Raw genomic sequence first — 60,948 nt, 5'->3', positions numbered from 1 at the left:
CGAATACGAGGCGGTGATAACCGAGTCGAGCTAGCTAGGGTCGCCGGAGCGAACACATCGTGTTGAAGACTGACTCGCTGTTGGTTACCAACCAAATCAGAGGGGAGTATGAGGCTCGGGACGACGGAATGGTAAGGTACCTGGAGAGGGTAAAAGCCGACGTAGCAAAATTGAAATCCTTCCAAATCCAGTGTGTTCCTAGATCCGAGAACAACCGGGCCGACGCTCTCTCTAAGCTGGCCAGCTCAACCATCAAGAATGTCAGCCGAACCGTGCTGGTAGATATCAGGAATGCGAAAAGCATCACTGAGACCGTCGGCATGGTGGGTAACATAGAGACCGAGACAACGTGGATGACTCCGATAATGAGATACAAGCTTACAGGTGAATTGCCGGAGGGCCGCAATCCCTCGGCCAAAATAAAAAGGATCGCCGCCAGGTACCTGGTATTCGAAGGGGAACTGTATAGGAGATCCGTAATAAGACCACTCTTGAAGTGTGTCGGTCCGGCCGACGCAGAACTAATACTTGTGAAAATTCACGAGGGCATCTCAGGACATCACATGGGGGCAAGAACACTAGCCCACAAAGCTCTCCGAGCTGGCTACTTCTGGCCCACCATGCTTCAAGATTCCAGAACGAAGACCAAGAAGTGCACGAACTGTCAGATGCACGCCCCGGTGATACACGCTCCCTCCAGAGACCTACAGCCGGTGCTTAGTCCCCTTCCCTTCGCGCAATGGGGGATGGACATGCTAGGGCCGTTCCCGACAGCCTCCGGAGGAAGGAAATTCTTAATAGTCGCCGTTGACTACTTCACCAAATGGGTTGAGGCCGTAGCAGTACCAGCAAAGACCACAGCAGCCGTCAGAAAGGTAATCTGGGAAAACGTTATAACCCGCTTCGGATTGCCCCAAGTTATGGTATTTGACCACGGTCGAGAATTTTGGAGCGACCTAATAATGAACTGGTTAGAGGAGCTGGGCATCAAGTTTGCGTACTCCTCCGTCTGCCATCCGCAGAGTAACGGCAAAGCGGAGGCGCCAACAAAACCATCCTCAACGGCTTAAAGAAGACAGTCGAAGACCTTAAGGGAAGGTGGGCCGACGAGCTACCCGGCGTCCTATGGTCCCTTCGAACCACGAGAGAAAGAAGCAACGGGATACACCCCTTCCACCTAGTCTACGGCTCCGAAGGCGATCCTGCCGATCGAAGCGACTTGTGCCGACATTCGAACGACCACCTTTGACCCAGTTGAAAACGAGGAGGGCCTAAGGGCTTCCCTGGATCTGGTCGAAGAGAGCCGAGACACGGCACGCCTGAACTTGGCCGTATATCAGAACCGGATGAAGAGAGCCTACAACCGAAGAGTCCACAAAAGGGACTTAAAAATAGGGGACCTAGTCCTAAGGAAGTCGCCGCCACCAACAAAGGAAATATTCATGGCAAACGACGGCCAATCGGGAAGGTCCCTCGAGTAGTTGAGGAGATGAGGCCGGGTACATACCGGCTGACAGACATGGGAGGTGTGCCCTTGATGAGCCATTGGAACACCGACAACTTGAGAAAATACTTTGTATAGCGGCGGAGGTATCCAAACCCATTGTGGACACCCCAGCGCACAATCATAACATATGAATGAAACGCCCAGGTTCCCCATCAAAGTATCTGTCCCCTCCGAAATTTGCCACCAAACGAGGAAAGAAACGCTTATCGAAGCCGCAACCCGATTACCTCGGTCAAAACCGAGAGCGACGGGGAACACGACGGCCGATACGCTAAAAGATAGACGTATACTCAGCGCACCGAGACGCCAATCTAGCGGTCAATATGCCTACACGATTCTTACGGACGCTATCGAAGCCGCAACCCCGATTACCTCGGTCAAAACCTAGAGCGACGGGGAACACGACGGCCGATACGCTAAAAGACAGACGTATACTCGCCGCAATTGAGACGCCAATCTAGCGGTCAATATGCCTACACGATTTAACGCTATCGAAGCCGCAACCCCGATTACCTCGGTCAAAACCGAGAGCGACGGGGAACACGACGGCCGATACGCTAAAAGATAGACGTATACTCGCCGCAATTGAGACGCCCATCTAGCGGTCAATATGCCTACATTCAGCGATTCACGGGCGCTATCGAAGCCGCAACCCCGATTACCTCGGTCAAAACCGAGAGCGACGGGGAACACGACGGCCGATACGCTAAAAGGGAGACGTATACTCGGCGCACCGAGACGCCAATCTAGCGGTCAATATGCCTACACGATTCTGAACGCTAAAGACGTTGAACACAGTTGAGACGTGCATTCGAACTACCTCGGTCATGCCGAGTGTGGAAACGAGCGCACTCAATCGCAGAACGTGAAAAGACAAACGAAGAACTATGATCGAAGCCCCGCCAAGCCAAAGGCCTAAAAGATAACTTTATTACAGGTAATTGCAAGGAGAGTACAAACGACGGCCGTCCCCATAAGGGTAGCCTAAACTCTACCTACCAAAGTTTTACAAAGAGCAAAAAAAAAAAAAGAGCAAAAGATTACGGACTTGGGATTTGAAGCGCCAAAAGGATGGCGGGAGAGAAGGCTCAATAGTTGGCCCCGAACACCGGCTATCCGAGACGCCGGGTGAGTCCGGTGACGACCGCCCGTCTCCCTATGCCTGCCGTTGCCCCCCATCGCAGCAACGGCATCTTCGGTGGCCGGCTTTGAGGAAGGCGACCATCTCCAAGTAACTCCTTGGCCTCGGTGTCCGAGCGCCTTCGCCGCTTCCGCCTTCTCGGCGGCCGCCGCTCCCGCAGACCTCGGCTATCTCATCCATGAACTGGTCATATTTATCCCACGGGAAGGAGCCGTCGGGGACAGACCTTCGATTGCCTCCTGGCCGCCTCCTCGGCCCGGTCCGAATCGGGCGCACATTCTAGGGAGGAGATCATCTTGGAGCATCGCAATATCCTTCTCTCTTTGAGCAAGGACAGCCTGCATGTCACTAAGCGCCTCCGCCTTTGCTTGTGGAATCGATCCTCCCACTCATCCCTCTTGGCAACCACGGCGTCGTAGGCGCCTTTATACCTATCCCGCTCCTCCATCATCTTGGCCGTGGCGCCATCAGCATTCTCAACTTTGGCTCTCTCGGCCCTCGGCGGCTTCTCGGCCTCCTCCGCACGCGTCGCAAAGCCCGATGAAGATCCGGCTTAGCCTTCCCGGCTTCCCCCTTCGCAGCGAAAGGTCAAGCTTGAGCCTTGCAATCGCCGCCCAGACCGGGCCGTGGCCTTTCTTGCTCCACGATGAGAGAGGCCGCCAGACGACTCCATCTCCCCAACCTCTTATATATTTTCTCGCCTTCCGCCACGAGCTCGGCGGAGTAACCTTCGGGGAGAGGAGTCCACGACGACGTTCTGACCGCCAGCCTTCTCAGTCGCCTTCACAGGCTGCTTCCCTACTTGCCGTTCAGTGAGAACGACAGTTGCCGGCGGTGGATCTACAAAAAGTTTACACAGAGCATCCATGTCACCTTGCGTTGACACGTCAGAAAGCCTGTCGTCAGGAATGTCCAACGAGCCGGCCAAATCCGAACCACAAGTTAAGTCCGTACCAGTTCGAACCCTCTTAGTCGGAGGGCTGGTGAGAGCAGGCTCCTCCGCGGCCACGGTAGAAGCAGACGGTGGGTCTTTCCTCTTCTTCGGAGAAGGGGCCTTAGCAACGGTCACCTCCCCCTCAGAAATGTTGATCACCTCCACATGAACCTTTTCGGCCACCGGGGTCGAAGAGGGAGTTGCCATTGATACAGCCTCCGACTTGGACGCTGCCTTCTTTGTTCTCTTCGGCACGCCGCCAAGAACCCGTGCCTGAGCCGTCTCCGGATCCAACGCCCTCGTCTGTTTGTCCATGAGTTCGTTAGGGGATAGTCGGCGATCCTTCGTTTCAGCCGTAGGGTGACGGATAAGAACCTTCCCGTCCTTATCAAGCCCCAGCCTCTTCAGGTCCTTCTCAGACAGATCCCGACCAAACCGATCTGCAAGAAACCGAACAAGAGTTAAATAAAAAAAGAGTAAGAACAAAGCTCAGAAAAAAGGAACATAACGAGCAAAGGTGGGCCTCACACCGACCCCACTCACCCCCAAACAGGGCCGGTATGAGGCCGACGCGGCATAGCAGCTCGTCTTGAAGAATAATCTGGGTCGGGGGCAGCCATCCCTCCTCAGCATCAAATAGCTGCATTGCCCGCTTCTCATCCGCAGTAAGAGGGACAAAAGAAGCGTCCATCTTAACCTTGCTGCCCCGGGTGACGTATTTGTCGTACTCGTCCCGGGTCTCACACCGTAAGTGAACGGGGCCCTGAAAAGACCGAGGCAACGGGTAATCCTCCGGCACTCGGACATACACCCATCGCTCTTGCCAGTCTTTGCAGGAAGTAAGCTTGTTTACGGAGACATATCCCGGCTCCATCTGCACGCTGTACCACCCCACCCTTCGGGCGAATGAGGGCCGAAGACTATGAAGTCGGCGGAATAAGTCGACCGTAGGGACCTCCCCTTTAAAGAGACAGAGCCACACAAAGCCAATTATCGTCCTCATGGCCAACGGATGCAGTTGGGCCACGGCAAGATTCATAGCTCTGATGATGGCCACGATGTGTTCGTTCAAAGGAAACCGGAGCCCGTACTCCAAATGCCTGATGTATACGCCGATGTGACCCGGGGGAGGACAGCAGACCGCCTGACCCTCCCGGGGGAGGACAATTTTATACCCCTCACCAAGGAAGAAGTGATCTCCGAAAAGAGTTTCTCCGGAGCTGCTTGCGAACTTATTTGTCCAGGTACGGTCAAGGCCGTCGTGCGAGCCTCACCATGGTCTGGAATAGGCCTCCTCCCACCACCGACGGGAGCCCCCTCACCACGATCCGGAGTAGTAATCCTCCCACCATCACCAGGAGCCTCCTCATCTTCATCCTCATCTTCCAACTCCTCCAGGAGGGGCATATCAGCTACGGGGGAAGGAGACCTAGGGCCCCCAAACCTTAGCGGGATGGCCTCCAAAGACCTCCTCCTCATCAAGACGCGACGGGGAACCCCCGCGAAGTACCAATCCCAAAGATCGAGAGGACATGGTTCACAACAAATTACTAACAAGAAAAAAAATAAAAGTTTGCTTGTTTACCTTAAAGAAAAATACTCGCCGGATCGAATACTCCGAAGATTAAGAAGAAGAAAACCCTTGAAAGTTTGGAAAGATGAAGATTTTGGAGAAAATTTTCGAAAATGAAATGGAGGCCAAAATCACGGAATAACTGCCCTATTTATAGGAAAAGCCCATGGAGAAGGACCAATCAGGGCACAGCCCATGAAGCGTCAACCAATCGTTGCAACAGTTGAATGTCAATCAATGCAACAGTGACCAAGCGTCTTCAACACGCCTATTCACATCTCTTCGACTGTTCATCTCCCTCAAACAAATTCCTAGGTATCTAGTCTCCGCCGGCTTCCGACAAACCAAGCCAGGAAGCACCGGCCGGGGGCAATCAAATTCAACCGGCACTCTCAGCCCTGGTCTCGGCCAGCGTCTTGTTCCTTTCCACATCGGTTACCCTTCACGCACCCATGTGGAGGGGGGATATGGTATATGGTACGGAATAACAACAGCCACGCCGATACACAAGAAGACGCCGATACAGAAAAATTTGCGAAATTTACTTAGTGCAGAATATATGCTCAGCATACATCGGAGCCCATACCACGGCATAGACTACGCTGGGGGCAAATTGATGGGGCATATTCTGCACCGCTGACCAAGTCAACACACTGAGCAAGGTCAAGGATATCCACAGCAAGTCAACGGCTTAGACTGCCTAGCCGATGCAGCCCATCGGCCTGATAGCCAGGGTCTCGGCCAGACAGCTCGCCAGCCGGGACACATGTCCGCGTACTCACATCCAAGACCCTCTGCCGGCCTGCCGTAGGTCCATCGGCCGAGGGTAGAACGGTCTTTCCACCTAATAAGCCACTTGGCCACTTGGCCACTACGCGACAAATGGTGAAAGCCTATAAATACTCCTCAACCTTCATTGAGGAAAGGATCCCACAACTTAACCTAAAATACACTATTCATCTGGTAATATCTCCCTTATCTCTCTACAATACATTCCTAGCCAATTAGTATACAACTTATACCTCTAAGTTCACTGACTTGGGCGTCGGAGTGGGTACGCTTGGCACAAAGCCAAGCCCTCAGTTCGTTCATTGTTGCAGGAAAGGCCGAGAGAGGCGATAGGAGCGAGAAGGGTTCAACCAAAGACATTATTCTACAAGCCACGGGTGGTAACGATACTTGCTCTGGAATTACACCCGGAACAGTCAGTTTTCCAGTTGCTACTTCGACCATTTATTTAGTGTTTTTTTTTTAATTTCAGCCATCAACGCTTGCGAGAGAATTCCAAAAATTACTTAGCGAGGTAGTTACATTTACCAGGCTGGTTTTGGTGAGTGTTTAAGTTATGTAGTCGAAACTTTTGGTTGTTTTACTTGCAGCTACTATTTGTTGATTAACGGAGTTTTCTTTAGCTTGTATTTCTGGCTTTTGCCTATTTGTGCGCCCATTATTTCTATATTTAAAGACGCATAGGTCTTATGCTTACCATACGAGGTTTTTTTTGTAAGCAGTTGGTAGGTGTCTGTTGTTTAATTGTGGTACATACTATCATGTGCTACTTTCTTTGTGTCATTAAGAAAAGCCATGTACTACTTTTTCTGTGTCATTAAGTAGCTCTGTCGTAGAGTGCTACTCTGCTGTGAGTCAATATGAAAAACTACATCCTCTAGACTAGCACATCTCGTAGATACCCCGTTTTTATTTAATCGAGTTTTTACCTCGCTGATGCCTATTATCGTGTGACAACCCGAACTTTAGTGATCCAGAGAAGGTTAAGGGGTTGATCGGGCTTTTATCCATTTAAGTTTCACAAAAACATACATGATATGGTCTCACAAGGATATATAAGACACTTTCATATAAGACTGACTACAATTGCCTATTAGTGGTTAAGGCTTATTACAATTCCAAACACTTATGTAAGGTGGACTTATTACTTTTGAACCAACCTATTAACGTTATAAATAGATAGAAAGGTAGCTGGTTTACGTAAGCTCACATATGAGACATTCTCCTACATGATTCACTAAGCAAGTATAGTACTGGCAACAAAACTTCTTCGCGTGATAATATCAACAATTGTACGTGGTGGCGAGGAGGTTGGGCAGAGAATTAGGGAACAAGTTTTTGGTTATTAGGTTTATAATTTGTGTCTTGCCTTTATGGTCTTGCTTTCCTTCTATCGTTTTTTATGGTTTAAGAGGTTCTGTGTGATAATTGATGTATTCGCAGAGAAATAATGATTGAAAGGATGCCTTCATGGAAGAATGGCATCAGAAACTGCATAATAAAACAAGTCCTAATGATGGTGTATTTGTCAGGTATTCATGAAGGACTTGATGAATTTGTATATTCCGTGTTTTTGTGGCTCAAGTTTGCTCATAGAATTTCCTTACATGTAGTAAAGGGATGGTGCTATATAATAAATACATTTAACTGGATTTTGGTGAAATAAAACTTTTGGGAAAGAGGTTTAACATAGGTCATTGTAGTTTTGTTGTCTACTCCATCACATTTTAACATTTAGAGTCGACAAAGTTAATGGATTTATTTTTTTTAAAAGCAAAATAATACCTTGGTTAACTTTAAAGACTAATTGTTCTCATCACTTCTACTCAAATATTTATATTTTCTGCTTTTCCGCTTTAGCTGCAGTGAAAGGAATTGAGTATCAGGTGTTTAGAGGAATGGCACAGCGGCGGTGGGGTTGAAACGAATTTTTGTTATCACAAGGTTACTATGATCCTTCATTTCCTCATTTTCACATTCAGTCTGGTCATTATAATTAATTAATTCACAAAGGGTAGTTAATACGAAATTAGGTAAAACTCTGAAAGTCAATAACAAACTTTAGATATAGTTTTTTTTTTTCCTGGAGAGTTGTTTAAATATGTTGTAGGATTGTTGCTAGGTTCTAATCTGGAAACTAGACCATGCAATGTCACAAATAGGATGTTCATTTGTAAGGACAAATTTGACTTTTTGGTGGATGTTCACTTTGAGGGTCTCCTGTGGATGCAAATAGAAGATTGTGAATGGTTTTAGATGGTTTAGTATACTTAGAAGATGGGCTCTTGGATTCGCTCGCCCTCACGAAATCTCAAATCATTTCGAGTGGATTATTTGATGCTTCCTTAGAAACTAGGAGTATAAAGTTTACACAAAATCTCATTTGTGATGGCACGTATCCGTCACTTTGGAGTGACGGATACCATTTTCTCTCACAAATGACCCAAAATAGAGGAGAGAGGGAAGCACATGGGGGTGCCCCCACCTTGTCCCCTATCCATTTTGTGAGTGACATTACCCGTCACTTGCTCCGACCCGTCTTCAGCAAGACTAACTGTAAAGTTTATCATACACCTTATTAAGAATATATTGCGTAAGGATGCTTTAAAGAGCTGAGAGTGCCTTTCTATTATAAGTTATTGTTAAATGGAATGTACTAAAATGTTGTTTTATGCCATTATCTTACCAATGATCCATTTGGAGTTGAAGTAAACACGGAGACTGTCTCTTAGAATACCGACTGTTATAATTATCTATTCCCTCAGTCAACGTATTTCATCCTCGACCATTCATTTCTCTTCCTTCCTTATGTGGTGAGTGCTTACTTTCTCTTACCTTGATTCCTTCCACTTCCTCCTTCCTCTCAATTTTTGACGGGTTATTCATCCTTTTTCTCCCCATTTTTGATGGGTTGTTCATATGTGAGGTGTCCTGCTAATTCTTATGTCGATGATGCTTTCTTCTCCATTTAATAAATTTTATTTGGTTGGTTGATAATGTTTTCTAGAAAAGATTTAGCTTTTGTTGGATCTGTACATGTGGTAGTGTTATGAATGAAGGAAAAACGACCTTGTAAACCCGACCACATTTATTGATGTGGCTTTTTTGAATTGTGATTTAGGTATTTGTAATTAGACCTTGTAAAACCCACCTCTAACCTACAGAATACATCTCAACCATAACCCGAAACCTGATATAAATCATTCCATCTGGAAAATGTCACGCCATTACATGCTCATATCTGGTGACGTTGGGTTTGGGTTGCGGATGGGGTTGGGGTTGGAGAATATGCCACACCACTACATACTGATATCTGATGATGTTGGGTTTGGGTTTGGGGTTGGGATTGGTTGATTATGTTGTCTGAAAAAAGATTTAGCTTTATGGATTTGTACATCTGGAATAAAGAAAAAACGACCTTGTAAACCCGACCGGTTGAGATGGGGGGAAGGAGAAGCAGATAGGGATAGGATGGGACGGTGGGAGAGATGAAGAGTTTTGAGATGGAATGGGGGAGGGATGGAGAGGAGGAAAGGAAAGAAAGTTTGTGCTTGATTTTGCTTGGCCTCGTAAGGAGGAGGGTTGCTCTAATTTATAGAATGAGCTGTTTGTTTTGTTCAAATTGAGAGTACAGGGGGAGGGGAATTTGGTTTTAGGGAGGGAGATTTATAGTGGCTGTAGAGCTTGGACAACGGGATAGGGTGGGACGGTGGGAGAGATGAAGAGTTTTGAGATGGAATGGGGGAGGGCTGGAAAGGAAAGAAAGTTTGTGCTTGATTTTGCTTGGACTGGGAAGGAGGAGGGTTGCTCTAATTGATAGAGTGAGGGTTAGAGAGGCTCTCTATTTGTTTTTGTTCAAATTGAGAGTACAGGGGAGGGGAATTTGGTTTTAGGGAGGGAGAGTTATGGTGGCTGTAGAGCTTTGACAGCTGTTTGACTTTTGAATATGCGACCTAGGTGGTTAAATGGTATATTAGAAACAACTAGAGTTAAGCGGCGAAAGAGAGCGTTGGTGTTAATTGTGTTTTCTCTTGTTCAAAACGTTTGTATGTGATTTATCTCATGTGATTCACCACCTTGTAAGACGGAGATGGAATAACTTTAAAAAGTGTTTCAAGCCTATTACTAAGATAAAAAAAACTTGGAAGATTACATATTTTAATCTATCATTTTGTGAGCAAAATGTTACCTTTTTCTGTTACTGTAATCTCATGAAACTCTTCTTAAAACTTTTCTGATTATTGTCGTGGTCTACTAAAATTTCATTAGGAAAGACCAAGATGTAACTAAACGTGGAGATGAGCTGGATGTCGCACTAAAGAAGATTTTTCAACTGCCGAACCAGGTAAGTTTGATGTATGATCGTTGATAGAGAGTTTCTAATCTTAGTGACAATATACACCTTTACATTAGGTTTTATAGAAAGACAAATATAGTCAAAAATTTGTGAACTTTCTACGAAACAAAGTCGAGAGCTCAGTAGTTCTTCCTCCTTTGCTAAGTTCAATCAAAACTACAAAGATAGATGCATTGAACTTTCTTATTAGTAGAGATTTATTCTCTTTGTTTTTGTGTTTAGCTTATATCATTGGCCGGGTTAGAGAGGAAACAGAATTAAAAATAGGGTTAATTGATGAGAATAATCCAAACTATTACCCATCTTCTCAAAATAACCTCAACTAAGATTTATCCTAGAATAAACTCATCTTTTGATACTATATTCTCAGAATAGTTCAGCTAACCGGCTACCTAAATAACAGGTAATTTCTTTTATACTCTGAAAATATAAGACCCAATAATTTAACTTTTTTACTCTGAAAATATAAGACCAATAATTTAACTCCTTATCCATAGATTATTCGCCATTTACCAACCCACACACTCCGCAACCACATCTCAACACCAAGCCCTCGCCACCGGCGCCACCAGTCCACCACCCCACTATTTCTCAACACCAAGCGCCAACCACTACTCCCTAACATTAACACTATCACTAAGCTCATCTTTCACTCACCAATTGAACCTATCATCACAACCGTCTCCGTATCGAAATTGAATTAACCACTGAGTCTGCAACCCCATCATTCACACTCATCTACAGCCGTCGAACTCCAACAATCGAGCACCACCCATTCACTAGCCTTCCCTCGCCCTCACTCGTCCACCATGGTTCAGGCCGCTGCTCCTCGCCAATCTTCCATCACCTACCTCAATTCGATCAAGCTGCGCCTTCCTTACAACACCACTGCTACTGGCCGCAACTGACATCGGTTTGAATCCATTTGGTTCGCACCATTCTAGCCCTCACTAGCCACTACGTCTATAGCCCGAATCGACCAAACCAGATGCAGCTCACAACTTGGGTTTAGCCTCTTCACAAATGGGTCCACAAATGGTTGCATTGAATAGGTGGTTTGGGCGCATGACAAAGTGGTGAATGGTGATGGGAAGGTTTGTTATTGATGGGGAATTGAAGATGTTATGGTAGGTCGTCGGCGGGAGGATGGTGGTGGCAGTAAAGGGGAATTAGAAGGTGGTGGCAGATATGGGTGGATGAGAGAGGATGAGTTTTGGAGGGTTTATAATTATATTAATAAGATGCAAACTTGCATACAAAAAAATGGGATCCAGGTGGTGGTGTACTGGTTTTTGGTAATGGGATTGTTAATGAAGAAGGAAGAAGATGGTTTTAAACAAAAATTAATAATATAAAAAAAAAAAAAAAAAAAAAGACTACCGGATAGTTTACCTGCTTCTACAGGCCAGAAATGTCTAAAGTGCAAAAGGAGTAAATGAGGACCATATCATGGATTATTTTCAGTTAAGTTGAAGTTTAGATTATTATAAGCAGATGGCTAATAGTTTGGATTATTCTTAACAAATATCCCTTAAAAATATTGTTCACTAGCAATTTTCTTCAAATATTGGTTTAATGTCATGCTACTTGTTTCTAGGAAGCTTCATTGATTGGAAGTTAATACGTCATAGGTTCTCAGTGTCCATGTGTCCCAGTAATCATTTGATTTAGGGGAAACCTTTACAGCTAAGAAATACGAAAAAATAGTTTGTAGATAGAGTTCTTGTCGCAAACTTGCAGGTTATGGAGTTCGATATTCAGCCACTTGACTATTTGATTTTAATCCACCATAAACCGCGAATATGCGCGCCGGATATTGATTGTTGCTATTTATTCATGTACGGATGGCAAATTGATGCAAGATATGGTGTTACTCAAACGATTGAATAATCACTCTCAATCTTATAGAGAATGCCGGTTGTGAGATTGTAGTTATTATTTTATTACAGTACATTTTTATTTTGGTTGGCTCTTTGTAGCTGCACAAGTTTACAACACTTCACTTTTTCGTGAATGTGTCAGTCGTCGGTAAAACTTTGTAGATTCTACGTTCTGTCCAGAGAAATTGAATTTTGTTAGGCATTTTGATGCTTTAGTACTCCGGATATTTAGTACTCCGTACTATTCTGTAAGGTATTCCAAATAAGTTTGTAAGGAGTCGGATTACGTAAACTATTCCAATCATATTACTCAGTGTGTTTAGGAAAGATAATTCTTTTCAAATACATCTCTACTGCTTCACAATACTATTTAGTCGGATTGGGGCTCCAGGCCTATCATGGAGCTTTTTTTAACCAACATCGCTAATTGTGTTGAACGTCTGTTATCCCGTTATTTATTTCAATTTGCATAAGGTCTTTTTTTTAAGCGAAATGTCTACCTTACTGGCACAGGTGTTTCGCTTTATTTTTTACCAAATGAAAGTGCATATGTATTTTGCATTACCGTTATTTATGGCAATTTCCCTATAAATTTCGCGTTCGTATTTTAGCTCTTTAGTGCTTTAGATTTAGCTATCACAAAGCATACTCCAAATTAAACAAAAAAAAACAAAAATTAATTTGGCAAGCATTCTTAACGATCATGCTTATAGGCAGATTGCACATCTTCCGGACACCTAGATCTTCGCTAATGCTAATTTAAGCTATATCCGTTTACGACGTTGCAATAACCGTCGCTAAGTTCCATACATAATTTCAGGTTAATGATGATGGTCTCAGAATGGATCATATCGTAATGTCGTCGTTATTACCAATGATTTAGACTACCCTGTGATTGTTGTGCCACCCACAAGAATTCAGGTTTAGAAATCGGCCCAGGTCGTGGCGGCCAGAATCCGATTAGTAGTCACCTCCTGACCTTGCCCTCCATTAGAAGTTCATTAACACAAAACTGCACGCCCAAGTAAGCAAGCGGAAAACGCACCATTGCACCGTATATTGTGATGCTTACGTATACGTTCATCCAAACGGTTTCCAAATTGGGGTCCCGCGCCCGATAGGAAAGGAAAAGCGAGCGAGGATAGCAGATGGGAAATAAACTACACATGACAATATTGGCTACTTTTCCCCTGATTTATCAAATATTTTTTAGGTTATCTGCTTCAAATTTTTAGCCTACTCTTCAATTCTAAGGTAACTTTTAAATCACAAATTCTCTCATTTAAGACTGATCGATCCGTCTTAAGTCTCTGACGAGTTAAATAAATGGGATAAGACAAAAGAAAATTTCAATATACTAGCAAAACATTTGTCTTACTTAGGCATGTGGTGTAATATTTGACCCGTTTTACTCTTAAGACAATTGATAAATCTCTAACTTTAGGTCTTTTTTAAATTGATTCAATTGTGAAATAGCACAACATGTGTATCTAGGGAATAGTCGCTTTAAGGTGAATTTTCCCTAGATACATCTATCTATTCAATTAAATTCTTTATTTCTTCTGTAAAATTTAATTTATTCTTATTTTTTTTTCATCTTTTATTTTTCGTTTTTATTAAATGTAAATCAATTCAAAAATGTTTTTCAAGAGTGTCCAATATTTTTTTTACGTCGACAGATATATCGTCTTAAGGAACCAATTGCTTTTAAAGTCATCTTACTTTATAACTAGCTTTACAATACATAACCTTTATATCCACTTTGACCTTTCCTTTTACTCTTATATATTGTTGTCTTAGTTACTATTCATTGATGAATGCATATAGGGGCGAATTCAGGATTTTAAGTTTGGGGTAGCAAAATTATTAAGAGTGTAATTATTCATAAAAACAGGAAGTCACGAAAAATATGTTGCATAACATATAAAAATTCAAAATACAAGCGCACAATCAACAACCAGTTAATGAACGCCCGACACTAACTTAAAATTCTCATTTTATAATTCACAACTTTATCTGTATTTTATTTTTCAACTACTCCCTCCAATTCACAATAAACCTCCCATTTCATTTTGACACAAAAATTAAGGAAACACATTACCCCACCATATAATTAAATTTGGACCACACAAATACACTACCCCACCATAGAATTAAATTTGGACCACACAAACACTTACCAAAAAAGGAAATAGAGAGGTTATTGTGAATAACCGAAAAAGGAAATAGGGAGGTTTATTGTGAATTGGAGGGAGTATAATTTTATCATATAACTTTGTAGTTTGTAACACAAAAAACGCTTAATCATTGCTACGTAATGGTTTGAATTGTTCACATTATTATTCGACAACTTATCTTAATTTTATTTTTCGATACAATTTTAGTATTCTACTATTTAGAAAAATTTAACCATTATAATGAACATAATGATTAAGTTGCTTAGAGGTATACTGATGCCAACCTATAATGAACATAATGATTAAGTTGCTTATAATGAACATAATGAAAATTTAGAAAAGCTTTTGGAAATGAAAGCCGCATCCTTACACTCTATGACTGAACAGGTATACTTTATACACAGTTTTGCAGAACACATAGAACTTCAGCATACCTATACACCTTTGGAAATAAAAAACCCTACCCCTGTGTATTCCCTACATATCAAAACAGTCACACAGCCCAAATATTCTGATTTAATTACCTAGAGCGTTCATGCAGTTCACATGCGGTAGGCGCTATCACTAAGGCCAGCCTAAGAAGGCATCCAAAAGGTAAAATCTAAATTTATCGCCGACTAACCACTCATACACATTCATTCAATGCAGGGTAAACAGGCCTACCTCAAAGACATTGAAAACAAATTTAAGACAATGAAGCTGTACGTTAGAGCCGTGCCTTCTAAGGCTCTCTCTAAAACTCAAGAGTTGAAGTGGGTACTCCAGAAAATCTCTCTAACCTAAACACCAAATATGCCGCGACTATTTTGACTCATTTTGAAGCAGGTCTGTTCCAAGACACACTTTCAAGTATAAGCAAGAAACATATCGGGTTAGTTACCCTTGAGACAGTTAGATCGGATTGTAGCGGAAGTTTAGTAACATATGATGACTAGACAACCTTACTTTTTTCGGTATAAGCATCTAGCATGTAAGATAGCTTATGTTGTACTTGATGGGGCATATTCTGCACCGCTGACCAAGTCAACACACTGAGCAAGGTCAAGGATATCCACAGCAAGTCAACGACTTAGACTGCCTAGCCGATGCAGCCCATCGGCCCGATAGCCAGGGTCTCGGCCAGACAGCTCGTCAGCCGGGACACATGTCCGCGTACTCACATCCAAGATCCTCTGCCGGCCTGCCGTAGGTTCATCGGCCGAGGGTAGAACGGTCTTTCCACCTAATAAGCCACTTGGCCACTTGGCCACTACGTGACAAAAGGTGAAAGCCTATAAATGCTCCTCAACCTTCATTGAGGAAAGGATCCCACAACTTAACCTAAAATACACTATTCATCTGGTAATATCTCCCTTATCTCTCTACAATACATTCCTAGCCAATTAATATACAACTTATACCTCTAAGTTCACTGACTTGGGCGTCGGAGTGGGTACGCTTGGCACAAAGCCAAGCCCTCAGTTCGCTCATTGTTGCAGGAAAGGCCGAGAGAGACGATAGGAGCGAGAAGGGTTCAACCAAAGACATTATTCTACAAGCCACGGGTGGTAAAGATACTTGCTCTGGAATTACACCCGGAACAATTGGCGCCGTCTGTGGGGAAAGACACTAGAAGCTAGTCACATTCATTCCCAAAACAAAAAAAAAAAACCCAACAAAAACCCACCCAAAAAGCTAAGAAAATGTCGAAACAACAAGACGCAGTCGTAACCGACGAGCCCCTCCACCCAGATGATACCTTCAACAATTCTGGAGTCATGCAGCCCTCCACCGGTGGTGTAATCCAACCGGAGTTCGGGATGCCATCAATACCCGACACGCCGCTGCCAGCCAACCAGGTCACCATCATGGGACGTGTGGTTGATGTAGCCAGGCTGAAAACGCTCCTAGACCTAATTAGTAACACACCTGCTCACACTGTCACGACGACAAGAGCAGCGGAAACTGTCCGGGAGACCAGGGCCCAAAACGTGACTCCGAGAAACTTGAACGGAGCACTAGGAGAAGCTGACCCAGCCAAGTCGCCGGGGGAGCCCAAAGTGGGCGCGGTAGACCTAAGTCCTTCCCGCACTCGTGGGAGGACAGCGTCCCCGCCACACGAACGAGGCTCACCCCGAAGGAGCCAGAGGAGTCCGACTCAGCAGAGTTGGAGAAGAAGTCCGAGCCGAAGAAGGAGCCCCTCCCGCTACGGGGGAGGAGCCAGTTAGGGACGCAAGGAGCCGGTCCGCGCGTGTCGTTCGGACGTGGTCGTGCGCCCCTTAACGCCTACGTCCTAGAAGTCCCGGTGCCAAATAAGCTCAAGCCGCCACCCCCGTCATACAAGGGGATGGTGATCCGCCGACCACGCAGAGGCCTTCGAGTCTTACATGTCGGTATGGGAGCAACCCGATGAGGTCTGTGCCGAATTTTCCCAACAACTTTGCATGGGATGGCTCGAGCCGGTACAAAGGGCTTCCCGATGGCTCGGTGTACTACTACGCCGACCGAAGGGCGCTTTCCTAGCCCAAGACTCTCTGCACAGGAGAAGGGCCGTAGAGACATCCGACCTCCCGACCATCGACAAGAGGGGGCGAGTCTCTCCGGAGCTACGTGAAGAGGTTCGATGGAAAGGTCCAGATTCGAGAAATTAATCCCGAGCTGGCGGCCTCGATCGATGAAGGGCCTCCCAAGGGGGCCTTAAAAACGAGCTCATCAAGAGCGGAGGCCTGGGCCTCGGACGCCGCCGAAAGTTGGCCGACCAAGCCATCAAGGTAGAAGACTACCACAAGACTGGGAAGATCCCCGCGAAGCCGAGCAATCAGAAAGAAGGGTCACAGCGGACGGTCGGACGAAGGACGCCGCGACAACTTAAGCTCGCGGTCCGACAACGAGACGCCGTGAGAATAACAGATCACGGTCGGACAGATCCGACCGGAAGCAAGACTCGGCAGCGCCGGGTGGAATTCGAACGTACCACCGGAGGCGGTATAGTGAAAAACCCCTCTCGTCGTATCGCCCGCCGAGTCTTCGCCCGAGCAAAACGAGGGCCGGGGGAAAGACCTCCCAAGCCAAAAAGTGACGGTGACACGAGCCAATACCGTGAGTACCACGCCACACCGCCATTTAACCAACGACGCCGCCATCCGAAGAATGCCATAGAGGAGCTGATCGTAAAGGGAAGCCTCGGCAAGTACGTTGCAAAAGGCCAAAAGACCGACGCCGGCAGCTTCAGACAGAAGTCCGTCTTGACGAATAGGCGTGATTCACGTTGTCATCGGGGGCAACGAAAACGGAGGGTCCGCTCATGGGCACAAGCGGCACCTAAACGAGCTATATCAGGCCATCAACTTTGTGCCCAACTCAAGGATCCCCTCTGCAAAGCATCCCGATATAACTATCGGAAGAAAGGACTACGAAGGGGTCATCGCCCCTCACAACGACCCGCTTGTAGTCAATTTGGACATATCCAACCACCTGGTCAAGAGGTGCCCGATTGACACAGTGCATACACGAACATCATGTTTAGGGAGTGCTTTCTCGGCCTCGGCCCGAGGATCAAGGACTTAAGCCCCCGCACCAACCCCCTATACAGCCTTCTTCCGGGGCCGGCCGGTGCCGCCGGGATCAATTAAACTCCCGGTGACGTTCGGCGAGAAGAACGCGGCTAAGAATATCCTAGCCGAGTTCGTGGTCATCGACGGCTCGTCCGCCTACAACGTTCTCATAGGTCGAGTCACCCCGAGCGAAGCCGACGCAGAATGTCCATCCGGCCCTAACACCGATGTATGTCTCTGACCGGGGGGAAGCGCATAAGCTCGTCTCCAAAGACGAGAAGGATGAGGTGGTCAACGTCCAGATAGCCGCCCGAGGTTGCAACATGCAATCCCTCAAAGAGGCGAAGAAGTCCGAAAAAGGAAAAAGCCCGTCCTTACAAAGCAGGGGGCGACCTCATGGATACGACCAGTGGCTGATTTGGGGGATGTACCTGTGATGGGCCGTTAGGGCATTGGTAGTCCTGTAAAATTTTATGTAGCTACGGAGGTGTCCAAGATGGTCAGGACACCCCAACGCATGTTTTTACCTAGTAAAAAAACCATCCACGCCTTCCATCAAAGCAAAGTTCTTCCCATCGGTTATTTATCAAGAAAATGACGCCGCTCACACTCGTCATACCGACAAGAGCGGCATTCTCTGTCAAGAAATTAGCGCTGTCGTAGTCACCCCAAGTAGTAGACGCCACGGCCACCCCAAGAGGTTTGATGCCGTCGCAGCCTACTCCAAGTGGTAGACGCCACGTAACACGCTATCAAGAAATGTACGCCGCCACACTGTCATACCGACAAGAGCGGCATTCTCTCGTCAAGAAATTAGCGCTTGTCGCAGCCACCCCAAGTAGTAGACGCCACGGCAACCCCAAGAGGTTTGATGCCGTCGCAGCTCACTCCAAGTGGTAGACGCCACGTAACACGCTATCAAGAAATGTACGCCGCCACACTGTCATACCGACAAGAGCGGCATTCTCTCGTCAAGAAATTAGCGCCGTCGCAGTCACCCCCAGTAGTAGACGCCACGGCAGCCACCCCAAGAGGTTTGATGCCGTCGCAGCTCCTCCAAGTGGTAGACGCCACGTAACACGCTATCAAGAAATGTACGCCGCTCACACTGTCATACCGACAAGAGCGGCATTCTCTCAAGAAATTAGCGCCGTCGCAGCCACCCCAAGTAGTAGACGCCACTAGCCACCCCAAGAGGTTTGATGCCGTCGCAGTCACTCCAAGTGGTAGACGCCACGTAACACGCTATCAAGAAACAGTACGCGCTCACACTCACATACCGACAAGAGCGGCATTCTCTCGTCAAGAAATTAGCGCCGCGCAGTACCCCAAGTGGTAGACGCCGCGTAACACGCCATCAAGAAATGTACGCCGCTCACACTCCATATACCGACAAGAGCGGCATTCTCTCGTCAAGAAACCAAAGGCTTGCTCACACTGCCAATCCGACAAGAGCGGCAATCACCCTCGTAAGGCGGATACCATGACAAAGAACGGCCATCGCACACCGCACTCGCAAAAATGCATTTAAGTGTCTTGGAAGCGTTGAAACACAGTTGGGATACGACTTAAACGGCCACGCCAAGCCGAGGCGGAAACAAAAGGGGCGCTCAATTAGGAATACAAAAGACAATTCGACAGAGATGAGATAAAGACCTCGGCCAAGCCGAAGGCGAAAGAAACGAACCATTATTAGAAGATAAGTTACAAATTACAAGTGAAAAGAATACGGACGACGGCCGTCCCCATAGGGATAAGCCGAAACACAACCTACCGAGGTTGTACAAAAAGAAGACAAAAACTACTATTATGTTCATATACAAAGAGATAACGGGAGGAAGGGCTGGGTAACTGGCCCCCGGACAGCCGAAGCAGACATGCTGTAAACTTGTTCTCACCAAGCAACACATGGTAACATGTGAGGAGTCAAAAACAGACTGCAGAACTTGTTCTCATCAAGCCGCATCTTCTTCTAAGGCGCAGTAACCCAAAGAAGCCTTTTCTAGCAAAACGGCCTTGGCCTCGGCATCCTCACCGCCCTCATCCTTTCGGCTTCTTCCTTAGCCACCCGAGCCCTCTCAGCAAGAGCTGCTTCCTCCGCGGCCGCCTCCCTCTCCATCTTTGCCTTCACCGCCTCCTTGGCCTCCTCCACCGCGGCTTTCTCCTTAGCCTCGAGCTTGTCATCGAGCAACGCGTCGAACCTGCCCCACGGAAGGAACCATCAAGGGGGAAAAGCTCCCGATAACTTCCCTAGCAGACTTCTTCGGCCAAATCCGAACTTGGCGCACGATTTGGGAAGCATGTCGGTTTGCGATCTCGATGTCCGCCTCCTTCTCGCTTGATAACGGCATCTCCGCCCCGAACCACCTCCGCCCGAGCCTTAAACAGTCCCGGACTCGTTCCTCTGCGTAAGGTAGAGGTCGGCGCGCCCCCGAGCGAGCTCACATTTCCTCAGCCTTCCAGCGGCTTCGGCGGCCCAGCCTCGGCTTTAGCCCTCTCAGCAAGGACCTCCTTTTCAGCGTCCTCCCTAAGTTTTCTCTCGGCCAAGAGCGTTTTCTCAACTTCTACCCTGAGCCTCTGTTCATTAAGGAGACCCAACTTCGCCGCTGCAGCCCACCGCTTAGTGGCATTACGCTCATGAACAAACCCGAGCCACGGCCTTCTCTTGTTCCCCGAGACGAGCAAGCGTAGCCACGTTCCACCTCGCCCCTCCCTAATAAGCTTCGTGCCCTCCTCTATAAGCTCGGAGACGGAAGCCTTCTGGGATGAAGGGACGATGGTGGCAATTTGGCCACTAGCCTGCGGCTGGGAGACGAAAGCCTTCTGGGATGAAGGATTGACGGTGGTGCCTTGATCACCAACCTGTGCAGAGGACCCCACCGCCTGCTGCCCAACGTGAGCAATAGCCGATTGCGGCTGATCTGCAGGAATTCAATTAAAATATCAGTATCAACACCGACTTATCAGAAACACCTAATGGTTCGGCTAAATTTAGGCCACAAGCCAGATAGGTACCATGTTTGGCCTTCTTGACCGGAGAAGGCACTTCCTTGCCAGCGGTAGAAGTTGTCCCTTTCCTCTTGCGGATAAGGGGAGATCCCTCTGCGTCAGAATCCCCCTCATCAGGAATCTCAACAATCTCCATCTTCTTAAGGGAGGGGATAGGAGTTGAAATCGGTGTCGACGCCGTTGCCACTAAGGGCCTTGTTTTCCGCGTCCGACGCACCACGCCGCTCACAACCCTCGCCTGCGCCTCCTCTTTGCTCAAGACCCTTAGCCGCTGTCCATAAGATCATTCGGCGACATCCTCATGCCATCATCGGTGAAGCCTTGGGATGCGGGTTAGCGACGGTTTTATCTTTGTGCGGCCCATTCTCCAAAGAAGATCCTCGGATAGGTCCTACCAAAGTGGTCTACAAAAGGAACAAAGCAAGAGTCAAGAAGAAGAAATGAATCGAGATTCGAAAATAAAGGAACATCAAGAGCGGTGGGGCCTCACACCGACCCCACTCACCCCGTGCTAGGGGCTTGGTGATGGGCCGACATAAAGAAAGCGGCTCATCCCAAGAATGATCTCGTCGGGGAATCCATCTTTTCGGCACCCCACCCTTGTCCACCTCAAAGAGCCTCATGGCCGCCTTCTCATCCTCCTTCAGAAGGACCCTACTAGCATCCATTTTAAGACGCTTCCGAGTGACCCATCCGTCATGCTCCGCCCTAGTCTCACACCGCAAATTTACCGATCTTTGGAAGGAACGGGCAAATGGATAGTCATTCGGCACTTTAACATACACCCACCGACCCCGCCCTTGCAAGAAGAGAGTTTGTCAACAGAGACGTAACCCTGCTCGGTTTGTACGCTGTACCATCCAACGCGGCCAGGGAGTGACGGTTTTAGATGATGAAGACGGCGGAATAAATCCACCGTCGGAGCCTCTCCCTTAAAAAGGCAAAGCCGGCGAAACCAATTATGGTCCTCATAGCCGGCCGGGTGCGGTTGGGCAACAAAGAACGTTCATGGCTCTAATTATGGCCACAACGCACCCATTCAAATAAACCGGAGCCCGTACTCCAAATGCCGCAGTACACGCCAAGATGGCCGGCGGAGGGCAAAGATACAAATCCGACCCTCTCCAGGATAACAATTTCGATCCCCTACCAAAGAAAAATGATCCTCGAAAAGTTTCCCACGAACAACGGCAAGCTTACGGGACCAAGCAGGATCAAGGCGGATCTTACAGACATAGCCGTGATCCATGACGTACCGTCTCCCCTCACTAGGACGAGACCTTTCCGTATCATCACCAAAATCATCACCGAGATCACCAAAAGAGTCGAATCCTCCCATTCCTCCGAATTTGAGGATCAACTTCGAGAGAAGGAGACTCTAGGACTCCCGACGCAGTTTACTAGGCCCAAAGATCGGCGTAAGACATGGTTCACGACAAATTATTAGCAAGGAAAATAAAGAGTTTGCTTGTTTACCTTGAAGAAAAACACTCACGATCAAATTCTCCGAAGATTAAGAAGAAGGAAACCCTTGAAAGTTTGGAGAGATGGAAGATTTTTAGAGAAAAATTTTCGAAAATAAAATGGAGGCCAAAATCACGGAATAACTACCCTATTTATAGAGAAAAGCCCATGAAGAAGGACCAATCAGGGCACACCATGAAGCGTCAACCAATCGGCGAACACACACGTGTCAAGCATGCAACCGCGAATGTCAATCGTCGCAATGTTGAATGTCAATCAATGCAACAGTGACCAAGCGTCTTCAACACGCCTATTCACATCTCTTCGACTGTTCATCTCCCTCAAACAAATTCCTAGGCATCTAGTCTCCGCCGGCTTCCGACAAACCAAGCCAGAGGCACCGGCCGGGGCAATCAAATTCACCAAGACTCTCACCCGGTCTCGGCCAGCGTCTTGTTCCTTTCCACATCGGTTTACCCTTCACGCACCCATGTGGAGGGGGATATGGTATATGGTGCGGAATAACAGTGCCACGCCGATACACAAGAAGACGCCGATCTGAAAAATTTGCGAAATTTGCTTGGTGCGTAATATATGCTCAAAGATACATCTGAGCCCATACCACGGCATAGACTACGCTGGGGCAAATTGATGGGGCATATTCCCGCACCGCCGACCAAGTCAACACACCGAGCAAGGTCAAGGATATCCACAAAGAAGTCAACGACTTAGATCGCTAGCCGATGCACCCATCGGCCCGATAGCCGGTCTCGGCGATACAGTTTCGTCGGCGGGACATGTCCGCGTACTCACATCCAAGATCCTCTCGCACGGCCGCCGTAGGTTCATCGGCCGAGGGTAGAACGGTCTTTCCACCTAATAAGCCACTTGGCCACTTGGCCACTACGTGACAAAAGGTGAAAGCCTATAAATGCTCCTCAACCTTCATTGAGGAAAGGATCCCACAACTTAACCTAAAATACACTATTCATCTGGTAATATCTCCCTTATCTCTCTACAATACATTCCTAGCCAATTAATATACAACTTATACCTCTAAGTTCACTGACTTGGGCGTCGGAGTGGGTACGCTTGGCACAAAGCCAAGCCCTCAGTTCGCTCATTGTTGCAGGAAAGGCCGAGAGAGACGATAGGAGCGAGAAGGGTTCAACCAAAGACATTATTCTACAAGCCACGGGTGGTAAAGATACTTGCTCTGGAATTACACCCGGAACAGTACTAATTATATATATTCCTACTTTTCTCCTAACTGAATCCTACCAAGACGGTTTAATCCTACGATCAGCATGGCTTTCCAGTACGTGTGCGTGCTAGCTCCAGCGATGTTCTATAACATTTACCCTGCCCAAGGTGGTTGTGTAATACCGCCATTCAATTTGTTAAATGGTAGAAGGCAACTACATGAAATAATTCACCTAAAAATTTAAAACAGATCACACATTAACTAAAGCCAATTACCATTAAAAATATAACAAATGTTAGTCAAATTGAGGCTCCGCGCCCGGTAGGGCGCGACGCAGCGACTAGTTCTAACAAAAAATCAAAACCATTCTATTCGTAACTAAGATCTCTTTAAACCACTACATACCTTTTTTTTTCTGGGAATAAATACATGTAATAAAATACGTATTTTTTTTTAAGTAACTTTTGTTATTTGGAGAAGACCAACCTTAATTAATATTGTCAAATAAATGACTTTTCTTTTATTGAAATTATGATTCACCAGGCAAATCATGAGTATTATGATCACTTTAAATTAATTTTAGGTGCATTAAATAAATATTTTTCGCTATCTTTTTATATAAGGTTGAGCTCACCTGACGTATAGAATTGGTAGACCTGTCAAACCAGTCGAACGAGTGGGAACGTAAGCCAGGTCATACTGGTCAGGTCAGAATATAGGTCAGTGCATATGGGTTACGGATTGGATTATGGTCAAAATACGGTGTCGAACGCTCTTTTTTAACACTATTTTTAAATCGAGATTTTTTTTTTTAAATTAAAACATATTTAATATTAATATTTTAATCATATTAAATATTTATATAAGTATTAATTATATTGCCACAATTATAGAAATTAAGTTATTTTTATTATTATTTATTATTTAATTACAAAATTTTATAATATTATTTTTTCAATTTTTTATGTAGTTAAAAGTATAAAAACTAATATTTTATTATTATTATTTCAAATCATCTTTCAAAAGTATAAAAACAAATATAGATTATTAATATTTTAATAAAATTCTTAAATCATCTTTAATCTAACATGACGATTCGTTCGGGTTGGATGACCCTAAATTAACGGGTCATTTCGGGTTTGGATTAAACGGGTCATTTCGGGTGGTGTTTTGACCCAAAATTAATGGGTTGCTTCAGGATTGGGTTAAACGGGTCCCATGTTGATATTTTATCGGTCTTGACCTTGGAAAAAGTAGATCAGGTCGATTAGGTTTACAGGTCGGGACATAATTTAACACATCTAGGTGTTGGTCCTAAATTAGCAAGTTGTTTTGTTGTAATTTAGTCTAGGGTAGCGTTTCAAGATTTAAGGGTTTATGACCATGAAAAACGGTTTAGGTTCAGACATATTTGCAATTATGGTCAATTTGACAGATCTACATAAAACTATGTAGACCAATAATGTTTAATTTGTTAATGGGGAAGATCAAACTTTAAATTCTATTTTTCTAATTATTGTACAAATTACAACAGTAATTGTAAAAATGTTATTCGCGTTATTTAATACTTCCTCCATTTTTTTATCTTCTCATTTGCTTTTTTATGGTCTCAAAACAGATCTTTGACCATATCTTCCGACTTCTATTTGTTTTTTTTTTGTCGAAAAAATTATTAAACAAAAGATATTTTGATAATAAGTAAATATTTTATTTTCAACATATTTACGATTAAAGTTCAGAAACTTTGGCCTTCAAAAAGCAGATGGAAGATAAAAAAAATGGAGAAAATATAAACAAATTTTAAAACAGACCGTGAATTTCACACGTTTAAAACTAGTTTAATTAATTCTCCATATTTTTTTCATCATTGCTCATTCATACTTTTTGTCATAATTTTTACTAATAGTACCCTTCTCAATAACAAATCCTCTCTTCTCTCTATAAACCCTATTCAACTCCTAAATCCAATCCGAATTTGAATGGTATCTACATAAAAATTAAAATTCATCTTACATAACAAGAATTAAAATTTCAAGTTTACTGAAGCCTTAATTTTTAAAAACGATCGGGTTCGAGTATCATTTGATCGATGAATTTCGTTCAGGATTTGCAATAATGGATTTAGATACAGATGTTTAAATATCGGATTATGGTATTAGCATTTAAAAGTTAGAATTTTTTCTTTCAAATTAATTCGATTTCAGTTGAATCTCGCCCTTACTTATCATCCCTACAAGCAAGGCTATAAGTACATATTAATATCCTAGAAAGATTATAATACGAGGCCATTGGTGGTACACAAAATAGATGGAGAAGTGTACATACATGATACATCTACTGGAAATAAGATTCCAGTTTGCCTGGAAATAAGAAAGGGGGAGCATGAGTGAGAGAGATAGACTGAAGAAATAAGAGTGCGAGAAAAACGCGTGAGTTGCGAGTTATTGTGTGCGATGGTGAAGGTTGTTGATGTGAGTGGCGACTGGCGGTCACATCCGACGGTGGTGGAGGGAGTCTTGGCCGGCGGTGGCGGGACCCTGATTGGTGATTTTTTTTTTCTTCGTAAATTGACTTGGGATAAAAGGAAGGTTGGCAGAGTGAATGAGATGCAAAAGGGGTAAAAAAGTCATTTACGTCCCACGAAAGAAAGAAACCCGCTCATGAATGAAAGACCACCCATTTTTTTTTTTTTTTCAAAGTATCTTAGTCAATAATTCAATTATTTGCATTTTATATTTTTTACCAAAAAATAGTTATTCGAGTTTTTTTTTTTTTTTTTTTTTTTTTTTTTTTTTTATGAAAAGGGAAAAAAAGTCGTAACTTTTAATTTAGCAAGGAACCATAATATATAACTAACAAAAGGTTGAATCTCGATAAACATTGAGAGTTTAAAACAATAACGAGGTTTTGGCGGTAAAAAAGCTACTCATACAACTAAGCATGACATGTCATTCTCTAATTGGTAGACACCATATACATGTATGCCAATTTTACCATGTTACCATGCCGACATACATACATACCATACCATCATACTTTTTTCCCGCGCTTTCTTACTCAAGATTCCAAAACAAGGCGCCCAATCTTAGAGAGAGAAACTCACCTACAAACAAACAAACTCAATAATCAAGAGAGAGAAACACAATCAATTACAATAACAAAATCCCTAATTTCTAGGGTTTTTCTTCAATTCAGATCTTCGTATAACGGTAACTCCTATAATTCTCGCAATTAAGTTTCCATCTTTTCGCCTTTTTGTCGAATTTAGGGTTTTCTGTTTTGTTGATTGTGATGTGTGAGTGCTGTGAATTGAGCAGATCTAAGCTTCTGATTTAGTTTTCCTCAATTTAGTGTTGTTAATAGTAGTGATTTATTAGCTTTGAATATTTGTTTTTGATGATTTGTTGTGTTTATGGTGGTGGATTTTTTGGACAGGGTTTTAGGTGATCTTTTGATGAGTTCATCTGATATGAATATGGAGGATTCAAAGGATACGAATTCGATAGTTGTAAACGGCAGCATTGGTGATGTTGAAGCTCGTTTTTCTGATCTTTGCAAGGTTGTAATTTTATCCTTTATCCTTTACTAGTAGCAGAGCTATGATCTAGAGTTAGGAGGGTAAACTTTGATCGGAAATTGTAGGAGAGAATTAGTAATGTTATGCAATTAGAAAATAAATTGGAAATTTTAGCTAAAAGTAAACAATTGTTTTTACTAGCCCTTTTGTTCCGTCACGTTGGCTACCAAGTCATCTTCTCCCTTCGTTTCTCTTTATAATGGTTGAGCAACAATCTACTAGCTTAACTTTGCCACATCAGATTTCGAGCTGCAATAATTTCAAGCTACAAATTACTCCAATGGTTTAGCTAATGTACTACTAGCTTGGATAGACTCACATATCATACTTTCCTATTTATTTATGTGATTCTCATTTTCGTAGCATAATATAGTCCCCAAGCCAAGCTATTGGACAATTACTAAACATTGAAACTTAGGAAATCTTGTTAATTGTTTTTTTTTTTTTTTTTTTTTGCTATATCTAACTTATGATGACTCTTTACTTTTACTCGCGTGTTCTAATTTGTTATTGATGACAGATTGACAATATAATAGTAAAGTTTCATGCTTTCTGCTGTAAATTTTTATACTGTCATCTTTTTTAGTTTTGTGGTGCTTGAGAAAATTATTTACCTTTTTGAACTTGTTTAATTGTGCCGATTTCAGTAACTTTATATTCTGTCGTGTTGATTTACATATTGGATGTAAAATTTGGCTGCAGAACCAACTTTCCCTTGATGAAAGGAGATATACAGATGCCTTAAAGGTCTTAAGAGAGAGCAAAAACATCTTGCCGACTAATATGTCACCAATAGGAAACAACACGGTATATGTTGTGTGTGATTTGATTATTTTAATATTTCTTTTGTTTCTTATTAAATGCAAGGTGTAATCATGGTTTGATTTTGGTATGTTTTTTCCTTCCTGTAGCCAGAAGAGATGGAGAGATACTTGTTTGCTTTTGTCCTTTTTACTGTTAAGCGACTGGGTGTGACGGGTTCAGGTGTGGCTATTGAGGCAGCTAATCAAAGAGGACTTACTCTATGCCAAATCCTGAGAGCTGTGAAACTGAAGTAATTTTGCTTATCTGTGTCTTTCGGTAAAATGCCGTACTTGTTGTGCTTTGTGGCTAATTGTTCTTGTATGCTGCAGCTTTGTTGACTTCTTCAAGGAGCTTCCTCAATTTGTTGCCAGAGTTGGCCCGGTATTAAGTGACATATACGGCTTAGAATGGGAAAAGAGACTAGAGGTTCAGTTTTGTGATACTTCTGAAAATTCCGGCCTTTTCCAAATATCTATATATAACATATTAAGTATTAACTTGGACATTCTCTCTGTTTCTTCATATAGGCAAAGGAGTTAGAAGCCAATTTTGTGCATTTAAGCTGTCTAAGCAAGTAAGTTTTATTCATCTCACACATTTTTGCCGGACTTGTTTGAGTTCATAACTTGCTTTTTAGTGTTTTTGGCATGAATATGATTGATACATGATAGAAAATTAGAAATGATTCTCTTTTAGCCGCCTGCATGTTTATGATTATCAATACTATGGTTTGGTCATGCTTATGCTGACTGAGGGCTTATTTTTTGTCATTAATTAGAATGGTAGCTTTACTATGACTGGCTGTGTTCTGTCACATTGTGAATCGTTGTTGACTTGTTGCAAGTATGGTAGGTGGATATGATATCTTTGATAGAGGACTTATTACGGTTGTGTTTATTCTCCATGCCTCCCACAAACTTAAGGGTTTTTAACCTTGTGACGCTGATGTAATTAATCGCATTGAATTAATTCCATCTCAAGATTTTATGGAAATATTAAGTTCTCCACTGGTTGGACGTCTTGTAGACTTCAGAAAGAAAGGTTTAGTGCTTTTAAAAGGTTGTCGGCGAACTCCCTTCGTTAACCAGTCCAAAGAACTTGCACTCTTGGAAGTACTTTGTTTTCCTTTTTTTTTTATATATAAATTTAAAATTTTGATATGGAATAGTAAAATCTTTTTTTCTTCACATGGGTATTTGCGCTGCTATGAATGTCCTGTTTTGATTTACATGTATTGAGAAGGAAATTCTTTCCAAAATTTTGTTTTGCATTTCACTAACTTTACATTCTCAAGGCGAGTTCGCTTGAAATCAAGATATTGGATTACTGTGTAACAAGTAGACATAATACTAATGAGGAAGTTTTCTGGGTATTCTGTATTCTTTTGGCCGTCCAAAGTTTAAGACCAGGCATACTGTAGCCTCTTTCTTCAGTCATTATTTTATAAGTCCATTTCATGTCCATATGATGACGTCATGATGGAATGATGAATGGAGGGGATCGAAGATGTATGAGTATTCTGATATTGAGTAACGTTGTATTAGTTAGCTTTCTACTCCATACTGGTAAGCTAGGAGTTACTTAATTGATGTTCTGTTGGTGAGTATTTTTGTGAGATTGATGGGTGGCTGTGTTGATCTTGATTGTGAAGTTACTACAAGCGTGCATTCAAAGAATTTTTCAAGACAAGTGAAGCTGAGTTAAAGCCAGCTGTTACAAGCACTTCCTCACCGGATCACATGGCCGACTACTCCAGATTTGGATGGCTGCTGTTTCTGGCCCTTCGAGTACATGCTTTTAGCAGTTCCAGAGACCTAGTATCTTGCATCCATGGATTAGTTTCTATATTGGTAAGTTGTATACATGGTACATTGTACCTCTATGTCTTCTATGTTTCTGGATCCTAATTTATAGTTAAACACTTACCATCATTGGAAAAGATGACGCTTGTAAACGAACACGTAATCTTGTAATCTGTGCTGTCTCATCTGGTTTCTATTGTTCCTCACTATTTTCAGAATGATAATTATTGTACTGCTCTAATGAAAGGTGAAATATGGTACAGGCTATCTTGATCATTCATATTCCAACTCGTTTAAGGAATTTCAATCTTCATGACTCCCCACTATTCGGTAATTTGTTCTTAACCAAGTGATGTCTACTTCTTTTGGTTACTTTGCCTTTCAATGTTTAATTGGTATTGTTTTGCTCAAGCTCAAAGAGGAGTTGAACACTTGAACAGCAGTCTTCCTCTGTAAGAAATATTTTAACAGATTGTTAATGATTTTTTTTTTTTTGGGCTGTTCAGAGAAGAAAACGGAGAGAGGTGTAAACCTAATTTCATCACTTTGCCAGAAATATGACACATCCGAAGATGAGGTAAAAAGGATGGTGGAAACAGCTAATGATCTTATTTCAGATATATTGAAGAAAATGCCGCAACCAGCTTCTGAATTCAAGTCTGAAAACTTAGTTAAAATCAACCCAGGTTTATCTACAACTCCTTTTGAATAATCAATTCCACTATCCTTTACTTTTCAGCAGGGTGATTTGTTTATAATTACTATTTACTGAGTGCAGACGGCCTGACTTATTTTGAAGATCTGCTGGAAGAGTGTTCACTTCCAACATATATTTGCATACTAGAGAAAGATTACTATGCTGCAGATTGGAACAAGGGTGATGTTGACGAGAGACTCTTTCTAAATGAGGATGACAGCTTACTCGGTTCAGGAAGTCTCTCTGGTGGTGGTGTGTGTATGAGTGGAACTAAGGTAATCTTCTTGATAGCCCATACAGTTTGCAATCATTCTGCATTGACCAAATCGATATTGTTAATAACAGTCCCTGTCACGCTTCTCATTTCTGGAGGCTTTATATATCTTTTTCGGGATGGTGAGGGGATGGGTTTTATGGTTTTAATGCTGTTCCTTTTGATTCACCTATTTGCGTCACATTGCCAGAAGTTGGAATAGTTTTCACTAGAATTGTGAAGGAAAAAGCAATTAATTAGTCTGTATCAAAATTGGTTTATTATTTATTTCATTCTTCTTTATTTTTGCTGCAGAGAAAATTTGATACAATGGCGTCTCCGACAAAAACTATCACTGGTCAATTTTCACCATATCGATCACCCGTGCATGCTGCAAGTAGGGCAGGTGGTTCTGTTAGTTTTAGAGCTCCTACCCCTGTTAGCACCGCAATGACGACAATTAAGTGGCTTCGTACTGTTATCTTTCCCCTTCCATCACAGCCATCTCCTAAGCTGGAGAAGTACTTTACATCATGTGATAGGAATGTAAGTAGCGAGGTTGTTCGTAGGGCCCATATAATTTTGGAGGCCATTTTTCCTAAAAATGTTCTTGGAGATACATCTAATGTTGAGGATCTACCAAAATCTGCCTTGCTTGACTCTATATGGGCCCAACAAAGGCAACAGGAGGCGTTGAAGTTGTACTTCAGGGTCTTGGAAGCAATGTGCACTGCAGAGGCTCAAATGTTGCATGCAAAAAATCTCACTTCTTTGCTGACCAACGAAAGGTTCCATAGGTGCATGCTTGCTTGTTCTGCAGAATTAGTTTTGGCTACTCATAAGGCGGTGACAATGTTGTTTCCAGCTGTACTTGAGAAAACTGGAATTACAGCTTTTGATCTTAGCAAAGTGATTGAAAGTTTCATCAGACATGAGAATTCCTTACCTAGAGAGCTTAGAAGGCATTTAAACTCTTTGGAGGAGAGATTTTTGGAGAGCATGGTGTGGGAAAAGGGCTCTTCAATGTACAATTCTTTGACAATTGCAAGACCGTCTCTGTCTGCAGAAATAAGTCGTCTTGGTTTACTGGCGGAGCCTATGCCATCACTGGATGCTATTGCTGTGCACAGTATTGTGTCTTGTGGAGGCTTACCTCCTCTGAAGCATGATACTGAAGAAGGTATTAATATAATTCTGTCCCTCCCTACTTGTAAGTTGCAACTACTTGACTACCTGTATTCATGTTCATCATTTAAGTGTAACAACAATAATGCCCACCTGACGCAAAAGTAGTGTCCAGTTTAGGGGGGAAGTGTCCAGTTTAGGGGGCATTTCAACCTTATCCATGTGACAACGACACACGCTGTTCTCCAAAATTCTAATAATTGCTGATGTTTCGCTATTCTTTGGGCTTGGAACATGATGAAGTTGGTCGATGCCAATTTTATTGTAGGCCACTCATAATCCGCCTCTTTATGGTCAAGACAGTGGTAAAGCTACGTACAGCTTACCCGTATACTTCGCCATGTATGGGAGCCTTTCAAGGCACCAAGGCTTATGTTATTGTGCCTTCCCCCAGAGTGTATTAGTAAGAATGTCTTAGTATAATATGCGATATATCCATGCAAGTATGTTCCGCCAGATCCTTCAAACATACTTTTTTTTTGTAGGACAAAATGGAGACATCAGGTCCCCAAAGAGAGCCGCCACGGAGTATCGGAGTGTGCTAGTGGAGCGCAACTCCTTTACGTCTCCAAGGAAGGATCCATTAATAAACAGCCTCAAGCATAAGTTAACTCCTCCAGCGTTGCAGTCTGCATTTGCTAGGTAAAACACTACAAATTCCATAATGATTCAGTTTTCCCGTCAACACCCTTTTCTTTTCTGTGTTCAGAAAGTATTGAATGTTTTTACTAACCTCGGGCTTTTTTGTTCTGCTTCTAGTCCATCTAGGCCAAATCCAGGGAGTGGAGGTGAAACATGCGCTGAGACTGTGATTAATGTATTCTTTCGCAAGGTATACCTTAAAGGAATTGTTTTGTAGATTATACAGTCATCATGTGCAATTGTTTTGTAGATTATATAGTGATCTTGTAAACGTCATTTTCATAAGTGTTTTCCTTTCGACTGTCGCTATAGCGATCATATTCTTAATATTTGGAGTGGAGGATTCTGAGAGTTTTTTAAGAGGCTTTTAGATTGAGGTCTGGCGCCTCAATATTTCGCTTCGTCATTTTTTTAGGGATAGTTTAGAAGGTAAGTTAGATGGGGGCATTTGTAGGTTCTTGATGCTAATTTACTTTGAGTTGAAATTGTGGCTTTTAAAAATTGTATTCTGGGTTTCTCTTAATCATTGTTCTTCCTTGCCTTCAAGTTTGGTGAATCATTTATATAAGAACGCGTACAGTTTAGTGAATCATTTAGGGCATGGTTGGATTAGAGGAGTTGGAGGGGAGGGATAAGGAGGCATGCAAAGTCACTTATTTGGTTAGCAAGGGTGGGAGGGGAATACACCCTTACTCTCATTTCACCATATTCTAAAACCAAAAAATAGGTATACTTCGGTTCAATCGGAAACAGAGATATGATTGGCTGGTTAGATCTGCTATAAAATTTACCGGATTCTATGTTTTTGAATGTAGACTATGAAGTTAGCTGCTGTGAGGATCAACGTTATAGTTGAAAAGCTGCGCGAAAAGCTTGAAAAGCAGGAAACCCCTGGAGGGGTTGATTTGCCTCAGCAATTCAGAGAGATTGTGTATAGTTTTTTTCAGAAAATTTTGAATCAGCGAACCTCTCTTTTTTTCAACCGTCACATTGACCAAATCATTCTTTGTTCTATCTATGGCGTAGCAAAGGTTGGTTTGCTAGTAATGATATAACATTAAACACACCCCAGATCTTTGCTCCCTGCAATAATCACTGATGTTAATAACGTGTCTCCATTCAGATTTCTCATGTGAAGTTAACCTTCAAGGATATTGTTTGTCACTACCGCAATCAACCTATATGTAAATTATCAGTCTTTCGCAGTGTATTTGTTGATCGGTCATCAGCACGTGGAAATGGAGTAAGCAATATGACAACTAATCACTTTAGTTGCTCAAGTCCTTTTCCCTGATTACTAGGGCTAATCATTTGATCGTTTTGTAACAGAGACAGGGGCAGAATCATGTTGACATAATAACATTTTACAATGAGGTATTTATTCCTTCAGTGAAGCCTCTTCTTGTGGAGCTGGATCCTCTAGGAACAGGTATGAAGGCCGGTCTGATTCCTGAAAGAAATGATAACAGTGAAGGTTCGTTGTCTCGTAAATTAAACTCCCCCAGATTCTCAAATGCCTTGTATTTTTCCTTGTAGAAGACTGAAATGAGTTTTATTTGAGTTCCTTATTTCGTACTTCTCTTGCAAATTAGGTCGATGCCCTGGATCACCTAAAGTGTCTGGTTTCCCAAGTCTTCCAGACATGTCCCCCAAGAAAGTCTCAACAGTTCACAATGTCTATGTCTCTCCTTTGCGATCATCAAAGGTATTTGTCAGTTGTTACCTCTCTTGTAGTTTTGTTATTTATCCGTTTCATGCTTAAGAACGATGAAGGAATAGTATTTAGTTGGGCGCCTCAAGTCTTAATCACACCTTTCAATATAGTGTCAGACTGTCAGTCATCGATCAAACAGACTTTCATGCATAGAATCAAATGAAAACCCTTAAAATGTCTGTTGAAGATACTTCCATAGTAAACAGTTCCAGTAGTATGCATGCATATCTGCTACACATACTCGTAATACAATCATATAAAGCTGACATATTTCTCCAATTTGACCTTGTAGATGGACGCTCTGATTTCACCCAGATCCAAAAGTTATTATGCGTGTGTGGGGGAAAGTACTCATGCTTATCAAAGCCCTTCAAAAGATTTAACGGCCATTAACGACCGCTTGAATAGGTATTTGTCTAACAGCCATCAACTATATTGTCCCGACTCAAAGACGAATAATATGAGTCCATGAATAATAAGAGAGTTTGTCGGCCATCTAATATCATAAATTCATATTATTTGATTACACTCTTCTTGTGTGTTTTCTCAGTACTCCCAGGAAGATCAAGGGACGTCTGAATTTTGATATGAATGATGGCCTGATAAGTGATGCTGTCGTGGCCAATTCGCTCTATCTTCGGAAAGGAAACTGTGCTGGCAAAACCGAGCAGCCTGACTTAGATATTCCATAGATAAGAGATGTAAATTCAGTGGTTCCATACTTGTTGATATCATTTTTTTTTAACCTTGTAAAGTATAATTTATTTGGAGGCCTTTCTAAATTCTAACAAAGGAAGTGAGAGAGCAGGGTGTGTTGGTATGAGCTGCCCTCACTTCCAGTTGATGATTGTATATGTTTTAGGCTTTGGTTACCACTTCCCATTTGGGGATAATAATCATTTTACTATCTCATTAGTTGACATTCTGGGCTTTCACCAGATACATTTTCTTTCTACTCATATGAGCTTTCTGCTTTCCCTGTGTCGGTGTGTGTGTCCCCAATTGTATTCCTTCACGACCTCGGTTTTTGAATAACCGTCTTTGTTGAGAGGTGTAAGGACTATGATTGGAATTGTTATGTTTTCAGGACAAGTACTTGAAAGTTTAGAAAGATCTTTGAGTGGTCGAATAAAGATACTTGGATTAATAAATAGACAGGTTCCTAAATACTCTTTAGTTAACAGGTTCCTAAATACCCTTTATTTTCATGTATAAACCGTAAACCATTTGATGTTAATTAGATACAATTTGAACCGTAGATAAGTAATGGCCTCTCCATTTCTTTTTAGGAAATGGAGAGGATTTTGACTCATAAATAACATCCAGCTATAGTGCCATCTTACGTTTTAAAATTGAAATAACAAAATCCAAAAATTCTTCATCAGATTCTTCACAGCCTTCAGCCTTCATTCTAATATCCTAGGCATAAAGCGTTGCATCCTACAATAAGAACAACCAATTGTTAGATTTAACAAGTTGTGGTATATTTATTTATCAAAGTAGTGATTTTGAGCATTATTCTAACAAAATTTCGGATTTTACCAACAAAATTGTACTATAATAAAATGTAATTTACTCTGACACAGACATAGCGCCATAATGTAGAAGTATCCTCTGCAAATCTCTTACAACGTCGGGAAGATACAGCGTGATGACTCTCGTTGAATCTTCAACAGGAACATCACACCAATGCTGCATACATTTAAAATGGGGAAACTTAAAATAAGTAAATAAATAATTAAAATGAGAGTAAGCCATCGGGTGGTACCGAGTTTCATACCACCCGAATTAAAAATTAAGAAACATTGAAGGTTTAAATTAGTTTAACTAGTTTTGTGACCCGTGAATTTCACGGGATATTTTCTTTTTAGTGTGATGTTTTTAGTGTTTCTAGTAATTGAGACTTATAAAATATCAAATCAGATAGTAAGATTACCTCATGAATAATTCAAATCGTGTAATAAAAATACGGGCATTGACATGTTAACATAAAGATCAAAGTTGATAAATTAAAGAGTGTTATTTTTTCAAAGGTAAAATGATGAAAAAATCAACAAATACCAAAATAAAAAATACAGTTGAAAAAAAAAACTAAAAAACTATTACTCATTCACGTTGATGTCGTCAATCTTACACTTAGTTTTTAATATATAGTTCTTTAAGCAATCCTAATATTTTACTTCTCCATATAGTCTTCTTTCTCCAATAAATCGTCCCTATAAAAAAGTAACTCAGTAATTAGTGCGAATTAACCAACAAAACAGTGGAATTTGTTTTATACAATATTATCGTTATTAACTTAAATTTCCTCTTAAATAGAGAAAGAAAAGTATGTTAACCTTTGAATAGGTCAACACCACAAATTTTGGTAAACCCTAAATGAGAACAAAACAAATACATACGATGAAGTTCAAAAAATGTGATCGAACTTCATACCAATGGAACTTGCATTAAAAAAGAAATAAATTAGTTAATAATCTAAAACTTTAATACATTTACCTTAATTGGAATAGAACCATAGGAAGATTAGTAACACATTTAGTTCTACTAACAATATGGATGAGAAAAATTTTGGTTTATAAATTTTGCTTTCCAACAAAAATATATAAACAATTGAGGATGCGTTTATGACTTTTGAGCATAATTTTTTCATTATTATCAAATTTAGTATAAGTATAAATATGAATCAAGCTTCATGACTTTTGAGTTTTAAGCATCATTTTTTTCATTACTATGAAATTTAATATAAACATAAATAAGGAGTAATGAAAAATGGAATGTACAAGGTTTGCTTGATTACTAATAATTATAATTTTTTTTTTTTAAAAAAATCTACTTTATACAAGAGTGGTTTAAGATATTATCGTTTGTAATTAAATATGACATATAGATTATGGTAGATAGTTTTGTTTGCCTTTTAATTAGATTTATAGATTTTTTCATTATTATCAAATTTAATATAAGTATAAATATGAATCAAGGTTGATGACTTTTGAGTTTTGAGCATCATTTTTTTCATTATTATGAAATTTAATATAAACATAAATAAGGAGTAAGGAGAAATGAAATGTATAAGGTTTGCTTGATTACTAATAATTATAATTTTTTTTTACAAAATCTACTTTATACAAGAGTGGTTTAAGATATTATCGTTTGTAATTAAATATGACATATAGATTATGGTAGATACTTTGACTTGCCTTTTAATTAGATTTATAGTTTTTTCTCATATTATGAAGTCTAATATAGACATAAATATGGTGTGAGGAGAAATGAAATGTGAAAGGTTTGTTTTATTATTATTATTATTATTATTTTTTTTTTTTTTTACACAATCTACTTTGCATGAGAATGGTTTAAAAAATAACTTCCGAAATTAAAATATGACGTGCAAAATAATAATGGTAGATAGTATCACTTGCTTTTTAATTATCTTATGAAATTAAAGTTAAATAAATAGGTAGATTAATAACCAAATTTATGAGAGGAAAATAAAGAGTTTATATTAGTTTTTTAGTGATTGCAACTACTATTTTTTTAAATTTTTTTGGTACTTATAAGCATGTGACAATTTTGGAGATAATTAACTTTTTAATACATAGTTTTACCTTTTTATAATATTGTATAAAAATAAATAATTAAGTAATTAATATAGATGAATTAGTATTAACCTCTATAAAAATGTCATGTGAATTAAAATTAAATATTTTAAGTAGCCTTTTAATTATATTGTATAAATAGATTTTACCTCAGTTTCGTGTCTTTTGTATTTCTTCCCCCTTCAAATTACCCACATGATGCTTTGTCTTATCTGCATTCACATATTTTTCACGATGCTTTAAAATTCATATAAAAAATATATTGTCCAAACGAATCAACATTATCACATGTAAATCATTGAAATTAAACCAAATAGAAAACATGAATTAAAATATAAATCAAAGGATTTATAAAACCAATAACACAACAAATTAAAATATACTTTATTGGAAATAACAACAATAATACTCAATAATAATACTCAATATACTCTCTATAATCAAATAAATAAATTAAACCATAAAATACAATCCACAACTTAGAAACTCATGGGCAAATGAGCAATAGATTTTAAATAAATATTGTGAATAGAAACTATCATAGGTATTATAGGTTTTATAGCTGTTCCGGGTGTAATTCCAGAGCAGTATTGTTTTACCACGTAAGCTTGGTGAATGGATGTCTTTCCTTGCTTTGACTCTTCCTCTCGGTCTCTCCTGAAACAATGAACAAACTGAGGGCTCGGCTTTGCACCGAGCGTACTCACTCCGACGCTCAAGTCAGTGAACTTAAAAAGGATTAAGTTGTGTGTTACTTGACAAAGTATATAGTAGAGAGATAAGGGAGTTTATACCAGATGAATAATGAGTTTTAGGTTAGATTGTGGATCCCCTTCTCAATGAGAGAAGTGGAGTATTTATAGACTTTCACCTTTTGTCACGTAGTGGCCAAGTGGCTAGCAGGCGGAAAGACCGTTCTACCCTCGGCCGAGGGACCCATGGCAGGCCGGCTGACTCCATGCCGAGGGGTCTTGGATATGAGTACGCGGATATGTGTCCCGGCTGGCTGATTGCCCAGCCGAGACCCAAGTGACCGGCCGACAGGCTGCGTCGGTTAGGCGGTCTAACATGTTGACTTGCTGTCTCTTGATCCTTGACCTTGCTCAATATGTTGACTCGGTCAGGGGGTGCAGAATATGCCCCATCAATTTGCCCCCATCATAGTCTATGCCGTGGTATGGACCTTCGATGAGTGTTTGAGCGTATTCTGCGCAAGTTGAAAATTCTTCCCCGGCTTCCTCTTCCTCGGCTTGCTGAATGGATGGCCGTACCATATCCCTCCTCCACATGGATGTGTAATGGACATCAAATGTGGAAAAGAAGATGTCGCTGGCCGGTGGGTCCAAGGTTAAGAGTGCCGGATGCGTTGATTGCCCCGGCGGTCTTTGCCAAGCTTGGTTGATCACCGGCCGTTTGGCAAGTAGATAACAAGGAGCGTGTTGAAGAAGATACGTCGATTGACATTACGCCAAGTAGCGTGTCAAAGAAGATTGGTAATCTGTTGTGACGATTGACATTCCGTGGCGCATGCTTGACATGTGTCTCGTTGTTGATTGTTGACGCTTCATGGATTTGCCCGATTGGTCGGATTGAGTGGGCTTTGCCCTATAAATAGGAGAGTTAGTCCCTGAATTTGGCCTTCCAAATTCATTCTCTCAAAAATTTTCTTCTTCTCGCTTAGTTTTCTTTGACGAAACTTCTCTCTAGTCTTCGAAGCGTTACTCGGCGTAACACTCTTCCCAAGGTAAACAAACAAATTTTTCAACTTTTAATTGTTTAAGTTTTTGTTGTGAACATGTCTTATGCTGATGCCGGACCTAGTAATCCTGCGCCGGGGGGTTCCCCGTCGCGCCTTGATGAAGAGGAGGCGCTGGCCGCCATCCCGATAAGGTCTGGGGGCCCTAGGTCTCCTTCTCCTGAGGTTGATGATCAGTATTTGGCTGGTTTCTCGGATGATGACGATGGTGATGATGACGGTGATGATGAGGAAAGGACTCATCCTGATGAGGAGAGGCCGCAAATCCTGGACCACGGCGACGCCTGTAAGATCGGCCTTGATCGTGCTTGGACCCATAAGTTCGCCAGTTGTTCTGGTCCTGACTTTTTCGAACATCATTTCTCCTTCGGCAGGGAATATAAGATTGTTATTCCTAGAGAGAGTCAGGCCGTCTGTTGCCCTCCCCCGGGTTGTATCGGTGTATACATGAGACACCTGGAGTATGGGCTCCGGTTTCCTCTCAATGTATACGTTGCTACCATAATTAAGGCAATGAACGTCGCTGTGGCGCAGCTGCATCCGTTGGCCGTCAGGACGCTTGTTGGCTTTGTGTGGCTATGTCAGTTTAAGGGGGAGGCCCCAACGGTGAATCTATTCCGCCGGGCTTCATCACCTTCGATCAATGTCCAAGGTGGCGGGGGTGGTATAGCATACGGATCGAGCCAGGTTATCTCACCGTCCCCAAGCTCACTTCCTGCAAGGACTGGAAGAATCGGTGGGTATATGTTGAGGTTCCAGGGGATTATCCACTGCCTCGGTCCTTCCAGCACCAAGTCAATTTGCGGTGCGAGAGCAAAGGGAAGCGTGAGAAATATGTCTCCCGGGGCAAGCTTAAGATGGACGCCTTGAAGGTCCCTCTTAATCCGGACGAACGGCGGGCAATGAAGTTGTTTGAGACTGAGAAGGATGGGTCGCCGAAGGGATGGATGCCCCGACGCATCATTCTTCAAGATGAGCCGCTCACACGTCGGCCTCATACCGGCCCTAGCGCAGGATGAGTGGGGTCGGTGTGAGGCCTATCTCTGCTTTTAATGTTTCTGTTTTTTGAACTTTGATTTATTTCTTTTGTTTAACTCTTGCTTCGTTTCTTTTGCAGACCGTTTTGGCCCGGATCTGTCTGAGGAAATCCTCTTGAAGATGGGACTTGACAAAGACAAGAACGTTGTTGAGAGGCATCCGAAGGCCGATTCACGTGATCGCAGACCGGCGCCAAACGACCTTATGGACCAGCAGTTGAAGGGCCTAGATACGACGACGGCCCAGGCGAAGGTTGCCGGTAACATACCGCGCCGAACGCGAAAAACAAAGTCTTCGGCGGCGACGGCGTCAACATCAGTTCCACCTCCCATCCCTTCAGTCCAAAAGGAGACGGTGGAGATCGTTGATATTACCGAGGAGGAGGTCACCGTGGCAGAGGAATCTCCTCTCTTACGCAAGAGAAAAGAGACTGCTGTTGCCTCTGCTGCTGCTTTATTATCTGTTGCTCTCTTGCTGCGAGACCGGCAAAGAAATTGGTCCTCCGGCCAAGAAGGCCAAGCCTGGTATAGATCTATCCTGTGGCTCGACTTAGCTTCGGTTCATTAGGCGTTCCCGATGACAAGCTCTGGTATGTCCATGAATGTTGACATGGATGCTTTGATTGAATTTTTTGTAGATCAACCGCCGCCGTCTACCGGACACACCGTTGAACGGCGTCCCCGAGAAGTGACTGCGCAGACGGGTGGTAAAGATGCCACCGTCGTCTCCTCCTTCCCGAAGCCTACCCCCGCACGATTAGGTCGGAGGGCCAAAGTTTGTCCAGGATGCTTGGCGAAGTGGGTGATGTGGCCGTGCTCATATTATGGAGCAAGAAAAGGTCATGGTCGAAGTTGCCCTACGGCTTGATCGGCTCAGCTTGAGCTCGCCGCTGCGCGAAGAAGGAAGCTGAGAGGGCCAAGGCTGAGGCTGAAAAGGCGGTCCGTGCTGAGCGAAAACTTAGGGAGGACGCTGAAAAGGCGGTCCTTGCTGAGAGAGCTAAGGTTGAGGCTGCGGGGGCTGAAGCTGCTAAGCTGCTGGAGGAGCGTGACAATCTTCAGGCCGTCGTCGACTTCACTGCTAAGAAGAGGGACGAATGGAAGTCTATGTTTAACGCCCAGGGGAAGGTGGTTCGGAATACGAGGGCCATCATCGCCCAGAGGGAGTTGGACATTGAGAAGCTCCAAAGCGTTATTCTTCCTAACATGTGCGCCCAATACCGGGACCTGGCCGAAGAAGCCGCCAGGGAAGTGATAGGGGAGCTCTTTCTTGATGGCTCCTTTCCGTGGCAAAAATTTGACGAGCTGCTTGATGACAAGCTTGATGCTAAGGAGAAGGTCGTGGAGGCGAAGGCCGCTGAGGAGGCCAGGGTGAAGAAGGAGGAAGAGGAGGCCGCGGAGAAGACGGCCCATGCTGAGAAGGTGAAGGCGGCCAAGGAGGAAGCTGAGAGAATGAGGGCAGCTGAGGCTGCTGAGGCTGAAGCTGCCAAGACGGTTTCGGGTCGCCTACCAAAGATGATCTTCTTGCGACGTCGCCGATGGCGAGCAAAGAATGGGCATAGGGAGACGGGCGGTCGTCACCGGTTCACCGGCATCTCGGATAGCTTCAAATGTCGGGGCCAATTATTAAGCATTTCCTCCCTGCCATCTTTTGGCGCTTCAAATGATATGTCTGTAACCTTTTGTTCTTCTTTTCCTTGTTTTTTGTAAAACTTTGGTAGGTTGTGTTTTGGCTTATCCCTATGGGGACGGCCGTCGTCTGTATTCTCCTTACTTGTAATCATTTTCAATAAAGCTTGTTTATTGGCCCTCGGCTTGGCCGGGGCGTTGATCACAATCCTTCACTTGTCTTCTTACGTTATTAATTGAGCGCTTTTTTTGTTTTTACCTTCGGCCTGGCCGAGGCAGTTAGAATGCGTATCTCAACTGTGTTTAACGTTTTTTAAACATGTTGGGATGTTGGTCGCTTCCTCTTTCACTCTCGGTCTGGCCGAGGCGTCCGATTTGCGCTTTCCAACCGCCGCTGTGAACATGTTAGCGTATCGACCGTTGTGTCCCCTTCCAGGCCTTCGGTTGGCCGAGGCGGCTAGAGGTTACGGCTCGACAGCGTTCGTATCAGACATATTGATCGCTTCCTCTGCGCCAGCCTTCGGTTGGCCGAGGCGCTAGAATTGCGTCTCAACTACATTTATACGTTCCTAAGGCATGTTGGTCGCTTTCGCAGTATCAATCTACTGGTAGTGATCGCCGTGGCGTCTACTTCTTGGGGTGACTGCCGGCTTGGGCGTGGCGTCTACCTCGATATGACTACGGAGGGGATAAACACTTTGATGGAAAACTTGGATGATTTTTCAATAGATATAAACACGCGTTGGGGTGCCAACAACAGTTTTTTTTGACACCTCCGCCGCTATACAAAGTATTTCCCGAGGTTGTCGGTGTTCCAATGGCTCATCAAAAGCACACCCTCCATATCCATCGCCCGGTATGTACCCTGCCTCATTTCTTCAACCACTTTGTAAGGACCCTCCCAGTTGGCCGTCAATTTACCATGAATGTTCCCTTTGTTGGTGGCGGCCGACTTTCTTAGGACTAGATCCCCTACTTTTAAGTCCCTTTTGTGGACTCTTCGGTTGTAGGCTCTTCTCATTCGGTTTTGGTATACCGCCAAGTTGAGGCGTCTTTGTATCTCGGCTTTCTTCGACCAGGTCTAGGGAGGTTCTCAGACCTTCCTCATTTTCAACCGGGTTAAAGGTGGCCGTTCTCAATGTCGGCACCGCCGCTTCAATTAGCGGGATCGCTTCGGACCAGACTAAGTAGAATGGACTGTACCCCGTTGCTTCTTTCTCCGTGGTTCGAAGGGACCACGGGACGCCGGGTAGTTCATCGGCCCATCTTCCCTTTAGGTCTTCAACTTTCTTCTTCAAACCGTTGAGGATTGTTTTATTGGTCGCCTCCCGCCGTCCGTTGCTCGTGGGTGTGCGGACGGAGGAGTATGCAAATTTGATACCAAGTTCTTCCAACCAGTTCATTATTGTGTCACTCCAAAACTCTCGGCCGTGGTCAAATACCATGACTTGGGGTAACCCAAAACGAGTTATGACATTTTCCCGTTACCTTTCTTACGTACCGCCGTCGTCTTCGCAGTACCGCTACGCTTCAACCCATTTGGTGAAGTAGTCAACGGCGACAATCAAGTACTTTCTTCCTCCGGATGCCGTTGGAAATGGCCCTAGTAGATCCATCCCCCACTGTGCAAAAGGAAGGGGACTAAGTACCGCCGCAGATCTCGGGAAGGTGCATGTATCACCAGAGCATGCATTTGACAGTTGTTGCACTTTTTGGTTTTGGCTCTGGAATCCTCAAGCATGGTGGGCCCGAAGTAGCCGGCTCGGAGAGCTTTGTGGGCTAGTGTTCTTGCCCCCATGTGATGACCACGATGCCTTCGTGAATTTCTCACAAGATAGCTCCGCGTCGGCTGGGCCGACACATTTCAAGAGTGGCCTTATCACGGACCTCCCGTATAATTCTCCTTCAAACACCAAGTACCTTGTCTGCGATCCTCTTTATCTTCTCGCGAGAGACTGCGATCCTCCCAGAACTCATTTATCGGTTTGTACTTCATTATCGGAGTCATCCACGTTGTCTCGGCCTCTATGTCGCCCACCATGCCGACGGTCTCGCAATGCTTTTGGCATTCCCGATGTCCACCAAAGACGGTTCGGTGACATTCTTGATTGTTGAACTCGGCAAGCTTTGAGAGAGCGTCGGCTCGGTTGTTCTCGCACACGGAATGCATTGTATCTGGAAAGATTTCAATTTTGAAGTGTCAGCTTTTACCCTTTCCAGGTATCTTACCATCCCGTCGTCTCGAGTCTCGTACTCTCCTCTGATTTGATTAGCCACTAAAAGTGAATCTGTTTTCAAAATGATGTGTTCCGCCCCGGCAGCTCTAGCTAGCTCGACTCCCGTTATCACCGCCTCGTATTCGGATTCGTTGTTTGAGGCCGAGAAGGTAAATTTCAAGGCGTACTCAAACTCGTCCCCGTTTGGGCTGATGATAAGTATGCCGGTTCCTGAGCTGTTCGCCGTGGAGGACCCGTCGGTGTATACTTCCCATACTCCGGGGTTTGGCTCTTCTTGATATGTGCACTCGGCCAGGAAGTCTGCAAGTGCCTGTCCCTTTATCGAGGGCCTCGGCTTGTATTGAATGCCGAAGCCGGATAGCTCTACTGCCCATTTGATGAGCCAGCCGGATTGCTCAAATTTTTCCAATGCTTTCTCCAATGGTTGGTCGGTTAAGACCGTCACGGGATGTGCGTCGAAGTAAGGTTTCAGTTTCCTTGCGGCAACGACGACAAAGAAAAGGCCGCTTTTTCAATCGGTGGGTAATTTCTTTCGGCGGGCAACAATGTATGGCTGACAAAGTAGATTGGGTGTTCTTTGTTTGTCTTCTTCTCGATGATCACGGATCGACCGTGGCCGAGGTAATCGCTATGTATAGATATAGCGTCTCCCCGGCATCGGCCGGACGGGGTTGGGAGAGTTTGAAGATGAGCATTCGATTGCCTGAAAGTCGTGCTCTGTTCCTCCCCCCAACCAAGTCTTTATTTCCCTTCAACACTTTGAAGAATGGGGTGCTCTTGTCGGCCGACCGAGAGATGAAACGGGCGAGAGCCGCCATCCTCCCGGCCAACATCATAACCTCTTTTCGATTCCTCGGCTCCGCAGTCCAAAGATTGCTTGGAATTTTTTTGGATTGGCATCAATTCCCCTGGCGCTGACAAGCACGCCGAGGAACTTACCTGACCGGACACCGAAGTTGCATTTCATTGGGTTAAGTTTCATCTTGTATTTCCTTAGTGAACAGAATGTCTCGTGTAAATCGGCTAAGTGCTCACTTTGTCGACTTGCTTTTTACAATAGCATCGTCGACGTAAGCCTCAATGTTTCGCCCTTTTGATTTTGGAACACTTTGTCCACCAGTCTTGTGTAAGTTGCGCCGACGTTCTTCAAACCGAACGGCATCATTTTATACATGTATGTGCCGTTACCGGTGATGAATGCGCATTTAGGCATGTCTTCTTCGCCATGAATACCTGATGATACCCGAGAGGCGTCCAAAGAGCTCAAAGATAGTGTGCCTGCCGTGGCGTCGATTAAACTATCTATTCGAGGCAAGGGATAGCAATCTTTGGGGCACGCTTTATTAAGATTGGTAAAATCTACACACATCCTCCACGCCCCGATGATTTCTTCACCATTACAACATTAGCTAACCACTCGGGATAAGTACAAGGCATGATAAAGCCCGCCGCTAGTAATTTATCTACCTCGGCTTTGATGGCCTCATCCTTCTCGGGCGAGGAGTTCCTCATCTTCTCGCTTGACAGGGCGAGCGGTGGAGAGTACGTTCGACTTGTGAACAATTACCTCCCGGCTCACGCCCGGCATCTCGGCCGCGAGTAAGCGAAGACGTCTTTGTTCTTCCTCGCAGGTCTAGGAGAGCGGCCCGAATTTTGGCTCCAGGTTGACACCGACGATTCACGGTGCGCCCGGGTCAATTTCCACTTCTTCGGTCTCGGCTCCTTCGACCATGCCGACAGTGGCATCCATGAGGTCGCCCTCATGCTGTAAGGATGGGCTTTTCCCATTCTCTGACTTCTTCGCCACTTTGAGGGATTGCATGTTGCACCCTCTGGCAGATATCTGGACGTTGAATACTTCGTCTTTTTCGTTCTTTGAGACGAGCTTATGCGCTTCCCCCCGGTCCGAGACATACATCAGTGTCAGGGCCCGGATGGACATTACTGCATCGGCCTCGCTCAGAGTGACTCGGCCTATGAGAACGTTGTAGGCGGACGAGCCGTCAATGACCACGAACTCAGATAGGACATTCTTAGCCGCATTCCCCTCGCCGAACATCACCGGCATCCCGATTGACCCTGGGGTACCAGTCCGGCCCCGGAAAAATCAGACAACGGATTGGTGCAGGGGCTCAAGTCCTCAACCTTCAGACCGAGATTGAGAAAGCACTCCCTGAACATGATGTTCGTGTAGGCGCCTGTGTCAATCAGGCACCTCTTGACCAGGTGGTTGGCTATGTCCAAGTGGACTACAAGTGGGTCGCTGTGCGGGGCGATGACTCCCTCATAGTCCTTCTTCCCAATAGTCATATCGGGGATGTTGGAAGCGGGGATCGCTGTTTTGGGCACAAAGTTGATGGCCTGATATAGCTCGTTCAGGTGCCGTTTGTGCCCATGAGCGGACCCACCGTTCTCGTTGCCCCCGATGACAACATGGATTACTCCTATCCGTTCAAAGACGGATTTTTTATTTGAGCCGCCGGTATTAGTCTTTTGGCCTCCGGCAACATATTTGCTGAGGCTCCCCTTCCGGATCAGCTCTTCAATGGCATTCTTCAGATGCCGGCAGTTGTCAGTTAAGTGACCGGTGTGGCCGTGGTACTCACAGTACTGGCTCGTGTCACCGTCCCCCCTCGCCTTGGGAGGCCTTTCCCACTTCTGACCCTCGTTCTTGCTCAGGGAGAAGACCTCGGCAGCAGATACGACCAGGGGGGTGTGACCATTGTACCGCTTTTGGTAGTACGGTCCCGAACTCCCCCCGGCGCCCGCCGAGTTCTGTTTCCTGGCGGACTTGTCAGACCGTGACCTATTATTGTCACGGCGTCCTTCATCCGGGTTGTCCTCCCGGCGGTTCTTACTCTCTGAGTGCCCGGCCTCGCTGTGGCCTACCCAGGTTTTGTGATAGTCCTCCACCTTTATGGCTTGGTCGGCCATCTTCCTGGCGGAGTCTAGGTTCAGGCCTCCGCACTTGATGAGCTCGTTTTTTAAGTCCCCTCTTGGGAGGCCTTTCATCGGTCGAAGGCCGCCGGTTCGCATTGCTCACTCACGAATCCATCAACCTTGGCGTCGAACCTCTTTACATAACTTCGAGAGACTCGCCTCCCTCCTGTTTTATAGTCAGGAGATCCGATGTCTCGACGGCCCTTCTCTTATTGCAAGAATACTGGGCCAAAAATATGTCCCTTAGGTCGCCATAACAGTATATCGACCCATTGGGTAGCCCCTTGTACCAACTTTGTGCCATTCCATGCAGGGTCGTTGGGAAGACTCGGCACCAAACCTCATCAGGCTGCTCCCAGACCGACATGTAAGACTCGAAAGCCTCGGCATGGTCGGTTGGGTCGCTTTCTCCTTTGTATGATATGGGCGGCAACTTTAGTTTAGTCGGCACCGGGACCTCTAGGACATAGGCGCCGAGGGGTCATCGACCACGTGTCGAATGACACGCGGCGATCGGCTCCTCGCATCCCTAGTCCGGCTCCCCTCCCCGTGGCGGGAAGGGCTTCTTCTCCGACTCGGTGAGTCGGACTTCTTTCCGCTCTCGGTGAGTCGGACTTCTTCACTCCTCCTGGGGGCAGGCCTCGTTGGTGCTGCGGCGACGCTGTCCTCCCGCGAGTGCGGGAAGGACTCAGGTCTACCACTGGCACTCTGGGCTCCCCCGGCGTCTTGACATGGTCAGCTTCCTCCAATACTCCGTTCAAGTTTCTCGGAGTCACTTTTTGGGCCCCGGTCTCTCATGTGAGGGTGCCGCCGCTCTTGTCGTCGTGACAGTGTGAGTCGGCGTGCTACCCATTAGGTCCAGGAGTAGCTTTAGTTTAGCTGCATCAACCACATGTCCCATGATAGTGACTTGGTCGGTGGGCAGCGGCGTTTCTGGTATTATTGGCATCCCGTACGCCGGCTGAATTACTCGGCCGGTGGGGGACTGTCCAATCCCAGAATTGTGGACTGTATCATCCTGGCAGAATTCGGTTTTGTCAGTCACAACTATTTCTTGTTGCTTTGACATTTTCTTAGCTTGTTGGGTGAGTTTTGTTTTTTTTTTTTTTTTTTTTTTTTTTGTAAGGGATTTGACTAGCTTCTAGTATCTATCCCCACAGACGGCGCCAATTGTTCCGGGTGTAATTCCAGAGCAGTATTGTTTTACCACGTAAGCTTGGTGAATGGATGTCTTTCCTTGCTTTGACTCTTCCTCTCGGTCTCTCCTGAAACAATGAACAAACTGAGGGCTCGGCTTTGCACCGAGCGTACTCACTCCGACGCTCAAGTCAGTGAACTTAAAAAGGATTAAGTTGTGTGTTACTTGACAAAGTATATAGTAGAGAGATAAGGGAGTTTATACCAGATGAATAATGAGTTTTAGGTTAGATTGTGGATCCCCTTCTCAATGAGAGAAGTGGAGTATTTATAGACTTTCACCTTTTGTCACGTAGTGGCCAAGTGGCTAGCAGGCGGAAAGACCGTTCTACCCTCGGCCGAGGGACCCATGGCAGGCCGGCTGACTCCATGCCGAGGGGTCTTGGATATGAGTACGCGGATATGTGTCCCGGCTGGCTGATTGCCCAGCCGAGACCCAAGTGACCGGCCGACAGGCTGCGTCGGTTAGGCGGTCTAACATGTTGACTTGCTGTCTCTTGATCCTTGACCTTGCTCAATATGTTGACTCGGTCAGGGGGTGCAGAATATGCCCCATCAATAGCCATCACACAACCATAGACTCCCATATTTTAATTTTATTTTTAATTTATTTTGTGGTGTTATTAAATTAGATAATTGATTGTTGAGCAACTCAAGAGGTGAATTAAATAGGGAAAAATGTTAATGAAAATTATGGGTATTAAGTAGTATAAAGAAATATAATCAATTTATTAACATATTATATTACAAAAATGAATTGGACATGAAGAAATTTTAATTAATTTGGTGGGTGTTAAGTATTATGAAGAGTTTTAATCAATTTATTATAATGTTTAATTAAAAAATTAATTAAATAGGAAAAAGTGTTAATAAAAATGGTGGGTGCATGTTAAATAATATGAAAAGTTTTAATTTATTAACATGTTTTATTACCAAAATTTCAATTAAAGTGTCAATTTTAATTATAAATTATAACATTTATTAACATGTTTTATTACAAAAATTCAATTAAAATGTCAATATTGATTATAAATTATGAAATTTTGATGTAAATTTGTAAGAGTTACATTAATTAAATTAATTTATAGAAAAATGAATTAAATCTATAAAATAAGACAATTACGTGGCAATGAGTTTTGATGGTCACATTTACGTGGCTTTTACGTGGCATTTTTGGACCCTACATGGCTTTGTCTACGTGACGTTTATTAGTCATTTTAGGGCAGCCTTTTAATTATATTTTATAGATTATTTTTCATAATGCTTTAAGAGTTTATGTTAGAATAAACTCGTACATTTTATATAGTCACTTGTATTTATGAATTCTCTATAATAAACCTTTCTTGTAGTCACTTTATATTAATTAAGTCTCTTTGTATTCTATCCTTATACATTTTATTTATATCTTGTACGGAGTATATCCTATAAATGTGAATACATAACTCTCCCTCTTCCAGGGTCTTTCATCAATTCTTATCTCAGTCCTAAAACATCTTTCATCAATTCACACATCTTTCAATTTCTTAAACCTAATTTTTACCCCAAAATCAATCATCCTCAAATTCCATCTCCCATATTTCCTATTCCTACATCATCTTACCTCACTCTTTTTACCCAAATCCACCTTTGCTCTATCCAATTGCTTTCCCCCTTTTCTATATTATTCCTCCGTCTCTCTACCCAAATCCCCTTTTCTATACTATTCCTCCGTCCTTTTTCTTTCCCAGCTTCGTCTTTGAAGATTCCACCAAATTCAATACACCATGTGAATAAAAAAGCTGAAAAAATATACCGATCCGTGGGGCTTTTGTTGTTTGAGGTGTAGGGTAGCATGGCGGAGAAAATACAATAGCGCCATTTTCCCATAAAACGAACCTCGATTAATGCCTTCCTGGTACACCGAGCTGATCGGGCTATTAGGATCAGAGATAGTGGGTTTCACAAGGTCTTCCCAGGAAGGGTTTGTTTTTGTCGACGTAAAATGCTTGTTCAAGTAATCACAGGTATCTTCAAACCTTGCTTTTCTAGCGAAGTCATATTCTAGACTCGACAAATTTCCGTACTTTCTACTCAGTCACACATTCGACAAAAACTCTCCCCCGGTCCTTATCGTGCATTAGAGAGAAATGAACCTTGATGATTTCCGATTTTTCAATAAGCCTGTTATATAGCAGATGTAAAAAATCCAGCATATCTTCAGGTATATAACACCTCGGAATAGATCGTAGTATATGAGATTGCGTAGGGCGACGAAATCAGACACGTCACCCGATACAATCGCCTCAGTCCATACTTTCCGGAATTTAATCGAATTATGAAAAACCACCATATTTGTTGGGACAAAAGTTCTTTTGTGAACTTTTAGGTTATAGACATCCCTAACATGATATATGAGCAAGATAAGTTCATATATTATTGTTTGGATGAAGGTTTTAGAAAAACACACCGATTTAACCTTACACCTCGGGTGACGGAAGTTGAATGATGGGGCGGGAGAATTTTGAACCCAAACACTAAAGTCAACGCCGGTTTGACTAGATTTAAGTATGTTGTGATGTCCTAAGTGAGTTTCTTGAATCGGTGGGGACGGTTGATCAGTTTCTTGAACGGTTGGATTGATTGGTGGGGACACTTTATCCATTGAGTAAAGTGTGTGTATGCTTTTGTCGACAAGTGGCGAAAGAAAATCACTTTATAAGATGGTATTGATAAGGGATTGAAGTTTGGAATATTTTACAGCTAATTACATGAACTTCCAAATATTTCAGTTAAGGACTTCAAAAACGTTTCAGTCAATTCTACCGTGTGTTCTACCGCTTAATACAGGCTGCAAGTCTCGTGCCTGTGTATGTATCAAAGTCGAACTTTTGTTTATCCTATTTTTATTTTTCTTCTTTGCCAGATTAATTTGTTTTCTTTATTTTAGAACAATTTATAACTTCCTAAGTCTCCAATTCTTCTTTTATAGCTTTGCAAATTACTTTAAACATCAAATTAATGGCGGAAAGCTTCACATCAAATTAACGGCAGTGAAGCTTCACCATTATATAATGCCGTTGGAAATTTACAACACGGTAGCAAGACATTAATATTTATTGAGTTACTAGTTTGAAAGCCCGAAGTACGGGTTAATGATCTTGATTATTTTAAAACTAAGTTATAGAACATTATCGAATAGGTGTTTCGAAGTTTAAATCCGGGTGTCACATAATTCTAAAAAAAATGAAATATCCTAATCCCTTATGGTCTCTTGATACATACTTGATGAGTTGATTCTAAGCATTAAGTAGCTTCTAAAGTTTTGTTATCTCGAATTCTAGCAAAATTTATTAAATAATAATCATCATAAGTGTAAGCTAATCGGGACGCTTTGATAGCCCTTGTGATTAATATATAGATAGGTGTTTCAAGTTCAAATCCGGTGTCACATAATTCTTAAAAAAATGAAATATCCTAATCTCTTATGGTCTCTTGATATGTACTTGATTCTAAGCATTAAGTAGCGCCTCTAAAGTTTTGTTATCTCGAATTATAGCAAAATTTATTAAGTACTAATCATCATAAGTGTAAGCCAATGGGGGCGCTTTGATAACCCTTATGATTAATACAAAGACATGTGTGAAATTAATGAATAGTTTACATTTGCTTTTCTGGTTTTTTTCAGGTTTTTTAATACATATTGAAAAGTTTTACAATTTTTTTACTTAAATTATATACAATATCACTTAATTGTTAAAGGTAAAAAGTTCTACATATAGAATAGTTTGGGACATTTTTGTAACACAAATATAAAGGTTGGGTTATTTTTGTTAAAGTGAAAAGGTCGGGTTATTTTTGGAAGACTTTATAAATGATGGGTTATTTATGTTAAAATTGCCTTTTCTTAATTATTATTTCAAATATAATTGTTATAATTCTGGAAAAGGCTACATATACCCAATGTGTATGGAATTTCCATACACAGCAACTCACAACGCGACACGTGGCAAACTCAATTTAACATAGTTTAGTGTTTTTGGGGTTAGTTTAATAAGTTTGTAAATGTGGTTAAGGTTTTAATCATAGGTAGTTAATTTAGGGTGCTGATTTTCGCAGTACATATTTTACTCATCGTAGTACATTATTGATAATTATACCCCTTTTATTTTGCCTTCCATTATCTCTCTCTAACTTCTCTCTAGTCTATTTTCTCTAATTTTACATACCATTCTCCTCTAGTTTCATCCACCATATGGTTAATGAACAAACGTGTACTGCTTTGATAAACGTAGACATATGACGATCGAAGAGTCGGAGATCTACCTAAATATCACTGGTGTTTTTTTATGATTTTTCTAAAATAATGTCTAATGAAAATAAAAATATATTATCATTTTAATACTACATTAAATCCAAAAAAAAGAGACAAAGTACTAACCCATGACGAGGCACTGCCTGTACTACATAGGAAAAATAAATTTAAATAGCCCAACAACACGAATTGTCTGCTACTACTACAATATTAACCACCAAAACACCACCATCGGCAGCCAACTGCGTCGGCTACTGGCCTACCTTCGCCAGCCAACCGAATCAACACCATCCCCGCCTTCGAACGACACCAGCCGCACCTATCCCTCCAACACACCTCTCTTACTACAGTTGCCGGCTCGAACGGCCTGTCCTACATCGCCGTCAGACCACCGTCGAACCACCAACATTAACCACCACAGGCGACATCCAAGACATCAATGTCCAAACCATACAACACTAATGTAGCCCTTAATTGATTTAACATAAACCCTAATTAAAGAAAAGAACAAAATTATGCTAACAAATAATCAATTTGATTATTAATTATGGATTAATGAATTGACTATATGCTAATACTCGAATAACCATTCATAATTGATGAATTTGAAAGAGGTTGAGGGAGGTTAAGGTTTAACAATAGAGAGAAGGTAGAGAAAATTATGTTTGATATTTTTTAGTGAAGGGTAGAGAAATGGAAATTTTGCTACAAAATGCACTATAATGAGTAAAAATTGTACTGCGAAAATAAATTACGTTAATTTATTTATGGAAGTTTAAAACAAAATCATTATTCCTAATATATTTTAATTAATTACATTATTCCATTCCAATTAGTCCTTCAATTTGCATTTCTGAAATTCTGATCTCCACTTACAATCCACCAAATGCCAAGTTCATCGACAAACAACACCATTTTGCACTCTCCTCTAACCTCCAATCAAAACCCAACTTCAATCACCTCCAATATGAAACCCGACACCAGTTCACTCCACCTTCATCTCTGCCTCACCTCCATCACCATTTTCGAAACCCGAATGATTTGCAGCTAGTTGTGCATCACCACTTTATTCGACCCGACTCACCTGCAGCACCTCACACCTCGCCATCACCATTCATCTTAGCTGCAACCCGACATCACTTCACTTCACCATTAAACCACCAGCAGCTCAACCCAAAATCACCATTAACACCACTCAACTTTCGCCATTGAAGCATACTCAGCTCAGCTCGCTCCTCCACTTCTCCTCTGAATCCCAACCTCGACAATAACAACAACAGCGGCATCAACATCCATGGCGGCAACGAATCTAGCAGCTGAATGAGGAATCCGACAGCAACATTCAACTTAATATTATAATTGTATTCCCGTCTGCCGCCTACCCGTCTGCCGCCTACCCGGCTTGTTAGGGTGCAAACCCATGTCCCACATCGGTAGAATAAAGATGAAAGCTCATCTTTATAAGTATCTACTAAATATAATAGTACGAGGCCTTTTGGGAAGGAACCCAAGAGTAAATCCGTGAGGGCTTGGCCCAAAGCGGACAATATCGTACTATTATGGGTCTGTGGATACAGATGCAGCAGAGGCCCAACACGGGGATATTCACGCTTCCGCACTACAAGTGGTATCAGAGCCCCTTGGGCTAGACACAGAGATTCATCAGGCCAAGACTTGAAGGTGGACGTACACTATAAGACGTGGAACTCCTATAGCTCGAGGGAGAGCTAATATGTTCGCGAGAAGCGACATGGTCTCACGGCGTTGAGACAGGGCCGTCCAAGAGAAGACCATCAGCGACCCGATGTGTGGTGGGCTGAGGCTTAATGGAGGCAACAAAAGCGGTCCATGGTAAATCCAAAAAGGCGGTCCGGTGTGACGTGCTGAGGCGGTGGATTCGGACCCAGTCCAGGGTATATTGGATGCAGAGGAGTTTGGTACGCAAGTGTAGCACAAGCCCCGTGAGACACATGGTGTGTCGTTTAAGGGGATGTTATCAAGACTTGGTGATGCGGGTGTCTAGGTAATGGGGTTGCATGGTGTGGGGAATTCTCCGTAGAGGCCAAGGTCCGAGTCAAGATGATGGTCCTTGGTTTGAGGGGAGGATTGTTAGGGTGCAAACCCATGTCCCACATCGGTAGAATAAAGATGAAAGCTCATATTTATAAGTATCTACTAAATATAATAGTACGAGGCCTTTTGGGAAGGAACCCAAGAGTAAATCCGTGAGGGCTTGGCCCAAAGCGGACAATATCGTACTATTATGGGTCTGTGGATACAGATGCAGCAGAGGCCCAACACGGGGATATTCACGCTTCCGCACTACAAGTGGTAATTGTTAGTATGTGACTCGTATGTCGCTTACGAATATGTCGGAGTTTGATTACGGTGAGATAAAATAGACTAAAGAAGAAAAGAAAGAAGAAAATAAAAGACGGACACGGGCGAGTAGCAAGTCATTATGCGGTCGCACGTTTTCCAAAAGATACTCATTCTATTCTACGTGATTTGCCTTGGTGTTGGAAATTAGTGGGCCCCACCACTTTTCCAAGTTTAATTCTTTGGTTTATTACGTTGGTTTTTTCCAACTTCCGTCTTTAGTCTACTTGGTTATTTTGTTTATTATATTTCCTAATTGTATTAGTCTTTGTTAGGGTAGTTTAATATATAAACACTACCCTAACTTAGCTATTCTTTTACGGAGAGATTTGAGAGGCAAACATTGAGAGTTTTAAGAGGCAGATCTAGAAAAACTCTGTGCTCATCTTTTGTAATATGTAATTCTCCCGACATAGTGAATTATTCTCCCTCGCCCTGGTGGATGTAGCTATCGCATTTATAGTGAACCACGTTAAATCTTTGTGTCTTTTATTTTTGCATCTACTCCGTATCGCTTCCGCACAACAATTGGCACCAGAGCTTAGGTTTTGTGGATCCAGGGAGGAGAAGATGGCAACTGACACTGTAAGGATTGAGAAGTTCGACGGGAGGAATAGTTTTGCACTATGGCAGATAAAGATGAGGGCTTTGCTAAAGGAGCGGTGCATCTGGAAACCCTTGACGCCGGGTTTCTCCACGAAGGTGACGAAGACCGAAGCTTCGGCTGCGGGTGGTGAACCTAGGGTGACTGAGACGGAAGATCCTGCCTTGTTAACAATGGAGGAGTGGGCTCATTCATCGATCTTGTTGAGTTTGTTAGACGATGTCCTAACCGAGGTAGCCGATGAGTCGATCTTGAATGGGGTTATGGCTGAAATTGGAGAGTTTGTACATGACAAAGTCGCTCACCAATAAGTTGTTGTTGAAACAACGTCTGTTCTCTTTCAAGATGCAAATAGGTATGTCACTTCGTGATCATCTAGACAAATATAATACTATATTACTAGATATGCGTAATATAGATGTTAAGATTGAGGATGAAGATGCTGCTTTAATTCTGCTGGTTTCTTTACCTGCGTCGTATGAGAATTTTGTGGATTCTTTTGTTCTTGGTAAAGAAACATTGACCCTAGAGGAAGTGAAGTCAGCACTTTACACTAGGGAGTTGCGACAAAAAGCAACTGTTGACATAGAAAACGGATCAGGGGCAGATTTAGTTGTTGATAATACTAAAAAGGGTGGAGTTCGGAAGAAAAAGGCTAAGGCTAATATTCCAGACACCAATACTGCTGATAATTCTGTTATCTGTTATCTATGTAAAGAACCCGGGCATAAAAGACCTAGTTGTCCTAAGTTGAAAGCTAAGTCTAGTGCGGCTGTAGTTCAAAGTAAGAATTTGGAATACGATTCTGAGGCGGACTATGCACTTGTGGTTGATTCTGTTCGTCCTATTGATCGTTGGATTCTAGATTCGGGCTGTTCTTATCATATGTGTCCACACAAGCATTGGTTTAATACTTATGAGTCCTTTAATGAGGGTCGCGTTGTTGTTGGTAACAATGCTACTTGTGAGCTAGTGGGTATTGGGTCAATCAAGGTGAAGACCGCTGAGGGTAAGAAGTGTACTTTGACTAATGTGAGACATGTTCCGGCTTTAGGGAAGAATCTTATATCACTTGGTTTATTAAGTGATTTAGGATATGAGTTCCAGAGTAAAGGGGAAATTTTGTCTGTCACGAAGGGTTCTAGTTTGGTGCTGAAAGGTGTCAAACAAAATTCCTTGTATGTATTACAAGGTGAAACGCTGACTAATTTTGCAAGTTGTGCATCTGTAAATCACAAGAAGAAGACTAAGATTTGGCATAAGCGGCTTGGTCATATGGGTGATAGAGGGATACAAAAAGTGTGCAAGAGGGATCTTCTTAAGGGTGTCAAGGTGAATAACCTTGAGTTTAATGAGCAGCGTGTGTTTGGCAAGAAACACAGATTTAAATTTAGCAAGAGTGTTCATAAAACAAAAGAAGTCCCTGACCCTTCGGGGTGCTGAGCTTAAGGTGGAGCATCCTTGAGCGGCCCGGTCCAGGGCTAAATGGACGCATGCCTAGTCCAGGGCTTATTGGACGGCAGACCCAGTTCAGGGTATATTGGATGGTTATAGACTCGAGGTGGAGTCTATGGTGTTCTAGTGTGAGAGCTCAATTTTCTAGAACATGGCAGATATAAGTCTACATGAGTGACTTGTATAGTGGTCGAGTGATTTGGAAGTCGTTTGCTAAATGCGACTCTCCGAGTCAAGGTGGAGAATTGTTAGTATGTGACTCGTATGTCGCTTACGAATATGTCGGAGTTTGATTACGGTGAGATAAAATAGACTAAAGAAGAAAAGAAAGAAGAAAATAAAAGACGGACACGGGCGAGTAGCAAGTCACATGCAGGTCGCACGTTTTCCTGTATTACTCTTCTATTCTACGTGATTTGCCTTGGTGTTGGAAATTAGTGGGCCCCACCACTTTTCCAAGTTTAATTCTTTGGTTTATTATGTTGGTTTTTTCCAACTTCCGTCTTTAGTCTACTTGATTATTTTGTTTATTATATTTCCTAATTGTATTAGTCTTTGTTAGGGTAGTTTAATATATAAACACTATCCTAACCTAGCTATTCTTTTACGGAGAGATTTGAGAAGTAAACATTGAGAGTTTTAAGAGGTAGATCTAGAAAAACTCTGTGCTCATCTTTTGTAATCTGTAATTCTCCCGACATAGTGAATTATTCTCCCTCGCCCTGGTGGATGTAGCTATCGCATTGATAGTGAACCACATTAGATCTTTGTGTCTTTTATTTTTGCATCTACTCCGTATCGCTTCCGCACAACACGGCTCGCAACACATTCTCGCGTCAAATGTTCTCTCAGACGGTCCACCGACCGTCGACATCACCACCGGCTGAGAGCACATCAAAATTTATTGAAGTTTCCAGGAGATCCCCAGCCGGTGTCAAGCCCGGTGGGCGGCCGGCCACCCGGCTAGGACATCACTTGCTGTTTTTAATCCGTTGTTCCGTCCCTTTGGTTTTGTCTTTTTGTTTTGTTTTAATTCCCTTCCCCTTTGTGGTTGATGTCGTTTTGTATGTTTGATTAGGTGAGGTTTAGTAGACTATTATTATTAATATCATTAATGATTATTATTATTAGAGGAGTATAAAAGACCTCTACCTTAGAATTAGACTACGAATTAGACTAGTTAGATTATTTTTCTCTCTCAATATTTGTAGAACCCTAAACATTTCCCTTTCAATATTTCTTCAATTAAATTTGTAATCATTCCTTAATTAGTTTAATCAATCTTTTGTTTATCCAAGTTCTTTATTCCATCAATTCAAGTTTCCATATTATTGATATAATTCTTTACTCTTATTTCTCTCTTTAATTTCAATTGTTTTCATTTGCCTTCTTTTAAGTTTTGTTTAATTGTTTATGTTTGAATTCTCCTCTTTTGTTGTTAGATTGTTATTGTCTCTCTCTCTTTTTCATCTTATTCATGTTCATCATTGTTGTTTGCATTCAAAGATTGAGTTTTTGAGTTACTTGTGTTAAAGATCGTGTCTTTTAGTTTAATCCTCATCCATTCTTAGATTAAATTGTCTTTCTTCATAATTTGTGTTGGATTATTGCATGATTAGTAGTAGAATTTTTTCTTCCACCATGTTTATGCTTAAAGACTCCATCTTTATTGTCTCTTTTGTCTTAAGAACCATGGTTAGTGAGTAGTCTTCTACTAGGACTCGGTTTGACCCGACATGAGTAATTCCATTAATTGACTCTCATAAAGGCTAATTGTTGGGAGAGATTAGTGAGGGTGGTCTAGAGGATTGAATTGGTTTATGGGTCAATTGTGGGTAGTGTCGATTTGTAACCCTTGTCCACCAACGAAAGTTGGTTAGGTTGTGAATTGGATACCCGGAAATTGGTCTTTATTACTAACCTAGGTTGAGACCGAAAGGGAGAACCAATGGAGGGTACCTCTAGGCTAGTGTTTGAAATCGACCTCCGAGAGGAGGAGTGGGATGACCCGGAAAACGATGAGGGCTTAATGATCTTAGCCATTACTAAGCCACCTTGGGAAAATGCATGTTCTTAGGGTAGCCGGGTATTAGGTTAGGGATTCCGACCTTCGAACTCGAGAGGGGGGTTGGTGGGTAGTTCTAGTGTCCTATTTCGAACCCGAGAGGGGGGGTTTTAGACGAATTAGAGCCATCTCCTCCTTGCTTGTCTACCCGAGTGATTAGCCTAGGGAATCGTGACGTGGAATTATAAATCGTTGTGGGAGAACCGAGTTCTAGGCCCTTTTTTTTATCATTTGATTTACAACTTAATCCTTTCTTGCTCGTTGTTACTTCTCTTCTTTAATTGCATTTTAATTTGTTAGTTTAGTTGTTAGATTATTACCATTACCTCATTATTGCTCGACTTAGCTAAGCTGAATGATTAGAACGATTAATACTCTTCCTAGCTCCTCGTGGGATCGACCCTCAATAGTGTACAACGACAATCGTGCACTTGCGAGGTATAATTTGATTACCATCAAACTGAATGAGAAGTCGACCTCTGAAGTTATCCACAAAACATTTTTTAGACTGTTTCTGACATTAAATCCGGGTTAAGTGTTTGAGGAAGACAGCACCAAATGACTGAACACAACTGATGGACTTGTTTTTTTTTACCTCCAGGCTAGTTCACAAATTTTTCACAAGACCGTCTTACTGAGAGACAAGGTCCTTAGCATAAATAATTAGACGCGGATGGTGCTAGCCTAATTGCTGTATTTCTCCTTTGACGAAAAGAATCTGCTAAAACCACGTGAATACTTGTCTGATGTCGGAGTAGAAGATCCCGACTTGGTAGGTCTGTGAATTGTGTATTTTGAGGATACGGGTGATCTAGTCATGTTTCCTACGTTGTTTGACGGACTCATTGGGGCATTGTGCAGATTCAGAGGCGAATCAGAACCGGCCCTTTGGAGAAAAGGACAAGTTGCAGTATCCATATCTTGCTGCTTCAAACCACTGATAGTTGCTACTGCATCTTCACTCTCACTTATACTCCGCTCGCTGTTGGGTGAACTCATGAACTTTAACTGCTTACCAAGAAGGAAAATAGTTTCTTGGCATGCTGCTAGCTTCTCCGCTGCAGCTTCCAGATCCTTGTCCTAAATTTCAGCGAACCCAAAAATAAATTTACAGTTTAATCATGAGACTCAAAAATTCAGTGCAAAATCGATTAAGAGATGAACATTGTACCTGTTTAGCTTTGTTGTCTACTTCAGCAGCTGACGACGAGCACACAGAGCATTCGTCATTCCTTGAAAAGAACATGGGGGCATAACTCAGAATTATGCCATTATTTTCATCTAATAAATTACACTGAATAACTAACTAGAACTGACCTTTGCAGCTGTTCCTCAAGGTCTCTGCATCTAGCCAAAGCGTCTTCACGGTTTGTTCTCTCAGTTTCAAGCTCATTGTTTAATGATTCTATTTTTCCAAGTAGTGTATTAACTTCACCATCCAATTCTTCAGCGCGCTTTTCAAGTGTTTTGTATGACTCCGCCATACATTTCAGCTGGATGTCGGCCAAGCTGTTCGTCTT

The 60,948-nt window shown here is 42.8% G+C and overlaps 2 protein-coding genes and 1 long non-coding RNA gene across 3 annotated transcripts in view; 2 read left to right on the top strand and 1 right to left on the bottom strand.

The window, feature by feature from the left end:
- The first annotated feature begins 6,414 nt into the window (after positions 1-6,414).
- LOC141612084 (uncharacterized) lies at positions 6,415-10,375 on the top strand. Its single transcript, XR_012528981.1, has 4 exons — positions 6,415-6,485; positions 7,388-7,476; positions 7,805-7,888; positions 10,214-10,375. It is a non-coding gene; the product is annotated as an uncharacterized LOC141612084 (long non-coding RNA).
- Positions 10,376-26,571: 16,196 nt separating this feature from the next.
- On the top strand, positions 26,572-35,184 carry LOC141612077 (retinoblastoma-related protein-like). Its single transcript, XM_074430787.1, has 19 exons — positions 26,572-26,777; positions 27,004-27,127; positions 27,848-27,952; positions 28,057-28,199; positions 28,279-28,375; positions 28,477-28,523; positions 29,601-29,799; positions 30,015-30,081; positions 30,258-30,437; positions 30,530-30,723; positions 31,017-31,881; positions 32,372-32,528; positions 32,646-32,718; positions 33,344-33,559; positions 33,652-33,771; positions 33,858-34,002; positions 34,121-34,233; positions 34,535-34,650; positions 34,793-35,184. The coding sequence occupies exons 2-19, from the start codon at positions 27,023-27,025 to the stop codon at positions 34,932-34,934; spliced, it is 3,084 nt and encodes a 1,027-aa protein (XP_074286888.1). The 5' UTR covers positions 26,572-26,777; positions 27,004-27,022; the 3' UTR covers positions 34,935-35,184.
- A 24,702-nt stretch (positions 35,185-59,886) lies between these two features.
- The window catches only part of LOC141612069 (filament-like plant protein 4), a 10,362-nt gene continuing 9,300 nt past the window's right edge, over positions 59,887-60,948 (bottom strand). The window contains exons 4-6 of the mRNA XM_074430776.1: positions 60,746-60,948; positions 60,600-60,660; positions 59,887-60,508 (exon numbers count right to left, since the gene is read on the bottom strand). The exon at positions 60,746-60,948 is cut by the window's right edge and continues 1,865 nt beyond it. Of these exons, the coding sequence (XP_074286877.1) occupies positions 60,113-60,508; positions 60,600-60,660; positions 60,746-60,948 (660 nt within the window). The 3' untranslated portion in view covers positions 59,887-60,112. The remainder of the gene's footprint in view (positions 60,509-60,599; positions 60,661-60,745) is intronic.

Source organism: Silene latifolia, chromosome 1, assembly GCF_048544455.1.
Source record: "Silene latifolia isolate original U9 population chromosome 1, ASM4854445v1, whole genome shotgun sequence".
Classification (NCBI taxonomy): domain Eukaryota; kingdom Viridiplantae; phylum Streptophyta; class Magnoliopsida; order Caryophyllales; family Caryophyllaceae; genus Silene; species Silene latifolia.
Note: the sequence above shows the minus strand (reverse complement) of the source record. Positions and strands in the feature narration are given on the sequence as shown.

Bases quoted from the DNA above. Each gene is read 5' to 3' on its own strand.
- LOC141612077 (XM_074430787.1), top strand. From the start codon at position 27,023: ATGAGTTCATCTGATATGAATATGGAGGATTCAAAGGATACGAATTCG. The intron at 27,953-28,056 runs GTATATGTTGTG...TCCTTCCTGTAG, and splicing joins CACCAATAGGAAACAACACG to CCAGAAGAGATGGAGAGATA. The intron at 34,234-34,534 runs GTATTTGTCAGT...TTGACCTTGTAG, and splicing joins CTCCTTTGCGATCATCAAAG to ATGGACGCTCTGATTTCACC.